At 33.6% G+C, this 51,700-nt stretch overlaps 7 protein-coding genes, 1 long non-coding RNA gene and 1 pseudogene across 11 annotated transcripts; 2 read left to right on the forward strand and 7 right to left on the reverse strand.

The window, feature by feature from the left end:
* Positions 1–585: 585 nt before the first annotated feature.
* LOC129296985 (uncharacterized) lies at positions 586–1,823 on the reverse strand. Its single transcript, XR_008590073.1, has 2 exons — positions 1,602–1,823; positions 586–832 (listed from the first exon to the last, which is right to left on the reverse strand). It is a non-coding gene; the product is annotated as an uncharacterized LOC129296985 (long non-coding RNA).
* Positions 1,824–2,516: 693 nt separating this feature from the next.
* On the reverse strand, positions 2,517–5,204 carry LOC129296983 (cyclin-dependent kinase C-2 C-like). The gene is given in 7 exon segments (XM_054935385.1): positions 2,517–2,640; positions 2,852–3,079; positions 3,184–3,215; positions 3,218–3,497; positions 4,024–4,265; positions 4,268–4,307; positions 4,814–5,204. Coding segments are annotated over 7 exon segments (1,278 nt in total). The 5' UTR covers positions 5,168–5,204; the 3' UTR covers positions 2,517–2,538.
* A 1,562-nt stretch (positions 5,205–6,766) lies between these two features.
* LOC129296982 (probable WRKY transcription factor 4) lies at positions 6,767–10,890 on the reverse strand. 3 transcript variants are annotated; one of them, XR_008590072.1, is made up of 5 exons: positions 10,350–10,890; positions 8,706–9,433; positions 8,460–8,618; positions 7,832–7,968; positions 7,146–7,285 (listed from the first exon to the last, which is right to left on the reverse strand). XR_008590072.1 is itself a non-coding variant. In XM_054935384.1 (4 exons), the coding sequence occupies exons 1-4, from the start codon at positions 10,746–10,748 to the stop codon at positions 7,003–7,005; spliced, it is 1,569 nt and encodes a 522-aa protein (XP_054791359.1). In that variant the 5' UTR covers positions 10,749–10,888; the 3' UTR covers positions 6,767–7,002. The 3 variants fall into 3 exon arrangements, 1 of the variants encoding a protein (XP_054791359.1); XR_008590071.1 differs by having other exon boundaries at positions 7,147–7,285; positions 7,810–7,968; XM_054935384.1 differs by lacking the exon at positions 7,832–7,968 and having other exon boundaries at positions 6,767–7,285; positions 10,350–10,888.
* Positions 10,891–19,429: 8,539 nt separating this feature from the next.
* On the reverse strand, positions 19,430–22,782 carry LOC129296989 (uncharacterized). Of its 2 annotated transcripts, none has more exons than XM_054935388.1 (7): positions 22,497–22,780; positions 22,320–22,414; positions 21,688–21,805; positions 21,434–21,552; positions 20,801–20,981; positions 20,470–20,613; positions 19,430–20,036 (listed from the first exon to the last, which is right to left on the reverse strand). In XM_054935388.1, the coding sequence occupies exons 1-7, from the start codon at positions 22,731–22,733 to the stop codon at positions 19,740–19,742; spliced, it is 1,191 nt and encodes a 396-aa protein (XP_054791363.1). In that variant the 5' UTR covers positions 22,734–22,780; the 3' UTR covers positions 19,430–19,739. The 2 variants fall into 2 exon arrangements, with proteins under 2 accessions (XP_054791363.1, XP_054791364.1); XM_054935389.1 differs by having other exon boundaries at positions 19,852–20,036; positions 20,547–20,613; positions 22,497–22,782.
* Positions 22,783–23,676: 894 nt separating this feature from the next.
* LOC129296991 (uncharacterized) lies at positions 23,677–25,785 on the reverse strand. The gene is made up of 4 exons (XM_054935390.1): positions 25,640–25,785; positions 25,424–25,576; positions 24,482–24,546; positions 23,677–24,104 (listed from the first exon to the last, which is right to left on the reverse strand). Exons 2-4 carry the CDS (start codon positions 25,566–25,568, stop codon positions 24,036–24,038), a joined length of 279 nt encoding a protein of 92 aa, XP_054791365.1. The 5' UTR covers positions 25,569–25,576; positions 25,640–25,785; the 3' UTR covers positions 23,677–24,035.
* Positions 25,786–30,473: 4,688 nt separating this feature from the next.
* On the reverse strand, positions 30,474–35,040 carry LOC129296981 (chorismate mutase 1, chloroplastic-like). The gene is given in 7 exon segments (XM_054935383.1): positions 30,474–31,219; positions 31,680–31,772; positions 32,781–32,924; positions 33,575–33,661; positions 33,755–33,969; positions 33,972–33,979; positions 34,695–35,040. Coding segments are annotated over 7 exon segments (960 nt in total). The 5' UTR covers positions 34,871–35,040; the 3' UTR covers positions 30,474–30,982.
* Positions 35,041–38,112: 3,072 nt separating this feature from the next.
* LOC129296988 (L-arabinokinase-like) lies at positions 38,113–41,357 on the reverse strand (annotated as a pseudogene).
* Positions 41,358–46,428: 5,071 nt separating this feature from the next.
* LOC129296987 (pentatricopeptide repeat-containing protein At3g29230-like) lies at positions 46,429–48,566 on the forward strand. The gene has a single exon (XM_054935387.1). The coding sequence runs from the start codon at positions 46,467–46,469 to the stop codon at positions 48,270–48,272; it is 1,806 nt and encodes a 601-aa protein (XP_054791362.1). The 5' UTR covers positions 46,429–46,466; the 3' UTR covers positions 48,273–48,566.
* A 2,286-nt stretch (positions 48,567–50,852) lies between these two features.
* On the forward strand, positions 50,853–51,449 carry LOC129296986 (uncharacterized). Its single transcript, XM_054935386.1, has one exon. The coding sequence runs from the start codon at positions 50,853–50,855 to the stop codon at positions 51,447–51,449; it is 597 nt and encodes a 198-aa protein (XP_054791361.1).
* The last annotated feature ends 251 nt before the right edge of the window (positions 51,450–51,700 follow it).

The raw sequence follows: 51,700 nt of genomic DNA on the forward strand, positions 1-51,700 counted from the left end.
TGTGCCATTTTGTAGGAGAGTTGTGTTTCAGACTCGGAGCGTTGTTTTATGTTTATTCTATACATGTTATCAAAAAGAAAATTAGATTTTAGAAGACGAGAGCATACTCTCCTAGAAAAAAATAGGATACTCTCTAATCTGAGCAGTGTGTAACTAACTACCCCCAGCCCTTTCCCACCCAAACATCAAGTGTGCTTCCAACCTGCAGTGATGTTTAAAAAAGAGAACTGGGTTAATCGATTAACAAAATTTTTATCCGGAGATTAAACGGCTCTTGTTAAAAATAGACCATCTTCAATGTGGGATTTATATCTGCAATCCTACATCTCAGTGTTACTCCTGCTGATTATGAAAATTGATAAAACTCTTGTAATTGAAGCAGGGTAACGCGGCCAAACATGTCAGAAGAGATCATGTCAGATGTCTCAGTGCTTCAGATGCAGACATGCTGTGCCACAGTTCAGCAGTGGATGCCATGCTTAGCAAAGCATCCTTATAATAAAGTTGAGGTTAGCTCCAATTTAAGAATTCTCATATCAGTTGTCTGGAAAAGAAAATACATTGATTTATCAGTACTCATAATGATTCGTGGGTTAACTTCAAATTTACTCTCAAACAAAAAGAGGTGGGTCCCAAGAATTATATGACCATCCAACGCATTAACATTAGTTTCTTCCATAGAAAAAACAAATTATTTACCTCTTCCTAGTCTTGATTTGCGAGTTGATCGAGAAATACCGTTTTCATTCCTCTGCAACGACTCAACGATTCTATTTGGTCGAGGTATTTGGGGTCCTGATAATTCAGGGAGATCACCTTGCTTTCTGTGGCTCTGTAAGGTTTTCAAGAAAGAAAGTAAAATGATGTTATTTCCTGTGATAAGCCAGAAGCAAAGTGAGATCATCAATCCACATTTATATTCAGTTTTACACACAGAGAAATAGTCATCATATCAAGTGTTCGTAGCCAAGTCCTGAAGTAGCTGGCAGGAGTCCTAGTTTATTTCTGACTAACAAGTGGCATTAGGATTAGTCAACAATGACGACTATTATTGACAGTAACATCTGAGAGGTTTGAAGTTATTAAGTGAATACTTGTGGATAATTTTATTATAATCTTCAATGTTGGGTTTTTAAAGGGACACTAAGAGCTTAAAGTTGGAATAGTATAAACAAGAATATTAAAATGAATGTGCGGCCATACATGAAAAGATAGAATTTGTAATGAGCTTATGTGAGAAAAAGTGAGTGTACTATCCATTGAGGAGAAGATGGTATATAATTGTTTGAGATAGTCCGAAACACGTATAAAGAAGGCTATGAGAGGCCCCAGTGAGGAAAAATGAAACAGATAGTCTTGAGTCCTATAAAGAGGAGTAGAGAAAGGCTAAAAATAACACTTGTAAAAGTTGTTGAAAGAAACCTTTTAGTTAACAATATTTTCAAAGGCTGATTTGCTGATAGAGCATAATGATATCGTGCAATCCATGTAACCGACTCCATCTAATGGGATAAGACTTGTTGTGTTGTTCAATAACATTGTACTTTAGCATGTGATTAAAAGCATCTGATTATAATGCCTGCCTGAGATTTTTCAGTTACCTGAGTATTGATCACAACATCTGTTTGTTCTGATGGATCAAAATCTGTGGACACATCTATATGATTGTACTCATCAGCTTCATTAAGAGAGGCCGGCGTACCATGTGGAAGCTGATGCTTTGTTGTCGATGGTTGGAAGTCCTGTCCATATGGCTTGCATTGCCAATGTATTTTCTTTCTGATACATCTGTCCCTTGTTTGTTGTTAAATCATAGGTGCCTTTTGCAAAGGATGGATCGAGAGCGCTAATTTTGCTTTTTGAGCCATCTGATAAAGTAGATGTAGCATCTGCTTTTCTGTTTTTTGCCCATGTAAAGCCATTGGATCCTGAGACTGGCACCGGTACACTAAAGCCATGAGAAACATCCATTACGCGGGTAGTCCCTGACATTGCATTTGAAGATGGCTTTGATGCCCCTCTATGCATAGGTCCTCCTTTTTCCTTAGGAAGACGTGCTTTTCTATCGTCTTTACGAGCGTTTCGAGAGATGTACTGCACTTCCTATGTCAAGGAGGAAAGATTATAGGAGTAAGAACTGGTGATCTTTTACAAAGAATATATATAACATAATACACTCAGAGAGCACCTCTTTCTTCTGAGCTGAATTATTGACATCTGTTGGTTCTTGCCAAATTTTATGGACTCGCCTCTGTTTTTCTGGTTTTGCAGCATCTTGCACTTTACCTCCAGCTTTTTTCCTGAGAGTACCCAAAAAAATAAAATAAAATGCTTTGACTGTCACCGAAAATGGATATAAAATATTTTGTTTGCTTTTTTAAAGTCAAAATCAGATATACTTAATTTTAAATAAACGAGAACTTGAAAAATTGACTAGTCCCAGAAGATGACGTAACCTATTATTTCCATTCAACAAGCACAACGAGCGATAATAGCTAGAACACCAGCACTTCCAGAATGTGTCTTGCGACAATTTTCTTACCTTTGTGCTTCTTCCAAATCCCTGACATCCATTTCTTTGTGAGGTGGATACTTTGGCAGAATTGATGGATCGCAAGCATAAGGCTCGGTGCTGAAATACTGAAAGATGAAAGATCATATCAATAATCTAGCTTAATTGTACACAATCAGATAGCATCGTGAGAGCATTATAATAGAATAAGATTTTTAATACACCAAAAAAAGGAATAAGTTTTTTGGAGTACATGTTATGCGAAAGAAATGCATTTATAAATCATTCCGCAAAAGGATGAATCTAGGAGGACGTATGCAAAACTTTAGTGGAATTAACCTCAGACATTAGGGCAGAGGAGGCAGTCCCACGCCTACTTTGGTCAACGGAAAGTAGAGTCTCAATTAGATTTACAGCAGTAACTGGAAATTCTTTGCACTGCTCCCTTAGAGTGCATTCATAATGAGTCTGAGGTTTAAACATTGTTGCAAGAGGAAGCTTAGACTTTTTCCAGAACTCATCAGGTGGAGAGCCACAAAGCTTAAATATTTTGTGTAACTGTTCAACCTGTAAAATCAAAAGGATGCATCAGTTTAAAGCAGCCCCTTAACTGTAAAGCTAGCGCCAACAAGTGAACGGGCATTGATTTGTTGACAGACCCAGATAAGTACCTCAGTTCTCCCCTTAAGAAGAGGCTTCCCAGAAAAAGTTCTGCAAATACACAGCCTACACTCCACAGATCCACTGATACTCCATAGTTTGTTGATCCCATCAAAAGTTCAGGAGGACGACGATACCATAGAGTCACTACACAGCTGGTTAATGGGTTCTTGTTATTAAGGGTATTTGCTAATCCAAAATCTCCTATCTTGAGAACACCCTCATTATTCACCAATATATTGGATGTTTTGATGTCACGGTGCATGACGCCATGGATGTGGCAGTGTTCAAGTCCACTTAACAATTGCCTCATGTAACATTTAACCTGTTTGACCAAAATATATATAGTATTTAACCTCTAGAAGGAGCTAACGCAAAAAGAAAGACACTTGTTACACTAGCCTAAAACGCTTGACTCTGAAGTGCAATTCATCCACTGTGAGCAGGGTTTCAGCGCAAGTATCAGAATCATTCAGCTTTGCTTGCCAGAAATTTCAGGCATTTTGAGCTAGATTGTTCATATAAACAAAATGAGCTAAAACATAAGACATGTTGGCTTTCTATGAAGTAAGATAAGGAGGTGCCTTAAACTAGATGTTTTGGTTTGAAAACATGGAAATTAGATGCAATTTGCCAAACGGTTCTAGTTACATTTTAAAGAAACAAAAGGAAGATGACAGCTACCAGGGACTTCTCTTCAATGTTAATTGGTGCATAATTTCAACCCAAAAAACAGTGTAAAAGAACTTTCGAGACTGTACTGAGCCATGTCCCTCTCCCCACCACTCTAACATGCCTAACGTTTCATTCTAAAAATATACAACTTTATCAGAAAGAGGATACTGACAAACCTGAGTCTCACTGAACTTGATGTCCGGAGAGGAAACTAGGCCTGCAAGATCGTGTTCCATGTATTCAAATACAAGGTATATGCTACTTGATAGTCGTGATGTAATTATACCCTCCAATTTCATAATGTTTGGGTGGTCAAGCCTACGTAGGATTGCTATTTCTCTTGCCATGAACCTAATGCTCTCAGGATGAAAATTCTCAATGTGCACCTTCTTCAAGGCAACCATCCTCCCAGTTTCAACTCCCGTGCTCGGAACACACTGCTATACGTACCTTGTCCAATCTATTGAAAAAGAAAAGAAAAAAAAATTAAAGAAAGACCGAAATTGAGAATACGTTGACTAGATAATGACAGTATGACCAAGCAATTATAGCATAGGTAAGTGACAAATCAACACAGTACTTGTAAACCAAAAAAAAAAAAAATGTAACAGGTCTAAACGTAATAACATGTCTAGCAGCAAGAAGCATCGCATAATCATGATCTTAAAATCTCTGCCACAATCCCAAAGTCAGCATCCGCATGATAATGTGGAGTTTCAAGGTCATACAAAAATAAAAGGGCTGTAAGTTTTCTACTGTTTCCCGCCACGAGTTTGATGGTGCAACCGTATCTTATACAAATGCCTAGATCTATTTTATAGTTTATTTGAAAATAAAACTACAACTTGAAAATAACTCAAGTGAAAAGAGAAGTCCAATTCTGTAATGACAGTGCTGAACAATTCAGCCATTCAGGCCCAAGGAAAAAGATGGTGAAAACAAACAATAGCTATGCACTTTTCCAACCTTGTCTAATTTCTCAAATGAATCTGCCTTGAGAGGCACCCATCCTTGGATAGCTTCCCCTGCAACAGAGGTGAGCCAAGGAGGCCATCCGGCCGCATTCTGCTCCGCTTCCACGAGTCGATACGAAATTCTTAAAGAGCCAGTTCCTTTAGAACTGTTCCTCTTAAATCTTTTCCCATCCTGTATCCGATCCTGCGATGCTTGCTCCGCTTTGGTCCCAAAAATCAGAACCCCAGATTGGACTCTGGAAGGAGGCTCCGCAACAGCAGACCTCTTGTCGGTGGTTGCCGATACCGAAAGCACATGTTGAGGTGAATCTCTGGCAATTGCCTTCTTAGAGTTAATGCAACCCATTTCCTCCCAATTTGTACTAGAATCGATCAATAAGGGAAGAAAGCGATCGACCTATTCGGGAAGTGAAGGATGATAGGGGCATCACCCCTACATCAGCTCCAATGCGGTTGCATCAGCTCCAAACATCTTCAGAGAAAGTTAGCAGAACCCAGAAAAGGAAGCATTTGACATTATTGAAAAAAAATGATGCCTTTGTCTGGATGGCACCAGCGCGCTCTCTCTCTCTTCCCGAAATGGTTTTTCTGTGCACTGGGAAAGCGAGATCTGCGGAGGATTTCCATAGAGTTCGTGGTTAGTGAGAAAGGGTCCGGAAGCAAAGGAAGAGAAATTCGTGGGTCCGAAGGCGAATTGGTTCATCTTTTGAGTTTTCTTGGTGTCGCAAAAGAAAAGAGAGAGAGAGAGAAAGGGCACAATTATTAATGGAACCGCTTGGAGTTTCTGTCATAATTTTTGGGTAGTTGCTTTGGTTGGATACAGAGACACTGAGAGAAGCCATTGCTACTTGCTTGTGTGGTACCATGGTGGTGGAGGTCGTTGCAGCACACACTTCCAACGGCCCCATTCTTCACACTACTACTGGCAGTTTCGAGACTCGTATTTAAAATGCATGTATTATGTACACTACATATATATACATAGATAGAGAGAGAGAGAGAGAGAGAGAGAGTTCATATCTTGCATCGACAATCTTATATCTCAAAGGGACTCAAGACCCACCCACACCTACGATGGTAGTTAACGGCTATCATTCTCCAGTGCACTTTTATTTTCATGTTTTGGATTTTATTTTACTAGATATTCGTACGTCACTCGGTTGCCGACTAGAAAAAATCAAATAAATTAGGATAATATTAAATTGTACAAGATTGATTATTAATTTCAATTCGAATTACACTATATTTCAAAGTGATTTTGTTGCAAATCAGCTTACAGCCTTGTACCATGTTATTTGTATAGTTATTACAGTTAATAAGTATTACTTCCTTGGTCCTGCAAATGTTAGAGTTTGTTAACTAATTTAGTTACTTGTGGAAAAACTGTGTTGATTTTTTTTTAAAAAAAATTACTCCCTCTAATCATTTACATTGAAAACTACTTATATTGATTGTACGATAGGAATAGTTTTAGACATAAAATAATAAATGAAGAAAGATAAAAGCGATTAAGACCTTATATGTAAAGATTAAAACAAACTCCTTAACTAGTTTTAACATTTAGAATTGAATGGAGTATTAAATCTCACATGTTACTTTGTTAAAATCTGTTATTTAATATTTAATGGTCTGAATTTCAGATTGCTTAATGCAATCTTCTAAATTACTGCCTATCTTTGATTTAAACAAAAAAATTACTGCCTAATCGCCTGTGACTTTTGAATTAAAACATTTTTTAAAAAAAATGATTCTTGAATTATAATTAGTCCAATTGATTTTTAACGAGTCTATACATACAATTGTGTGATTATATTTCATAAAATGAAACAAATTACACTAATTATAATTCAAGAATAGCTTAATTGTCGAGGAAATTTCATGAGAAGAACCAACATAATTCTTCAGTTCTATACACGACGACTCCAATCACAACTGCCTTTGCAAGTGAGACTAACTATATGTCTATTTATAAGTTCTAATGATCTGTCATATACAACAAGAAGGTCCATAACTTCATTTACAAAAGTGTCAAAATAAAGAGAACCTAAGGAACAAAATACAAGCGCCAACCATGGTCAACTATCTTCAAGAAGCCTTCACATTTTCAATTTCTAGACAACGCCACCATGCACCTGGCCAGTTCTAACTCAAAAAGTTGCTTAACTGATATTAGTATTATATTTATAATCTTTTTTGCTCTTCTTTTAAGCGTAAAACAGCCGGTCTTTGCTCATTGTTTCCAAAATCCATATCTTTAAGCAAAGGATGCTTCCCAGGAATCACCTTATGAGGTTTTAAAGGCGTTGAATTGGTAGTAGCAGTGGTGTGGCTGCTATTTCTAGAAGCAGGGACATCATGGTCATGTTTTCCTTCATACGTTGTTATGACAGCTTTAGGGTCTGTTGAAGATCTCTCAACATGCTTACGCACATTACATCCTGTACTAGTGCATTTGTAATAACTCCTGTTCACAGAAAATGAGCATTAGCAATAACATATTTTAAGTTCATACTAAAATATGAAAACTCATTTGAAAGCAAGATACTGATGGAAAAGAATGAACAAGCCATATTATGGGCAATGACAAAGGTAGCAGAGTCAAAGTGAAATTTCAAGTTTATCTTTCTTATGTAAGAGTGGATGTTGCATGACTAGAGAAAGACTCGTAAATACTAAATTGACGATCATCCCTTGACAAATTTTAACAGACTTATATGTCTGAATGATCTGAAGACACATCTGGAACCGAGACATGCAAGACTTAACTAATGGGAGCAGAAGCAGCACCAGAAGGTTAGAGTAACTGCAATTTATGTGTTCATGCATTGGATGGCCTCAGCCCTCAAGTAAGAATATTAATAGAGTAACACACAAGAAAAATATAAGCAATCTAGAAGGATTCTTAAAAAAAAAAAAAAAAATCTCATAGGTATCCTCCTATTGGAGGCAATCCTATTCGAGGCACAATCGGACACTAAATGTGAACACCTCTCTTAGTGGAGATTTGAACCTTGGTTTGTCATGTTGCAAAAGATTAGCTCCTTTCACTAGACCCAACCTCCATTGGTATCTAAAAAGATCCTTTAATGTACAGTAATATCAGCCAAGTGCTCTGCACCTCTCTCTCTCTCAAAGCAACACACTCATCTGGCGAAAAGGAAAAGATTCTCATTTCAATAGTGGGAAATGACAAAATGAAACTTATGATTGAATCAATGGAATTTTTAAGCTAACAGGCAGGATCGCCCGCAGGCCAAAAAAAAAAATCATCAGGGAAGAGAATGGATTTGATCAATATCATCATGTGTTAAAAAAAATAATTAATGAAAAACCAAAAAAATCAATTAGTGCAGCACAATAAATTCAACGCAAGATGACAATTTCTCTCCTTTTTTTCTTTTTCTTTCTTCTTTCTTTTTTGGGAGGGGGATGAATATAAATTTCAAGGAACTATCGCATGCTCCTCATTTATGAGCTAATTCTGACCTGTTTATTGTCATCGATTTGCATTTTGTAGTTCTTGTGTATGAGTTGGATTGTCACTTGATATGATTTCAACTATACGATTCATTACAAGCATATTTTTACAAGTTCACAAGATAGCTAGAGTAGCAAATAAGAATAGACAACGTGGTCACCTTGGATGAGGATTTCCCTTCACTACTTTCTGCCCATACTTGCGCCACCTGTAGCCATCATCTAACAGATCAACTTCGCTTCTTGTTTGCACAATGATTTTAGGTTCTGTAACAGTCTTGTGGGACAAAGAAGCTTCAGAAGCTCCAACCTCAGTACTCCTGCAAAGCAGAACTCTAGTCTATATTTTGAAGAAAAAGAAAAATTCAGAGCTCCATGAAGAAGGATAACAACATTGTAAAACTTGCCTCCTTTTTGGGTTTGGCTCGCCAACATCTCCATCTTCTTCTGTAATATTTGCATCAAGTGCTTCCTCACTCTCACCTGATCCAGGTAACTGTCTGGGAGCCTCTTGATTGGAGTTCTGGTCACTCACAGGCATTGAATGGTCAGGCATGCTTTCAGATAAAACATTTGAATTTCCAACCCAACCCTGTGTATTTGACACAGACATAACTTGAATGCTTTTACTTTCATTTGATTCGCAATTATCTTTGGCAGCACGTCTGTTTGGCTGAGGCATTTCATGGTTATGCTGGCCTTTGTATGTAATTTCAGTGATATGGCCATCGGTGGCACGCTCAACCTTTTTCTTTACAGGGCAATTCAGATGTGTACACTTGTAGTAGCTCCGGGGATACTCACTCCCCTTAACCTGCTTCTGCCCATACTTACGCCAGTTATAGCCATCATCTGCTGGTTTGTCAACACCCGTAGATGAAGGTTGATTTTTGTTATCAGAGTGAGAAATTTCAGATATTTCCAGTTGGGCACCTTGAGGTTCCAAAACTGATGGTGCCACTTGCAGCTCTGATCCTTCACCTGCAGTACAGAATGGCTGCACTGCCAATGGTTCCGCAGGGGCTGTTACAGCAGAAGGTTGAAAATCAGCTTGCACGTGCATTTGTGATTGTGCTAGGACAGCTTGAGCTGTAACCTGTGCTAGAGCCTGTTGGTGGGAAATCCCAAAGGGGCTCTGTATATATTGAAATGGAGAGACAATAAGAGGCTCATACATATATATCCTCTGTCCTCAAGACATGATGATCACATTGAAACATAAGGATGAGAAAAATGCCCTGCGGCATGACCAATACATTCCGTCATATTATGCAAGCAGCTACTTCTCCACATAAAGAAAGCAATATTATCACTAGATAAAACCAAATTCTTTACAGGAAAAAAGACATATCAGAAATAATGTTTTCCTCAATAAAATTTGGCATGCATCATAAACATGTAACTCTTATCCAATTACTTTTGATTTTCCTACGGCTAAAAAACAGACAAAACCATGAGATTCAAGGTAATCCAATCCAATTACAAGTCATCTTAATATGATATATAACATATATTATTTTTAAAAGTGCTGGTCTCATTTCTAACACTTTCTAAACTGAACCATGTGATTCAAGTTCAAGGTATAAAGATGAGTTCCAAGAAAAAATTAAATGCTTGACTTTTCAGTTATCAACTATGATGTCATGGATACAATTCCTTCAGTAGTATCGAAGACTTCTCCACTTGGTTTCTCTCTAGATCTCAAATATGCACCAGACAACGGAGAAGATTATCAATGAACCCGGTCACAAAGGCTCTAGACCAACTGAATGAGCCAGAGATCGACTACTTGAATGCATGCATCGAAGGGTAACGAGTAGTAACTAAATGCACAAAATACCACGTACCATCCACCTTTAAGACAAAAACAAGACAAACCCATCCAGAAAAGAAATTTCAAGACGTTACAATATATGTTAAATCATAAACTTGAACGAACTAACATTCAAGGTGGACATGCTAGCCAAGTCTACTTCCGGTATTCCCATAAAAGCAGCAAGGCAAGCGAAAAGAAGCGCAAGGCAAGTACAAAGTTAAATTCCTTCAATTACCTGCGGCGAAAAGAAGCCTGGAGAATTAAGCAAGCCAGAAGGGCTAAGCCCAGGCGGGATTGTAAACAATGGGGAACGAGAAACGACCAAATTCATCGGTCGACTCTGCTTGAACCCCAAATTCTTCGTTGCTCCATCCTCACAAGTATTGTCCGGAAGGAAGCCAGGCCTGGCGCCGAAAGCAAGCGGCGAAGCCATAGCTCCGGCGAGCAGCTGAGAGAAAGAGCGGCAATCGGAGTCAGGGTAACCGTCGGAGAAGAAGCTAGAGACGAGAGTCATGGGGCCGGGGCTCAGGCCGGGTCCTCCGGTGAAGAAGGCCTCCATGGGAGGTCGCGGCGGGAGAGTGATGGTGGGACGAGGCGGCGGTGCCGTGAGGGATTGACCATTTTTGGCTGCCATTGATGGATAAGAGGAAGGCAAGGAAGGAAGCAAGAGCTCTAAGAGCAGTGAATCTGGCCAACTGCAACTGAGTGCTGTGTTTGGTAATCGTGCAAGTAATGATGGTGTTTTGTGCTATCTTCAAGAGTGCAGATTCAGAGGAAGGTCCACGACGCAATGAAAATGATGTCTTCTTTTAAAAAAAAAAAACAAAAGAAAAGAAAAGGAAAAAGAAAATTAAATTTGTTCCTCGTAGTTGTACAAAATCTGAACGCAAAAAGTACAGTATTAACTTCCTGTAACGGAACAGGCAATGGATATGGATGGGGCATGTCGCGGGGCAATCGAGGAAGAACGAAATTCCTCCGTAAAATTATGTAATAATTACGCTATCTATTTAAAAATATAAAATATTTTTAATTAAATTTTATTCTCAATCAAATAATTATTTATTTTTTAATTAATCTTATCTTTTATATTTACTCCTATTAAACACCTTATAATAAATATAAAATTATTATCAATAGAAACATTTTTTTAAAAAAAATAATGATTACACCTTAAAAAATAAAAAATATCTTATATTTTTTAACATCTAATTCTTTAAAAAATGTCTTATATTTTTAAACAAATGGAGTATTATTTATTAGGTGAGAAAAACTAACTTTTCAATTGCTTATCTTTATTAAAAAGGAGAGGTAATAACTGAGATAACTTGGTCAACTTATAATTATAAAATATATAGTTTTATACAGTTATATGGTACTCTTTATGTTTCAAATTATAATATATTTTTTAAAAAAATTAATATTTTAAATTATAAGACATTTTGATAAAAATAAAATTTTATTAATAATACTTTTTTAATATATACTTCTTATATATTCTCTATCTTCAATATTATTTCATCAATAAAGTATTAAATGAAAGAAATTTTTAAAAGTATATTTTTATCTTAAAAAAGGAAAGTTATAAAGTATATTTAATGAGCTTTACTGATATATGAAAACTTACCTAAAAATATCTTATAATTTAGGATAGATGGAGTACTTGTTTTATTTTAATACATAAGATGTTAGAATTGAGGTTTAAAATATTAATGAATGAATACTTGTAACACACCAAATTTTTTTTTTTATAATTTAACTCAACCATAGTTGGGTTACAGCCACCCAACACATTTTTATATCAATAATTTCGATATAAAATATTTTATAATTGGCTTCAACTCACACACTATAACATTTCAGATAAATTTTTACCTCCCACATGCCATTAGGCTAAATCACATTTGTCCATCCTTATACTCCCAACAAGTAAACTAAATCACATTTGTCCATCCTTATACTCCCAACAAGTAAAATAAGCAATTTAGTTAATTTTCAACACAAGCCAGTTATTTGGCCTTATAATCATGCCATTTTAACCAATCCAAAGTAAATCAAATATTAAAATTACAGTCATCCAAATTGTAACAAAAATAGAAATAGTTTGAAAGGCATGATTACATTTATATATTCATATAATTGACAATAAACAAAAAGCCCTAATATTGGCAATATAACACATTATAAATCATAAATTAAATACCCAAAAGAGACAGTGGATCTATACCACTAAGCCTCTGGGACTCCTCCACGTGTCACTCGTGGCTCTTCTCCTGAAAATTGTTAACCACATAATGAGACTCAAAAGTCCCAGTAACCAAAGCCAATTTATGATAGTGTATACAAACAATTAAGTGTGTGCTTACTAAGTAAGAATTAAAAATAATATAATTCCAACAAATATAAGAAATATTATAATAAACACAAACAACCATCCTTATATCCCTCCATTAACCTCGAGCCGTAGCCCTCACTCGGTGCTAAATTACCCGGCCAAAGGTAGATTAGCCCGAGCCCTTACAAACCACCTATTGAGCTCCAATAGGGGCGTACCACGTGGCACATAAATACAACAACAATAGCAAGTCTCCCAACACCTCCCACAATAATCAAACAAATTCATAATAATATTGCACAATATACAATATAAAAAAATTCATAATTTTCTTAATAATCAACCAATTAACATGAAGTAACACTAATCATAAATTAAAAGCATGGTTACCTTGTGGCTTTTTTAATAAATTATTCCTTAAAATTTCTCTCTCACCACAATATTCACCAGTAATACAATCTACAAATAACATATTATTTATAAATATAAGTTTCAATTTTTTGAAACTAATAAAATAATTCTAATAATAGAATTAAAAATATAACATAATTTCTAATCTCAATCTTAATACAAATCTATAGTTAATACTATTAAGTAAAATTTTTAACTCCTCTTTTAATTATCAATAAACATTAATAATCTAAAAATCAACTTCTAAACTAATTTCTATTATCAAAATTTTTTTTTATTTCATAAATTCGTACTTAAAATATTCAAAAATTAAAAATTGAGTCTCTAGCTTAGAATCATAATCCTATAACCATAATAATTCATTTCTCGTCCTAAATAATCATCTAAACCTCAATAAATCAACATATATTTTCAGATCTAGTTTAGAATTTGATCCATAAGCCACAAATTCAAAGATCACCAATAAATTTATACTCTAGAATATTTATTATACTACTAACAACCTCAAAAATTATATTTATTCAACATAAATTCATCCCTCTTCCAAATCTTAAATTTTGTACCACTACAAACTCAGAAACTAAAGAAGAAGGATAACTAAAAAAAATTTTAGAACACTTACTTAGTCTTGAAAAGCTTAAAATCACACCCTAAATATCCTATTAAAAACTCTTACCTTAAAAATTTAGATATTTTGCACCGGCGACTCGCTTCTCTCCGCCTCAGCTCGCGCGCAGGAAAAGAATTGCAGAAATGAAAGGAAACGGGTGAGTTTTATAAAAATTCAGTGGGTCCCACACATTTTTTTTATTCTTTTCTCTCTCTTCTTTCTTCTTCTTTTTTTTATTATTTTTTTTACTATTGTTACTATTGAGGCGGCGCACGTTTTCTTTCTTTTTTTTGCAAACCTTTTCCTTTTTTGTTTATTATAATAATAATTTAATAATATATTTTTTATTATTTTTTTAATTATTTTTTTTTTAAAATTTTTTTATTTAATTAATTTTTTTTTAGAATTATATCCTAAGTTAGATTTAATAATCATCTCTTACTAATTTTCTTACCTCTAAATATTATTTTTTTTATTTCTATTAATCCAAATTAACTATTAAAATTTAAATTGAGATGTTACAATACTAATATCAAAAAATGGTATTTTAGGTAGGAAGACGTCAAATAGTAAATTACAAGATTTGAAAAAAAATAAACAAGGCGCCCTGATAGATGTGCAATTATAAATAAATCAAGAAATATCTTAGGTGAAGAAAAGTTTTACATCTAACATATGAATCATTTAAAATTTTAACATCAAAATTATCTTTCTTTACTTCATGTGCAAGTCAATCTACATATTAATTAGTTTTTTTTTTTTTTAGTGTCATCGATGGACACTTGTCAATTGCATATAAGAAAATCATTTATCCTTTTAATGATGCCAAATAGAGGATGATTATAATCGTATAAGGTTAATTTTTTTAAAAATTACAATAAATATTAACATAAGAGTAATCTTCCAAGCAGCTAAAAAAATCTAGGGGTTCCAAAATGTTTTTGGTAAATTGTAAGATATTGAATATTGAGTGAGTGGCCGTGGAATCTCGGTGAGCTTGCCGGTCTCCCAAGGGCACAATCTCTCCCTTACAAGTCCTTTTTCCCCCTTTTGGCTATCACCCCCCTCATGTAAGTCCACGGCGCATGGTGTTGACTGTCTCGTCAGAACAATAATAATTAATAATTAATATAATAAAACTTCATCAAAAACTACCATGTGAATAAAATATGAATCACTTTAAATTCCCCCTTACAAAGTATTGCTTTTCTTTTTTTTCCTAACTTAGCTTTCTAACTATAAAACTAATTTTTTTAAAAATTTAAACGTCATTTAAGAAATTTTTTTTTTATAAAAACAATACTTTTCATACACATTTTTAAGAATTGAATTAAAAAATAATATTTTAAGAGTTTAAATTGCTATTATCTATGCTACACTCACTTCATAAAACGTTATGTCTTTTGTCTTATAAATTTTTTTAATAGATTAAAGGTTAGATAAATTAAGTACATGTTTGGTTTTTCATGTGAAAAGTTAGTTTGTCAAAAATTTATTTGACAAAAGTTAGTTTAATAAAAATTAATTGTTGTAATAAAATTTATATTTAAATATATTTTTTTAAAGTAAATTTAGTAAATTAAAAATTATTTAAATTTTAAAAAATAAAATGTGCTTTTAAATATATAATTATAAAAAAATATTGATTTATGATAATTTATAATCATTATTATACAAACGTAATATATTATAAATGTTTAAAAAATATGATAAAAATTTTAAATGAAATTGTATAAATAACATAAAAATTTTATTTTTAATAACATATATAATAAAAAATGAATAAAATAATATAAAATTAAAAAATTGGGAAAAATTATAATAAAATAATGATAAATAATGGAATTAAATTATTTTTGTGATAAAAATAAATCATTTTAAAAAAATGGTAATTTCCCCCAAAAAATGCCTAGTTTTTTCAGCCAAAGGTCCATTTGATCAAAACTAAAGCCAAGCATGGGTTACGTTGGCTAAATGAATTTTCAAGAATGTTTCAAATGTGTTTCAAATATAATTTTGATTTGATGATATTTTATCCAAACAATATTTTACTTTTTGCAAGCACGAAAACACTTCCTAAATGTGGAAACTCACAAAACCAAATAAACGCTAAGTTTTAAGGGCTCGCTTGGCCTAAAACTCACACCTAGCCGTTGTTATAAAAGCTTGGAATTGTTACATCTCCAAATGGCATAAGCATTCAGTCTATAGAAGCAATTTACTTAATTATATTTAATAAGAGTATTTTGAATATAAAATAAGATTAATATGCAATTTAAATTATAAACTACAGGTCCAAAAATAATTTAAACCTTATACCTGCAATTAATACCTTTTAAACCTTAAATAATTAAATATGAAATAATTTCACTCCCACCATATTAATTTGGCACTAACGTCTGTTACTTTAAGCTTATTAGGGGCCATGTTTTCTTTGCCCACATTCTCTCTCCATATGCTAGTTCTCTCCTCCCCCTCTCTCCGCCTAATCTCTTGCTGCTATCTCCATATGTCAACATTGTTGCCTTCTCAACTGCTAAAATTCAATTGGCTTATTTATCATTCAAGTTAACCTTCTTATCCCAATTGACAACATGGTCGTTTGATCTCCTATAGCTTCAATTTATCTAACCACTTCTTCCTTTGTTTCCTCATCTTCCTTAAAACCCCAAGCTCATCCTCCGATTTCATTCTCCATCTGATTTTCCTTTGCTTCTTCCATCACTTCTACAGAATCTTCCTCCTTACACTCTTGGTTAACAATGGTGAGGATGAGCCGACCATTTTGGCATTGAGCAAATCGAGAAGTTGTTGTAAGAAGGAACGGACACAGTTTTAAGGAATAATCTCACATGGGTGTTTCTATGGATGCGTTTAACAAGCTCCAACGTGACAATCATATTTTTAATTACGTTCCTCATCAGACTCATTAAGGCGCCTCACTTTGGCATACCCTACTTCTACCGTCGCCAACAATCCCCTTACTGCGATTGCCCATTGGTATGGTGTGCACAAGAAAGCTAGTCCATTCATTATTGCTTTATTGATCAAGTCTCTTAGATAGAAGAATGCCATTCTCTACCGTCATCCTTCTGGTCTCCCCATCAACATTCACTATATGATTGAGCTTGTTGGCGCTTATTATGATACCATGTTGGCCTTCGAGGCAAGCAAGGTTGGGGGCGTTGTGGGAATATGTGGTGGTTGCTTTCACTTTTATGTTGGACTTTGATGTTGAGGCCACCATAGATATAAGGTCTTGCTCTAAGGCTGCGAGTAGTTTTTTTTTTTTTTTGTTGGAAGTGCACTTGACGAAGTCATTTGGACTGGCCAGGACAAAAATCCTATTCATGAAAACAATAAAGATGATGATGAGAATGTATGATTCAAGCATTTTCATTGTTGTAACTCGGAGTAAGAAGGTTTTTTTTTTTTTTTTTTCCGTTTCCCTTAGGTTCCTTGTTTAACCATAAGGTATTGCATCTCCTGCATTCTTCCATGCTGATAATGATGCCGTCCCCAAAATTGAGAGAAAAGCAAGGACGTTGACAAAAAAAGGCGGGAGAGAAGAAAGCAAAGAGGGAGCAACATGCAAAACCACACTCTGGAGCGGTTGCTAAGAGCTCTCAAAGTTCTCAATTCGAAGCAAAACCTCTCTAGGTTTGAGTGAGAGAGTGGAGGAGGTGAGGAGGAGAGAGATCATTGAGTGATGAGAGCTAGGCTTACCACTTAAAACTAACATCCATGTACTTTAATTTAATATTCAGGTGAAATTACTTCAAGTTTAATCATTGAAGATTCAAAATGTATTAATTATGAGTAGTTAGGTGCAAATTATTCAAAAACTTATAACTCAAGGTTTAAATTACATATTAATTTTTTAAAAAATAAAAAAAAATGTCATACACATCAAGAATAGAAATGCATGAAAAAAATAATATTTAAAATCCCCTCATCAATAAAAGTATAAATAATAGGGTTAAGGTATAAAACTGCTTTTAATATTTCCACTCAAGTGCATCCTACAAAATTTTTTGATGTAATATCGTCCCAATATTTTTTAATTTGGTACAATTTCATCATTCAATTAAGTTTGACTCATTTTGACTGTTAAATTAAAGTGTCAAACTGTTATCTGCTTGAGTGCCACATAACAGTCCACGTCACTTTCTCTTCACTACCCTTCCATTTCCAAACCTTTGTTTCATCCCATTCTTCGATCTCCAACTTCCTCTCTTTGCCCCCCCCCCCCTCTATCTTTTCTCTCTCCCCGCTCGATCTCTACTTCAAATATGCTTCAAATCTTAGATTTTAAGTTTTGATTGGAGGGAATATGAGTTCTATGAGGTCATACCGTTTAGGATTTGGTTTGATTGGGTGAGAAGAATTTGAGTTCTATTGGCCGCCATTTAACTACGCCTGCTGTTGCCAGCGTCTCTCTATTTCAAAGCTATCGAGTATGTTGTTCTTTGGTCACACACCGGCTCGACGATACCCGTGGTCAGAGGGAAACACGAGATCCAAATCAGTAGACGGATTGAGAGGTTAGGGGGGTTCAACGTGATTCAAAGTTAGCAACCCATATTTCAATTCGAAGCGATTCCAAAGACCCAAACATAATTGAGCATTGTAGGTGACAGATCAAGACTGTGGAAGTGACGTAGGGGTGCGACGGAGACAGATCGAGACAAAGGAAGTGAGGGAGTAGTGCGACGCTGACGCCAAACGCTGATTGTTTTAAAAATTTCTAGGTTCCAAAGTTTCTAGATTTTATCTATTTCAAAATCGTTCTTTGATTGTTCTGATGCCTTGTGTATAAATTTTACTTCGATTGTTGTGGGTTTGGAAGGAAAACAAAATTTTTTACTTTGATTTGTTTATTTTGCTATACAATGGGATGAAGATGAGGGACAAAGATTGCTGGATCTGGGTATGTTTATTTTACCTTGATTTGTTTATTTTCCTTCAATTGTTCTGGGTTTGATTGCTGGATTTGTTTATTTTAGTTTGATAGTTTTTTTTTTTTAATGAAAAGACACGGACAAAGTCGTGTTAAGGTTATAAAAGTCAAGACACATTAAAGTTCAAGATGTCCCTATATCTTATAGGCAAAACATTATAAATAGAGAAGTCCTAGTAGTTATGCTAAATTTTCTGTACGGGCAAATCAGTATATTTGTTTGACTCTCTAAAATATAGTCAAAAGTAATTGTTTAATCTCTTATAATGAGCTTTTTTATTTTTTTGATGGTTGCCGTTAGAGGATGGCTTTCAGAGAAATTATGTCAAATAAAAGAGAAGGCTTCCATAAAAATTATGTTCCTACTTTGATCGTTTTTGTGCTTGATTTTGAATGAAGAATGAATATGCTTTGGATTTTTTTTTTTTTTTTCAATTTTGCAGAGGAAAACAATGAAGAAGATTGGTCTGCGTAAGGAGGGAAGATGATGACATGGCCAGTAGAGGATTGTTTCTTTTTTATTTTAAAATTTTAAAAGATGTCATACTGCCAGCCATGCATATAATAGTCAAATCTTATTGACTAATGGTCAACATAATCAAATCCTAACAGTCTGATGAAATTGTACTAAAATAAAAAATATTGAGGTAAAATTATGCTAAAAAATACTTTAGAAGATAGGACGGGCTTTTCTGAAAACATTGAGAATAGTTATGTACTTTAAATGATATAATACTTTTGAGAACTGTAATTGGATGCATAATTTTACATGAAACTCAAACTCTTGTTGTGAATTGTACAGCCTTTTAATTTTTTTATATTTTATGTTAATATTGATTGTTTTTGTATGTCATAAAATCTCTATGGGTTGTAACATGCGTCTATGACACATTTGAGCCCAAGAATGCTCAAATGAGAATTAGTCAAGATACGTTATATTCACATACCAACACATACAAATACAAAATAAGCAAAGCCAAAAGTCAGCTACTCACTCGAATATTTGAAGAAGAGTATTTGGAAGTGAAAAAAGAATGCGTAACAATAAAATAGTTCAACTTATTAGTGCAAGTTACAACACACACTAAAAACATCGAAATGTACTCAAAAACCAGACAGATTTAAATTATACATGGCTTATATCTAAAGGGAAATCTCTTCAGAAAAAGAGCGATCGAGTGAATGAAAGTGGAAGGTGTGTCTCATTCAGCCTTATTTAACTACGCACAACATTCCCTCAAAAAAGAAAAGAAAAGAAAAGAGGTAAGGTGTTGAAGTGTTGATGATATAAGCAAGGCGAACTCAGACTTCACGATTTAGTCTCAGAAAAATAAGTGGAAGAAACAGCTAAGCCTTGCACATCGTAAGTGCGAACCAATCTTTGTCTCTGGCTAGGTGTCTCAAGCCAACAGAACTCCAAATGGAAAGACTTTGATTCTGCAACACTTTTTGCCACGTCACAAGGACACCCCATGTACATCCCTCCAGGCAATAGCGTAACCTGGTATCCTCCCTCAAATGTAACCAAATTCTCTGACATTGTCCCCTTCCACTCCACATTTGTAGTCACCTTTTCATTTTCCTTGTTCGATGTTGAAGTCACAATCTGGGACACAGAAGCAACAGCAGTTCATTTTACAAGATCAAGGTAAAGTGAAGGGACTCCTTATGGAATTCATAAAATATGAAACTTTTCTAAGTACAGGGAAAGTATTATTTTTAGCCTCTGAAACTTTATTTCAATTATCAATTCAGTACTTAAATTTTGAATAAGAACAACTTAGCTCTTATAGTTTCTTGACTTCGAATAATTCAGTCCTTATAATTTGTTGACTCAATAGAACTCAATCCCCATAATTCCTTAATAAATTATAATGACTAAATTACACAGAATCAAAGTTCAAATAAATTGATAATTGAGAGAGAGTTTGAGAATTAAAAGTTATATTATTCCTAAAATATATGGGTTTTGGTTAACTTTCTTTTAGCAGTCACACTTCTTTTCATTTGCTTGGGCTTGTGCCGCAAGCGTGACATGCCTGATTAAGCTGGCCTTGGCCATCCATTTCAAGTGACACAACTGTATCAGCTTCAGCGATCGTAGATCCGTACACACCACTACGTTTTGTAACAGAGTGGCCTTTCCACTTGCCAAGAAATGGTAAAATCCTGCTCTCCGTGTCCTGCCATGAATCCAAACAAAGAAAACGTGTCATACATGAAAGAAACCACCAACAGAAAAATAACTCAGTCATCAAGCAACTCTAGAAATCAGCAGAGTTCCCAACAAATAAAGAAACAAGCCAGTGTTCGTGGGGAGGTGAATTTATTTCATGCATAAGAATTAAAAACTGTACTTATCCCAAGTACCATTGAACTGATAAGCAGAGGAGGAGACCCATCACTTTTTTCCTCTAGGAAAACAATAAGCATATCGACAACTCCTTTTGGATCCAAAATGTGAAAGGCTCTTGCTCGCATCTCTGCCTGTAGAGAATACAAGCAATTCTCACATACAACAGAAGGTCGACGAGAGGGAAGCTTTACATTTCTGCACATCAAGGGAATGGAAAGAAAGTCTAAGCAAGCAGTAGAAATATATGAGAAGGTTCTCAGTATCAATGCCCAATAACAGACCATATTTGTAGTTGTGCTATTAGACATGACAACCCCATGGCAACATTGGCAAGGAGTTATCAAATAGTAGGCCTATGGGAACTAGAATTTTAGATTTATTTTGAAATTAGTGCACTAATTTGAAACTTGGCTTAACTAGAATAATCACCTCAGACATTAATTTATTATTTGCATTTCTGATCCCAAGAGGTGAATTGTTCCTAATGGGAACACTTTAAAATAGGTGTACTTTTGTTACTATCCACGCCAGCTGCAGTCTCAATTTAATCTACTCATTTCTAGAAACTGCACCGATTACAGTTAAACATTCAACCTGATTACAAACTAATTAAATAGTACTAGGAGACCTTTCAGAGAATCACTTACTTTGGTGATTCTTCACCAGTGTCATCTTCTCCAAGAACCCCTTGCCTCAATACAGATTCCAGCATGCCAGCTGTCTGATACCTCAGGGAAAACGCTCTCTCAGATGGAAAAAACCCAATCTGCAGACTAACCATGGTGGATATTTTACACAAGACAAAGGGATTACAAAATATAAGGCAAAGTTACTCTTTCCATAAAACGAAATTGAGCATTCTGTGTATCCTGAACCACCAAGCAATAGGAGAAAAACTCACTTGTTGATATTTGTCAACAGTAAACATACTGGTCTCTTTGATTTTGTACTCTGCCCACTCTGGTTGCTCATCATAGCCAGAAATTGAAGTACTTGATGAAGGTTGCTTAATGTATAGGCTGCGAGAAGCAATGTAATAAATCAATCAAAGATTTGTAACTTGCAATGGTTGCGTAAGAGATACAATGATTAATGACAATTTAGCCCTAAAGAACTGGATAAAACAGAATAACTCTATGACCAAATGGATTTAATCCACCGGAGGTGTACCGTATATTGTCATTTTGACGCTAACTTCTATGAAGTCAGTCAACATCGAAGATATCTATCTGTATTACACCGATAAAATAGATAACGAATGGCATCCAAGGTATGGTCTTATGGGATGACACCATTTAGGTAGTAGTACTTCATCGCCCTCAAAAACCACGAAGATATGACATGACCCTGTTGAATTTGTTCACTCTCACGACATGACAGTTTTATCGTTTCTATGTTAAATTGCCCAGTATGACCATCTTAATTACCGCGGTTTCCAAGATACTATAGAATTGTGAGATCCACAGAGTGTCTCCATGAAAAGATGATCTATCCCTTTCCTTTTAAGTACAAAAAGATTCATGAGAAGCTTACGTCTGAATGAGACTCATGAGATGATCTTCTCCATAAGAACTTGCTGAAAGCTTCGTACTTATTTGTTGCAACAAATGCCCAGAAGCGTCAAATTGCTGAAAAAGGGGAGAGGGAAGGCTTACTACGGCAAAAAGCACAAAACTGCTACTTAAAGAAATTTTCCATTACAATGCTTACATAGAAAGAGCCGTTCCATTTTCCCACATTAAGCTCGATGAAGCTGTGAAGATTGTCTATGCTCATTACTGCTTCTTCCAATGAAGGGGACGATGGCGAACTCGAGGCTCGGATTCTGGGAAAGGAACACGAAGAACGTTTTGGGTTTGATAGATTCACCGAAAAGGTTCGAACATTGTTGGAGTTGGGTAATTTGGGTACCGAAGGGATCGAAACTGAGTAGTGAATGGAAGCCATGGCTGGGAAGTGAAGGAGCGGAGGTCGACCCTATATGAAAATGAATAAATGGTAACGACCATTATCTAATCTGCCGACCAATAAGGAATTTTCCTAAATTTTCAGAACTGTTTTTGTAAATCCGAATACTCATTACTCTCTCTCCCTCCTACAATATTTAGAAGAAACTGGGTAATGGGTAATCTGAATATTTTAAAACTACTCTAAATTTACTTACCCTTCACAATTGAATTTTATCAATAGTTAAAAATTATTCAGATATATTTTTCTTGAAAATTAAAAATTAAAAAAAATCTCACAATTAAAATACTCTTTATATATGTTATCCATATCAAAAATATGAAATTTGAAATTTTAAAAGTATTATATAACAAAATCTCTTACTAAATTTTGGTTTATTCACTGAATTTAAATCCCATTTTTTTATAGCATTTAATGAATAATCTTCATTAATTGATTAATTAATTTAACTTTAATACACTCTGGTCTGAGGGGAGAAATAGAAAGTAATTTAACTTTAAAACAAGTTTATTGTTTCAGATAATCTTAATTATTGAGTTAGTAGTTTAAAACGACTTATACATAGGATTGGTAGAATGAATGGAGTTAATTGACTATAATCCATTAGAGTTGAAATCAACTTATTGTGGGATAATATTGTTGGTTATTTAGTTTTATTTATCATGAATGATGCTTTGAATCATAACTTACGTTTTTTTTAAAAAAAAATTGATGCATTGAAATTTGAATAAAATAAAATATAAAACAAAAATAATCTTCTTTTAGTAAAAAGCAAAAAAAAATTAACTATAAATAATAATCCATAGATGGAACTCGGAAGATAATGAAATTAATTTTGTCACCATGGGAAAATAATCTGTTTAATATGATTATTATAGATATAATAATTGCATAGGTTATTTCAAAGATGGACTCTGCATAATAAAGAATGACGCTACAAACTTATACCCTGCCTCTCCATTCAGAAAAATAACATCAAGTATAATGGTTGTCAGTTTATGTTCTCAGGGTCGGTGCAACATTAACATACACGCTCATGACCAGATTTAATGTGCTGTCACCGCCACTGTCATACAGGCCAGGGAAGCTTAAGCTGCGAAAGAACTTTGAATCAAGAAACAATTGAGTTGAACCATACAATACGAGATAAATCGTTCTCCTTTTTATGAATAATACTTCCGTAATAACACAAGACTTCATCCTTCAAAAGATTCTGATAATAAGCAAAAAAAAAAAAGAAGTGCCTAGTCCTGTTAACCATGCCCAGCCTCCACTACTTGGTTATTTAGCCGCTTCAGAAGCCTCAGAGGTCTTGACTTCTCTAGGACACTGAGATACATAAGGTTTGAGCTGCAAAAGAGAATAATAATAAAATTCAGCAATGAGCCTAGAATATAATCCATCAAGTCCTAAAAATGCAGAAACTAGATAACTAATTCATATAAAATAGGGAAATTAATTTAGTTAGTTATTTATTATTTTCACTGAAAACTACCCCTACTATTGTGCGTAATCAATAGGGTAGTTTGGGAAAAAAAATGACAAATGTGACACACAAAAGAGATAAGGGTCATGCATTTAACACCAAAACAAACTCCTCAACTAGCTCTTACATTTATGACCAGAGGGAGTACCATTTTAACAATTTAGGGTAAGATCACAGGGATGCAACAAGAACTAGCATGATAAGAAAGAAAGAGAATGCAAATATACAGAAAGATGCAGACCTTGAAATCAGTCAGATCAGGGACTACGTAGTTTGGCAGTTTTTCTTGCAATACAACATATCCACCTGCAACAAAATGCAAATATACATTACATACGAAAAAAATAATACAATATTGCCCTCATGTTTGCACCTTTGTACATAGTATTTTACAATACCTAAAATGTATATCATGGATCTCAAGTAAGAAAATTTTTAGAAGCAGGATTGGATTCCGAGGATACAACTCCAGGAATGTTTGGAGTTATTAAAAGTCATATAACACACACTAGGAATAAACTCCTAAAATAGCTCTCTCCTTGGAGAAAGAATTTCTCCGTTCCCTTGTTTATTAAGTATCTGAATGCACCATGAAACATTTAACGGAGTGCGATGGAAGATGGAGATGACTAAAATAGGAAGGCATGGTTGGGTGATAGATGAGATGAAGCAAGGAAGGATAATAACGAATTTTTAAAACTAATGAAGGAATCATAGAGAGAGGTGTTTACTAGAGATTCAGATTTCAGAACCCAAAATTGCTCTGCAGCCAATAATCCAAAATTGCTCATATGAAGATGGCTCAAAAACGAAGTTAGGTTGTTTGTTCATTATTTCGCTTTCATGGGCTGCAACCTCTGTTTTTATTAGTAATCTATTGACAGAAGTTTGAAAGAACAAAGTAAGAATTGTCGTAGTTGAATCATTCTTGGGTATAATGAAAATACAGCACATGAAAATACAGTACAGTCTGAAAGTGCCTTCCTAGTATTGGTTTGCTGGAAGTTGCTAAACAATAGTTCTCTATCTCCATTCTGTCCTTTAAAATCTAATCCAAAACTGTTCATCCAAAAGAAAAATAAACTCAAATATGATAACAGATTATAGAACCTTTCCAATAATCCATCCTACACAATTTGTGCAACGATAGCCATTGCAATTTATTTTGTGAAGGTCAACAAACCTTTGCGCGTGTGGAAACCAGTAGGCTTGCAATTTTTCCCTTTGTAGTAACCTCGGGGAGCACGTTTTGACGATAGAATGTCAAGGGACGAAGTTCGCTTCCTTCGAAATGCCCTTCCTATCCCAAGAATTAGTCCTAAAGGCATCGTGTCCCCTGTTCAAGATGGGAAATCAGATTCAATGATCACCGGATTTTGGGAGAAGACAAAGTTCATACCTTCTTCAAAACTTGCCGGACAACCACGCAGGGATGACAAATGTAGACGGCGCCCGACGGCGAGCTCGACCAAGAGTGGAATGCCGAACAAAAAATTGAATTTGCTAGTTGCAACCAGTCAAGGGTGTGTTTTGTGGGGTCGTCTTTCTTTTTTTTTTTTTCTTTGGGGATGAGGCAGTCCAAATTTGCATCGTTAGATTAAATTTGTTGGCAAAAATAAATAAATAAATTTAATAATTTTTAAGTTAAATTATACATCACACTCTTAAACTTTAAATCATATATACACAACCTCTTTAACTTTTAAAATTTTATAATAAACTCCATCAACTTTTATATCTCCGTATATAATTATATATGATTAATTTTATATATTAATTATCTATATATAACTTAAAATTTAAATATGTTATTGTATATTAATTAAAGTTTAAAAACTTATATGCGCACAAAATAAAGTTTAAAAAATATATAATTAATTGTTAGAAATTATTTGTATAAATCTAGAAGTTCAAAGAAATTTATTATTAAGTTTTTAAAATAAAAAAAGTCATTTATATATGATTTAAAGTTTAAAAAAGTCATATATAATTGAACATAATTTGCAAGATAGTGTATGGGATTTTTTATTTTCTTTTTTTTGACACCAAATGGGATATGATGGCTAAAAGCAACATACCTACTTGGGAGAATTTTTAAAAGGAAGTTGGATGGTTTGGGGTGACTTTATAAGTCATTCTTAACTATTTTAAATTTATTATTTTTCAGTTCTCAAAATTACCATATCCTTCTTACCTTCTCTTACTCTTTCACTTTATCTCATCTTAAAACTAAAAATTATAATTATATCTAATGCAAATCTATTAATTTTATAATTATTCTAAAAAAATTATTAAACAAAATTTTTATTCTTCTAATAAAACTCTTAAACAATGAAATGTTACGTTCTATTTAATTTTATTAATCATCATTCATTTTTTGTTTCATTGTATCCTCTCAAACATATCTTAAAAATAAAAGTTTAATTTAAATGATTGAAATTTGCAATGAAAAAGAAGGGAAGGAAACTCCGCGGAGAAAAATCCAATGCATATTTTGTGCATGTTAATTCAAGCATATAATGCTTGTTTTACAATTATACACTAATTATAAAAATGAAAAATTAATATAAATTATATATTTCATATTGATATAAATTAAATTAACTGTTTTACTCCATTCATGAAGGTAATCTTTTTGCTTTAACTTTTTCACTTTTTGGAAAAAAAAGTCAATTTTTAAAATTATGAGCTATTGCAAACGCATTAGTAATATATATATATATATATATAAATATAATTTATAATATCTATAAAAATGGTGAAGTAGAGGTCATTACAAACAAAAAAAAAAACAATGATGTGCTTGCAAAGATAATATTGAATACACAAAGCTCAATTGCTCATTTTTTAGATGAGGTTCCAATTTAGTTTTAGGCCATACATTATAACACACCAAATTTTTTTTTTAAATAATTTAACTCAACTATAGTTGGGTTACAGCCACCCAACACATTTTTATATCAATAATTTCAATATAAAATATTTTATAATTAACATTTCAGATAAATTTTTACCTCCCACATGCTATTAGGCTAAATCACATTTGTCTATCCTTATACTCCCAACAAGTAAACTAAATCACATTTGTCCATCCTTATACTCCCAACAAGTAAAGTAAGCAATTTAATAAATTTTCAACACAAACCAGTTATTTGGCCTTATAATCATGCCATTTTAACCAATCCAAAGTAAACCAAATATTAAAATTACAGTCATCCAAATTGTACTAAAAATAGAAATAGTTTGAAAGGCATGATTACATTTATATATTCATATAATTGACAATAAACAAAAAAGCCCTAATATTGGCAATATAACACATTATAAATCATAAATTAAATACCCAAAAGAGACAGTGGATCTATACCACTAAGCCTCTGGGACTCCTCCACGTGTCACTCGTGGCTCTTCTCCTGAAAATTGTTAACCACATAATGAGACTCAAAAGTCCCAGTAACCAAAGCCAATTTATGATAGTGTATACAAACAGTTAATTGTGTGCTTACTAAGTGAGAATTAAAAATAATATAATTCCAACAAATATATGAAATATTACAATACACACAAACAACCATCCTTATATCCCTCCATTAACCTCGAGCCATAGCCCTCACTCGGTGCTAAATTACCCGGCCAAAGGTAGATTAGCCCGAGCCCTTACAAACCACTTATTGAGCTCCAATAGGGGCATACCACGTGGCACATAAATACAACAACAATAGCAAGTCTCCCAACACCTCCCACAATAATCAAACAAATTCATAATAATAATATTGCACAATATACAATATAAAAAAAATTCATAATTTTCTCAATAATCACCCAATTAACATGAAGTAACACTAATCATAAATTAAAAGCATAGTTACCTTGTGGCTTTTTCAATAAATTATTTCTTAAAATTTCTCTCTCACCACAATCTTCACCAGTAATACAATCTACAAATAACATATTATTTATAAATATTAGTTTCAATTTTTTGAAACTAATAAAATAATTCTAATAATAGAATTAAAAATATAACATAATTTCTAATCTCAATCTTAATACAAATCTATAGTTAATACTATTAAGTAAAATTTTTAACTCCTCTTTTAATTATCAATAAACATTAATAATCTAAAAATCAACTTTTAAATTAATTTCTATTATCAAAATTTTCTTTTTATTTTATAAATTCATACCTAAAATACTCAAAAATTAAAAATTAAGTCTCTAGTTTAGAATCATAATCCTATAACCATAATGATTCATTTCTCATCCCAAATAATCATCTAAACCTCAATAAATCAACATATATTTTCAGATCTAGTTTAAAATTTGATCCATAAGCCACAGATTCAAAGATCATCAATAAATTTATACTCTAGAACATTTATTATACTACTGACAACCTCAAAAATCATATTTATTCAATATAAATTCATCCCTCTTCCAGATCTTAAATTTTCTACCACTACAAACTCAGAAACTAAATAAGAAGGATGACTAAGAAAATTTTTTAGAACACTTACTTAGTCTTGAAAAGCTTAAAATCACACCCTAAATATCCTATTAAAAACTCTTACCTTAAAAATTTAGATATTTCGCACCGGTGACTCGCGTTCTCTCCGCCTCAGCTCGCGCGCAGGAATGAATGAGGAAATGAAGGAAGGTGAGTTTTTATAAAAATTCAGTGGGTCCCACACATTTTTTTTATTATTTCTTCTTCTCTCTCCCCCTTTTTTTTATTATTATTTTATATTTACTATTCATGCGGCGCCGAAAGCAAATTCGTTTTCTTCTTCTTCTTCTCCTTTTTTTTTGGCATACCTTTTCCCCTTTTTTTTATTATAATAATAATTTAATAATTTTTTAATTAATTTTTTAATAAATTTTTTTTAAATTTAGAATTATATCCTAAATTAGATTTAATAATCATTTTCTACTAATTTTCTTACCTCTAAATATTATTTTTTTTTAAAATTTCTATTAACCTAAATTAACTATTAAAATTTAAATTGGGATGTTACATACATTGCGAGAATGGATCTCACTCTGGCTAATTTTCAGCATTTCAATGTTAATTGTAATTGATGAATATCTCTTTTATTTTTAGCTGACTTTAACCTTGTACTTTAATCTTTTTTTCAGGAGTATAATCCTTTGTTTTCTTTAAAAAAAAGGATTAAGGTCCAATTTTATTTCTATATTTATTTTTTAGGAGTGTCGAGCACCTTATACTTTTAAATGTAGCAATTTTACCTTTGAACTATTATTTTGAGAAGCAAAAACCTTATTAATAAATCATTAACTTTGCCATTATATGCTGATGTAGCATGTGTATGAGCACACATAGTGACAAATAAGACTTTTACCATATCCTTTGGCATTAATTTACTCTTAAACTCTTTTTCCTAAAGCATTTAGTATCCTAAAGTCTTTTTTTAAGAGTATTAAGTACCTTAAAGTCTTATTAAAATAAAATTTAACATATATTGCCAAAATATTAAATATTTTCATGTGTAATAATTTAAATATTATTATTTATAAATATTCATTCAAAATTTATAAATTATATTTTAAATATTAACAACTCAAACTAATATTTTATAGATGACTTCTTATTTTTTATATATCAATTTTTAATCTTCTTTTTAAAACAGTGCCCAAATCATTATGTTTTTTTGTGGTTGTCAAAACTTATTTATATTTTTAATATTGGTTAAGTTCCTTAATTTTTTTTGATCAATTAATGATCTTCCTCCAAAATATTGCACTATCAAATTTAATACTCTCTATATGTGACAGTAAAATCAAAAATAGGACAATAAGGACCAACAAAATGGTAACAAAATGTTAATTTGAAAAATACCACTTATTCCATTAATGTGTTATAAAAAAAATTATTTAACAAGAAAAAAATGGAGATGAATAGAAAAAATCCCTTCGTTAATTTGAAAGTTTACTCCCTTCATTTTTAATACAAAATTGAAAAATATTAAAAATATTAAAATATTAAATTGGGTGGTGTAATAGTTAAATAATAATATTTAAATTATTAAATATTAAAATATTTAATATTTTAAAAATATTTATTAAATTTTATTTTAACAAGAGTTTGGGGTTTCCAACGCTCTTAAAAAAAAATTTTAGAGTACCCAACGCTCCTGAAAAAAATGTTCAAAGGCAAATTAACATTAAAGAACATGGTTACCTGTGCGTGGGTTTCATATACATGCCACACTAGCATATAACAACAAAGTAAATGATTCATCAATAGAGGAGGTTTTTTGTTCCTCAAAACAATAATTCAAGGGTAAAATTACCCCACTTAAAAGTATAAAATATCCAACACTCATAAAAAATAAGTACAAAGATAAGATCAAACATTACAAAAAAAAAAAAAAAAAATTGAGTGGATCTCATGCTCAACCATCTTTATAACTTTTTCAAAGCTAGCATCCAAAATGCTAGCTTTCGAACCTGTGTTCTAGAGTTTGAGACAGAGCAGCAAACTACAAAGGCACAAAGTAGCTGCCTTTTCAAAGCTACCTCAGTATTACCAATATATATATATATATATATATAAAATATGTATATGGATACTTTTACATGCTCAAAATATTTTTACTAGTTGAATGATTGGTCCAGCTCTAACAATATTGACTTGAGTTCCTGCCGACCACTAAAACCAGCATTTACACCAACATTACAAAGAGGAACAGCAAATATGCTCTGCATCCCATCACAGAAATATTGTTCAGTCCAATCTTCTCAACAAGTAGGCAACCTGAACTTCCTTTGTCAGAGGCATGATCCAATCACCGTAAAGATCAGCAACCAAGCTTGGTTTGATCTTATAGACTGGTTCGGCTCCATGGTCCTTACAGTTTATAACTACCTCCATCCCATAATGCTTGGCCTTCATTTCCACTCTACTTTTTATTGCCTCTTCAACTTGAGGATATGTCAACATATCCATCAACTTATCTTTGTCCTGCAGAGTCAAAGTTGATTACATTAAAAACCCAGCTTGCAAAAAGCCACAGGCATGCAAATCAAGCCCCAAAGAAAAATCCAATCAAGCCCCAAAGAAAAATCCAGAGCAATCCACCACGTTGATGTTTAAATTGTTGAACCCACCTAAAATTAGTCCCCAGAAGTTAGTACATAAGTTACTCTTCTGGCACTACAATTTAATCAGCCTAGCAACATAACTACCAACAGCAATAAGTTCACGCTCTGATACTACTCAATCGTGCAAGTTTTAGACAGAAGCATCACTTTTCTTCACATGATTTCACAAGTTATGGTATGAGAACGATGTTAATGAGCAGTACTTTAACGAACATGATTAGAGTTTCAAGCAGAAATACCACCAACAACAGAATTATACTAACTCAATATGAACAACAACGAATGCATACAACTTTGATCACTCTCACGATTATTCATACCTGTGCTATAATGGCCTCCCTATATTCATCTGGAGAAGCTTGAAACTTAGCCTCTGCCACAAATTTTCCGTAATGGACTCTCTTTGAGAGAGCCTGCAGTCAACAAAGAACAAAAATTCCAGAAACCTTAGAACCAGAGTTTGCCAAGCTATTGAACTGACCACTATTTGCTAATGTAGCCTCAAAACTTGCAACAGTTTGTATATGTTATTGGCATTGCTCAACAGATTTATAACTGGAAATAACTATCTTGAATATCGTATGCTTGTATTATTAATACCCTGCAAGAATAGGGAGCCGTTGCTTTTAATTAAATGGTTAAACACGCGCGTGCGCGCATTTCAATTTAAGATAATATATTTTTCAAAAAAGTGATTTTCATACGTACATATATCCACTCATATTATATAGAGAACAGTTATCATAATCATAATCAACTTAAAATTCTCTCCATATGTTGTTTAATTAATTATAGCACTTACTTTAGGTTTAGTTATAACATAAAATTGTAATTTGCTTTAGTTTGAAATTAATTAATATAATTAACATGAAATATTATATAAAATTTTTTATCATAAAAAGAAAAAATATCCAATTAGTTCAAGTACCTAATCTAGTGGTTCAACCATCGGGTTCACATGCTTATTTACGTTCAGTGTTACAAATAGACTGATTATTAGCACCAGATTAGATTTGCAGCTGGTTTATCAATTGAACTATATAGGGTGATCAGAGTCTTAAATTTGCCATGGTCTTCGCATGGTAGAGATTTTCAAATTAAGCTTTAAGTATAATTGATAAATCATGACTTCAGCATCAAAATCTTGTTCAAATGAGGAAGCAGCCTATACTTATTCCTCTTTAGAGGTAAGTTTATCATGTTACTGATTTAGGCTTTTAGCATCAGGCAACAATCGGTCATTGTATTGTATATGTATAAAATCAATCATCAATGAGGGGAAAGGACCTAGAAATGAGGAACACCTATTAGAGTTGGATAAATAATACTACATGAATAAACGTTGGAAATATAAATGATATATAACGTCTACAGTATTTCAACAGAACTGGAAAAGAAAATGTACTGATAAAAAGGCATACCTGCAAGCACATCGTATCACAAACAGCAGTAGATCCACAATTACCATCATCTCCTTCTGTGACTAGCCGTGGAATGAGATCTCTAAAGTATACTTCCCACACTCTATCATTTATGTTAATTGTATCAGCAATAGGATGCAATACCTATTTACATATTAATCAAAGAAAGATTTCATAACAGTTAGCATATAAAAGATTTAGCAAAAGCCCTATTATAAAGTGACATAATACTCATAATCTTTGCAGTAGACATTTGCTAATTTAATTAAATATGTAAAATAATATTATAAATATTTACTATGGGCGCCATAGCAAAACCTGGCAGAAATGGATTTTCCAAAGTTAAGCAGTAATAGTGGAAACGTTATTATGTAAATTGGTTTTTCTCACTTTTATGTGTTTTGGGTTGCAAACTGCAAAGGTCAAATAATATTAACCACAACTCCCATGTTGCAAACTCAGGAATACTACAAAAGAGAGAGCTTATTGGGCTTTTAGGCCCTGTTATTGCCTAAAAGAAAAATAATAATTCTGTCCAAGGAAGAAAATGGTTCAATGGTAAACCAAAATCTTTGTAATTATTGTGAGTGCATACTTGATGTAGGACCAGATAACAAAGAAGGGATAGAGGGAAAGGCAGGGGGGAGATAGAAAGAAAGAATTGTGGCATAGAAGTTGACAAAATAGACATGTCCATGATACAAGCGTATATGAAAACTTAAATGTAATACCCTAATTCTAACTGAATAAATTGATATATGTTTTCCAATCAATATAAGGATATTCATCAACACCTTAGGGTAATCCAAAGGTGGTAACATCGGTTCAGGTAAGCCATCAGGGAAGAATGGATGCTCATCAGGGCTCTTGTATCTACCCACCTTCAGTAAAAATGGAAACCCAGTCAGGAAAAATAAAAAGCACGTACATAATTTTCAAATTAGTCATCAATTTTCAAGCTTTAGATTTCATACCTGAGAATGAAGCTTCTCAGTTTCCTTCAATATGTATTCCACCAAAGATCCATGGAATCCATCCACGGAGAAGGCATTAGGGTCATATGTATCGGCATTATAGCAATATTGCGCTCGCTCCAAAAGGCTAAATATTATGCTATCTTCTTGACGGATTAAAGAACGCCGTATACCATCAAGAGTCAAGTTTTCACTTCCATCAATCCTTTTTTTGTTGGCACAGATCTACATAAAGCAATAAGCTAATTTTAAACTTAAACTGACTAATAGTAAAAAATGGTTAAAAAAATGATTAACGTTTACAAGTTTTCTGTGCGCTTCTTTAAGATTTAAGAATCAACAAGCCGAGCATAAACATGCTAATAATTGTTATCGGAGCCAGAGATATGAAATCTGAATATTTGCAAAACCTTGATTAACAAGAATTGGACAATATAAGTAAACTGAATAAAAGAACAAAACAGAAGAATGTTCCTCTTACAAAATTTATCATGTGGCAACCACCACACGGGAAAAGCAAACTCAGTAATGGCATAACTAAAATAGGGGCAGTTTCCACACTTGGCTAACGCCATAATTCTTTCTGATTGAGCAAATAAATCAAGCTAAACACCAGAATCACTTTCTTCCCCTTCGCCAATCTCTTTCAAAGGGAAGAACAAAGCAAAACAACATTCATGCTACCTGGCACAATTGCAAAAGATAGAAAATCTGCTAATGCTAAATTATAAGAGTCTAAACATGCCCTATGAGTCAGATTACAATAAATACACCAAATTATACGAAAATCAGAAACATGACATCGTACAAGCAGGTGGACAAACGCAGAAATGGGATGGAAAAGGAAAAATAACAAAGCAAGAGGGATTTAAACCCCAAGATCGGATGCAGCACAATCTTGCAAGAAAACTTGCAAGTACCCAAGAAGCAGTGTGCTTACCCAACTGAAGGCGCAAATGCCTGAAGAAAGAGATTGCGTTTTCCACTAAGACTGGAAGCGGGGTTGACGAGGAAGGATGTCCTCTGCCTTGAAAAGCCAAGATCATAATTGGGTTTAGAAGAATTAGAGAAGAGAGAAGGAGCAGAAGTGGTATATCTCAAGAGAGTGGCTTCCATTTGAAAGATAGAGGAGGAAGATGAATGAGTTGCAACAAGAGAATACTTGAGAAGAAGAAGAATCGAATCAATCAAATCAATACGAATGCTTAACCTGAAGGATTTAAAGAGGATGAGGTCGTGGAATTTGGCGCTTCAGTGGGAGGGGTAGGTGGGTGAGGAGAGAGCCATCAGCTGGTTAGGTTAAGTGATCGAAGCGGTTAGCCGGTTTGGTGGGGGGTCCATTGCCGTTGCCCCATTGGTAGAATTTCTTGGGTGCAAAGTTTTAAAAGAGGACTACCCCTTGAATTAGACTAGTCACTAATTTATAATTTATTAATTCAACTGTAGTTAAATTATAGTTGAACTACTTGATATTAATTAATATATTTTTAATTTATATATTATAAATAAATAAAAAATATATGTAAATGTTTATATTTTTCAAAAAAATTAATAAATATTTAATAAAATGATATATTATTGATGAATACATGATTAATATTAATTATTCTTAACTGTTATTTATTTTAATTAATTTTTAAATTAAAATTTTTTAATTTTAAAATAATTTAGATTTATTTTTAAGGAAATTAGTCTGATTTTCAACCAATTTTTTCTGTTTTTGATCAATTTTTTTAATCATTGATTAGTTCTATTGTGACCAATTTTAAAAGGTCAACCAAATAAAATCAAGAGTCGGTGTTCCGTATGATTTTTAAAACACTGTTGGTGTGAACCCAATTAATTATTAATCATATTCCTTTCATTTTAAATTATAAAATAGCGTTGGAAGATTTTTTTTATTTTAAAATATAAAATAATTTTTTAAAAAAATATTTTGTTAATGATATTTTATAATATTATCTTTTAAATAGATAAAAAATTAAAATAATTTTGTAACATAATAATTAAATGTATGGAAATGTTTTTAAAAGCTTATAGTTTTTATTTTGAAAAAGTAAGTTTATATAGTATTATTATTTTGTTTTATTCATGTATATAATCTTATCTTCAATTATTTTATCATTTAAAAGAGAGGAGGTATTATTTTAAATTTTTATTAAAAAATTATAAATTGACCTAAATATGACCATAACTTCTTTTTTTGCGAACATCTAAATTCTACTATAACAAGTGTGAAATTAGTTCAAAGGAATCAACTTGGATAGGAAAATGGTTTGACGTGACAGCCACTTCTCTATTTCATGCCTTTTTTATTTTTTGGGTAAACTTTATCCATTTTGTGATTTCATAAAATAAAAATAAATTAATTAAAATTATTAAATGTTGTATACATGAAAAAGTTAATATATGATTTTTAAAAATGATATAAAATTATAATTTGTAATGAAATGTATATATACAATTTAATTTGGAATATTAAATTAAGTTGGAAAAACTAGTAAATCTTTCTGCTTGCCATAATACTTTCAAGTAGTTTTTCCATTTATGGAATTGGTGATCCATTTTCCATATATTATTTTTTAATGGTGTTCTCTTTTGTTTTTTTGTCAATTTTAATGGTGTTCAATAAATTGGAAAAAACTTGCAATTTTTTCAACTTCCCTCCAAACGAAAGTCTTTGAGTGGTATTCTTACTTTGTTGGCCAAAAAAGTACTGTTTCTCAATTTTGCAATTGGTCTCCAATATTTTTGAATGGCCTGTGATGGAGTGAAGGAACTTGCAAAATTTTCAACATCTTTTGACTTGAGTAAATTTTTATAATTTGGCCAAAAAAGTAAGAAATTTTTTCTAATTTTCAACAGGCTACTGCAAGAAAATCTTCAAATACTCTTCCTATTTTTACAATTACGTTTAAACATATAAATGTATTAATTTAAATTATGCTTGAATTTATTTACAAGGTTAAAATATATTTTTAGTTTTCTGACTTTACATAAAATTTTAATTTAATTCTTTAATTTTATAAAGTAATTTTTTAATCATTTAATCTTATCATTATTAATTTCAAATCATTATTTTTTATATTAATCATTTTTATTTTAAAAAAATTAAACTTAATATGCTAATATTTGAAAATATTTTGTCAATATTTAAAAATTTAATGTAAAAATTTATTGAAATAAAACTAATAATATTAAAGTTAAAAGATTTAAAAGATATTTTATAAAATTAAAAGATAAAAATGAAACGTTGTACAAAATTAAAGAACTAACATAAAAAATTGTGTAAAGTTGTGCAATTAGATTATAATTAACTCCCTCTCTTATGATTCTAATTTTTGTGTTACCTCATAAGAATAATATAGCTTTTTGTTTCTAAATTGTCTCTCAATTATTAACTTATAAATTCTTGACCTTTAACTTAATGTAACTTAATTTTCATAGTTTATTTAATTACAAAATTATAAAGACTGAATTATATTGGATTAAATTGTTCAAATTAAAATTCAAAAATTGAATCCATAATTGAGAAGAAGTCCAAAAACGAAAATTTATATTTTTCCTATATTTTATAACTAAAATTATGAATAATTTAAGAATAAATAGTTAACCCAAAGCTCTATGGTACATATATACATGTCACTGTAAATAATATTTTTGGAAAAAAATAAAATATTGCATTTAAGAGTGTTCAGTTTGTATTCATCCCGATTGGCACCATCTCATCTCGGTCCAAAAGTAATAGGGACAAGACTTTGTGAGAGGAGTTTGGAACGGGATGAGGTATAGGATTACCATCGAGGCATCCCATGCCATCCCGAATATTATATATATATATATATATTATTTTTTTTAAAAAAAATGTATTAAATATATTAATTATATTAATATAATTTATATTTATATTAATTATATCAATTATAATTTCAATATTTGCAATTCTTATTTAAAATTAAAGTTTTTTATATTGATACTTTTAATGACATAGAGTAAATAGGGCGATATCTTTCTTTATAATATATTAATTATATTAATATAATTTATTCTTATATTTATCTATTTAATAACTTTAATATATATCATATTTCTTGCTATGTTTTCGAAAGAGTAATTAACTTAATATATCTCAACTAAAGTAGAAAAATAATAATTTGATATTGTATTTGACTTACTTGTTATGACTACTCTTATAACATAGAAATCAACTATTATAATGTGTAGTTATAATTAATATAATTTAATAATTAACTTTAAATTATTGTGAGTTATGTACTTGTATTGTTTTGACTTTAAACTTAATAAATTATAGGATTTAAAATTTTAATAAATGTTATTATTTAAATCTTTTCTTAATATTATCTGATTTATCGAGATAAATATAAAATAAAAATTCAGTTCCAGTTTTTTTTTTTTTGAAACGAAATACTAGACAAAAATATCTTGATCTTCTCTCACCCCATGATCACCCTAGTTGCATTGATGAATATTTTTACATTCTTTTTACATCATCAGCAAAGAAATTTTTATTTTACGCATTATACATATCTTTTTAGTTAAATATATGCAGATCTCGACGCTTACAGTTCCATTGATTCATCATTCATGACAAGGATGATTCCCCCCCCCCCCCCCCCCCGGGGCGAACTTTGATCGGCAATGAGTCGAAGGAGCACGAGGACGACGTATCTTCAAGAACCCAGACTTACAGGCACCTGGCGATGAACCCTCAAAAATATAGGGCAAGTAGCTAGTAGCTTTCTTGGATCTCTTCTGAATCTCAAAAATTTGCTCATTGCTCTTCAAACAATTCCTTCCAATTACACAAACTGTTCCACCAGATCCTCCACCAGTGATCTTAGCTCCACATAATGTGCCGCCTTCAACTGTAGATGTCGCACTATGCTGCAAGTCTTGAACCAACTTTACAAGCCTATCTGTTCCATCAGATCCCAGTCCGCAAGCACTGTAGCTGTAATGGCACTGATATAACAATTCTCCGAGGGCTTTGAGTTGATCATCGCTCGACGTTGCTGAGTTCAACAGTGCTTTAAATGTCTTCACTCGGAAGTTTTCATAAATGGGGTGTATTGTAGGAGCTCTCACTGCATAAGTACGCTTTTCATCAAAACTGGTGACAGGATCATCATGATCAGCAAATTTCTCCAAAAATGTCCCGCCAACTATGTGCTCTGGAATGTTCTTAGCATAAAGAGCCTCATATCTGTGAGGTGACAAATTGCGTAAGTAATCTAAAGATGCTTCTTTGCTCATGAGTTCTGTATCATCATGGTTCAACCCATTTGGAAGTGTCTCAGCCAATATCTCAGAAGCTCTGGATTTTATCATTTTCCGACCCATGAAGGTACCAATTCTGACTGATCCATAGTCTGCGCCTCCAACACTGTTTTATTCCAGAATCGATTCCCCAAAATCGAGTGTGATTGGGAATTTCTACTAGGCCAACGATTTCTGCAGGCTGGCAATTCATTGCGAGAAGCTTGTTGGCTTCACCACATGCTGAAGCCATTTGATCCATGACACCACATAAGGCTCCCACGATGTGATTTTCCACCTTTTGGCATAGCAGGGCTAGATCTCTTGGGCTAATATTCAATCCATGAGAAACTGCTATAGCATGCATGCTAGCAACCTCCACAGATGCAGAAGATGAAACACCTTTTCCTTCTGGGACAGCAAAGCGTATGCCCATTTCATTCATCGAGACCACAATTGCTCCGGCAATATATGCTGCCCGCTTCTGGGAAGGATCTTGAGCAAAGAATTTCCTTGCTTTTTCGTACGAGATTGGCTTCTCTCCATCAATAAAATCAGACAAATCCATGTCAAAGGTTGGGCCTCGGTTGCTTAATTCTGAGCCAAATGATACAATTTGCAAAACAGCAGTTGGTTTATCCCCCCTGGCATTCTGTCGTGCTTGAGCATGCTTCCACAACCTATGCTTACTTGGATGGAATCTTTGCAGAGCAGCATGGCAGGCTTCTCTTATTGGCATTTGCAAGACAAGGCTTCCGGAGTAGTCAGCAATCCCACCCATTACATCTAACCTTCCCGGAGCCCTCGTCACAAAAATTTCTTCATCCAAGTTGAAGAGGCCAGCAGCGGCCTTCAGCTCACGTGTTGCGTGTTTCTCATTCAGTTCAGATAAGGTCTTTAAGAAAGCCTCAGTATCTGGAAGATCTTGAGCATCTCCATGAAGAATCTCAAAATGCTCATTGTGCAAGCTGGATATGGAGCCTCCATCATCCACTAATGAAGGGGATGGTGAGTGTCCAATTTGATTCTCGGCATTTGCATACCAATCTGGGATTGCAATATCTCGTCCAGTGGACCTCTGTAGTTGATACCCGAGAACTATGGCATCACGCAATCTTCTTGCACCACTAAGCTTGTCTGATGCATAATTTTTCCCAAAAGCTGTTTCCTGTAGGATATGGGCTGCCACTTCTCCACCATTTATGTCACCTTCATAGCAAGGTTTCAAAGTCATTGCACGTTCAAGATTAAGGCTTCCAATGACCAGTGAGTAAATCCCTCCGAATCATTTCAACGTCACTTTGATGATGCTCAAGCATATTTCTCAGAAAAGGTTCTTCATTAAAATGGTCTCTCCTCACAAAGACAAAAGGACACTTGAATGCCAGAGCTTCACTAGCAGTGCCATATCCAATTTTTCCAAGCATACAATCTGATGCTGCAGTAATATCAGGTGTATATGCATTCTTGGCAAGATTTTTTGAAATTTGACGGAAGGTCCTGGCTGTCAGAAGCACCAAAAACCAGGCACGACCAGCCAGAAGGTAAGAACTCCTCCTTCAACTTCCATCCTGATGGATGGCCACCAAAGTTGAGAACGCCTACCTTCACATCTTCTGCTATACCGAGTTCCTTCCTCACCTCTTTTCGAGATTTGTTCAGCCTCCTCACAACCAGAGGCACATCAATAACATCACGAAAAGCTGGCATTGGGCAATATCCTGGAAGGCGTATCAGGAATTCGCAATGAGAATAGTCCTCCGCTATCTGCCAAACAATTGAACGATGATGATACCCAGCAGCAATGGCATATTCGGCATACATGAAGTCCCAGCTGAAATTGGTCACACAGACAGAACGAATTCCAGCATCTGCTGCTGCACGACACGCGACTGGAACTACATCAGAGCCCACTAAGTCAGCTTTGATGGAGTTTAGCCACCCTGTTTCCTTTTCCAAGATAGTAGCACGGGGCTTGACGGCTGTTTCAGAGTACTCCTCCAACGACGCGAGGCGATCAACGGTCAATGCATCTGACTGAACAGCTCCACAATCCAAAAGCACCTTGCGAAGTCAATGCATCTGACTGAACAGCTCCACAATCCAAAAGCACCTTGCGAATGAATAGGCGAGGAGATTGAACATCGGAGGTGAACACAAAGTCAGGAGCAACGGTGACCACGTGGACATCATGACCGGCGAGAATGAGATGCCGCACCACCTCGGCAACACGAGTGGCGTGGCCAAAACCATGGCCGGTAACATAGTAGGCGAAGACCAAGTGCTTCTTGGAAGACGAGACTGCATCAGTTTCTTGTTCGATCATTATTGTCGCTCTCTGAAAGGAACTCGAAGATAGGATAATTTCTTAATTATGATAAAGAACGGGAAATTCAGAAGAAGGGGGGGGTGTTGTGCATGTACATGTACATGGGAGGAGAGGGATGACGACGAAGCAAATCGGTTGCGTGCACAAAAAGATTCTGTTGCAAATATGAACCTCGACGTATTATTGAGCTAAATACGGGTGAATTGTTTCGGATTTTTCTCCTATAATTTAGATTGGATAGATTAGATGAGGTTAGGTTAGATATTCACGACTAAGATTGCCACAGCACGGGTAATTGACAAAATTGTTTTAAATGCAGAAAAGTTTCATAAAATTATAAAATTATTCTAAAAATCTATGTGATCTATGGCAGTTATTAATTATTATTGCATAATTATTAATATTAAGTTGTTAACTGAATAACTTCACTAACAATTATCCAGGATAACTTTAATTACAATTTGATATCTTTAATAGATGATATATGATTTTAGATTAATTTTATTATTTGATAGAATTTTTTGTATCTAAATTTCCTGTATAGCATAGAGTAATTTTATTTTATATTTTTAGGAAAGATAATTCGAAGTACAGGTTGGATATAGTGAGGCCATTACAAAATTCTTCATTCACCACTTGTTTAAGAATGAAAACAGGTTGAGGATTTTCTAGGGAAAATCATGATCTATAATTAATGGAAGAGTTTATAAAATATATTTAAGAGTGGTCTCACTACTACTATAGCCAAAAAAAAAAATATTGAATGATTATTTTAACTTATATTAAACAGAACTGTCTAACATGAGAACATCATATATTGTAAAATTTCTATTATACAATTAAATGATAGAAACCGTCTAATATGAGGTACTAGAATTCATGCTTAGATTAAATGAGGTTAGATTACATTGGAAATAAAAAAAATAAATACTCATAAATTAAATGAATTTTGGAGGGAGACATATTGAATCCAGAATGGGGAGAAAAACCACTAGAATCTTTTCTATGCACGGGGACAGAACAGTGAACGGAGAAGAGGTGTTTAACTCTGAATATTGTCTCTTCAATCAGCCTCCTCTATTTTATATTGTGTGAGTAATTGACTTGAATTAAGAAATCATATCATGAATCATATCTCATTATGAGAAGATGACTGAGATATAATATATCCCATTAATTATAATATCCTAACAATTGAGATATTATAGATTTGGTCAAGAATAAATCACCGATTAATTCTTGATTAGATCAAAACTAATTTAATTTAAAATATTAAGTTAAATAGTAATTGATTTAATATAATATCTGTCTTCAATTAAGGGTCGTTACCGAAATCCAACATCAGATATTCAGGACTATTGTCGCGACAACTATATCCCTCGTGGAAACTCTATTTAGATCAAAACTTGTTTTCATCTGTCTAGTTAAAAGGTTAGTGGAACAGTAAACGATTCAGATGATACATTGACGTACGGGTTGGATATAGTGAAGGCTATTACAAAAGTCTGAATAATTAATGGAGAAGTTTATAAAATATCTAAGAATGGCATACATGATGCATGTTTCGCTGGCGCTGGAGATTATATTATGTTGTTTTGTTCGAGCAAGAACTAATATAGACTTTGGGTGACCACGAGTACGTATTAGGCTATATGATAGTATTTATTCATGGTATTTTGTGCTAGAAGTATGGTGCTAACCATTGTTTATTTTCCTTAATCATGGCTTGTTTGGTAGGGTGGAACTGGAATGAAAGAAGTGGAAAGTAAAAACTCTAAAAATTGTATGTTTGGGATTTTGAAGTGCACTTTTTTGGGGAAGTCAGTTACATCAAAAAATGGTGAAACTCGGTTCCTCCAGCACTTCCTTCCTCATTTTCCATCTTTGCCCCTAACCTTTTTCTTGTGATGTTTGAGTTTGACTGAGACACATGTAGGTGTTCATCGTTTGTCACTGATGGCAACCCCATGGAGGGCATGATGGTGCAGCGGAGCATCAATCGGCAGCGAGATCTCTGGCTTCACAAGCGGCAGCGAAGCATCCTACTAGATGGTCTTTCAATTTGCTCGAGCTTCTTCGATCTTAGCTTCTCCCTTCCTGTAACCGCCAACGACGAGCATCCTTTCTTCGTCCACGTTCGATGCTTCATCTCCTTCCTCTTATTGTTCTAATTATTTCTTCAATTTTAATAGGTCTAGAAAAAGGCAAACTTGTCGAGAGCAGATATGGAAAAAAATGTGTTCGAATATAATGTTGATGGAGTATTGTAATCAGATATGCTTTGTTGATGATTTATTTTATGAAATTTGATATTTGCTGCCGTTTTTTTTTATCCTCCAATGGCGGTTTTCTCATGGCATCGATTCAATTCATGTGCTGATGATTTTCTTTTTGTTATGATCTTATCAAATCAAACCTGTTTTTTTAATGAAATTTGTTCTGATGGTTTTTTTTTTGTTCTCAGATGCAGTGTTTATTTATTTTTTTTCCAATGGCATTGATTTGATTATGTATAGGTGGTTTAGTGGGTTTTTAGGGGTATTTTGGACTTTTTAAAATTTAAATACAATATTAAACAAATTTTTTTATCCCCTTTCCATCTGCGTGATCTCCTCGAAAAGAAAAATTAATAAATATAAGTGTCGTCACCAAAATTTAAAAGAATAATTTTAAAAACCTTTTAAAAAAATAAAATGATTTATAATAACCAGAATAGGGTTCGAGAGTTGGTTGTGCGTGAGGAAAGTATTAGGCACCCCATGATATCCGTTCATAAGAACGGTTATCCTAAATTAATTGTGTAAAATTAATTGATCTTTTAATAATATCTTAGTTACCCTTTATTCCACATGAAAAATAAAGATAAAAAAAAATTATTTATTTACATGAGAGGGCTTGACCTAGGATCAAAGCTTAGGGCTTACATATCTTGTGATTGGGATCAAATTCTACATAGTTTGAAATATTATTATTTAGGTTTTCTTTTATATTTTTTATTAATTTATTTTATGAAGAGAATGTTTTTTTGTGTTATATAATTTTTTTAATAAAAAAATGTCACATGGAAGTATCTTTGGGTAAAAGAAAAATAATAAACTTGTGGCAATTTAATATCACTCACAGTCCACTAATTGACACTCTAAGTGTACATGGTGATTTAATATCACTTGTGACAAACCCTACAAGAAATTTGTAAGTAAAAATTTCATAGAAATAGTTTACTTATTAAATTTTGAAATGAAATTTAATACCTATGATGATTTAATATCATTTATGGTATCTTCTTTTGATATTTTAGGGATTCAAAGCGATTTAATATCACTCATGGCATAACTTAGCATATGCTAAGAGTTTTATTATTTTCATTATTTTTAATAATACACAAGGGAAGGAAAAATTAAACAGTATTGGATTCTGTGGTGATTTAGTATCACTCACAGTCCATCATTTGACACTTTAAGTGTACATAGTGATTTCCTATCACTTATGGCAAACCCTAAAAGAGTTTTCAAAATGAAAAAATAATTTAACTTTGAAAAATGTAAATTTTAATACCTATGATGACTTAGTGTCACTCACGATGATTTAATATCACTCATAAAAAATAAAAAAGATTATACTTTATGAGAGCTTATAGAATTTAATCTATTTTCTTTTTACAGATTAATACCAAAATTTATGAAACCTTTTGTTTTTCCAGAAACTGGTTTGATTATGGAAACACGCTAATTCCATCTATTCACACTAATTATCTTAACTTATATGGCCATAAAATAGATTCGTAGAGAATGATTGTATAGGTACTATTGATCAAGAGAAAGGAGAAACAAACATAAAGGATAAAGAGATGAAAAAAAAGAACAAAAAGAAGACAAAAAAAAATTAATACAAATGGTGCCTGTCAATTTTGCTAGAAACGACAAAGATAAAAGAAAGCGAAGAAGAAAAATTAAAATAAAATGAAAGAAAAGATTAATTTAAATATGTGACATTACAAATACCAACAAAACAAAAAAAAGGCTCCATTCTAACTATTAGATTTAAAAAGTAATTCATAGTCTCATAATTTGCTGGGCATGAGAAATATATAATTGTCCTCACTTTTTTCTGGCACTCTTTTGGCCTCTCCACCAATTTCTTCTTCTCAATTTTTTGGTCCCCTCCTTTCCCTTTTTTTATCTCTTTTATAAGTACTAATTAAGATTTTCTCACTTAATAACAGAATCAAGCAAAATAAAGTAATTTTTTATTTTGACTTTTTCACATAATTTCAGATTTCAAATTTAAATTAAAGGCAATCAATTTGATAACAACAAAAATGAGGGGATTTGAGAGTCAATAAAAAAATATATTTTTTAAATTATGAAGATATTATTTTTTTTTATAAAACCCTATTTTTCTGTTTTTAGCTTACTTAATTTTATTGGGCTTTTATTTCTAGTTTGTATTTGGAAGTCAAAATAAAATATAGTATTCACAATATTAAATATACTTTTATACCCTATTGTCACCTCCATTTTCAATTTCACTTTCACTTTTATTTCTATTTTTATAGATCCATCTATTTTTTTATGACAAATGTGACCTAATTTCTTCTGCTAACTCAAACGAAAGAGTATTTTTTCTCTCTTTCTTTCACTTTTTAATCGGGAGAATGACAGAAAAATATTAAGAGGATCGTTTAATTTAAATTAGGTTTCAAATGTCAAACTCTAAGGATTTACAAGTTTAATTTTTAATTTTATAATTTCATTGTGATTAATTTATAACTTGTATTTTAAATTTTAATGAAAAAATAAATTTATTTACTCTACAATCATGTTAAAATTTAAAAAATAAATTATAAATTTATTATAACAAAATTGCAAAATTAATAGATAAACTTAAAAATTATTAAAATTTAATACTTAAAATTTAATTTAAATTAATTAATCCTCTTAACCTATTTGTCATTCTCCCCTTTTTAATCCCTGAATTAACAATGGAAATGGATTTTCCCTCTCTTGGGCTTACTCGGTTGTCCATTCTAGCTAAAATCTTCAAATGGTTGTAGTTATTGTCGTTTTATTTCCTTTTTGTCAAGCTCAAACCATTATTCCATGAATCATGATGCAAATTTCTCTACCATTGCGAACCCCAACTTGGTTTTCTAGACGAAGGCTGCTCGAGGAGAAGCTTTCTGATATCCATAAATGCACTAACTTGGACCACATAAAGCAAATTCATGCCCAAATTCTCAAAGCTGACCTCCACCAAGACCTCTATGTCGCACCCAAACTCATTGCAGCTCTCTCTCTCAGCCGTCAGATTGTGTCAGCCGTGAATGTCTTCAATCAAGTTCCGGAACCCAATGTTCATATGTATAACTCGTTGATTAGAGCTCACGCTCAAAATTCTCAGCCTTCACATGCCTTCGCAGTTTTCTTTGAAATGCAAAGATTTGAGGTGTGTCCTGATAATTTCACTTACCCATATCTGTTAAAAGCGTGCATTGGCCATTCTTGGTTACCCGTAATTCAAATGATTCATTCACATATAGAGAAAACTGGACTTTATTCAGATATATTTGTGCCCAATGCACTCCTTGACTCCTACTCAAAGTGTGGACCTTCTGGCCTTACTGCTGCGTTGAACTTGTTTATGTCAATGAAGGAAAAAGATATTGTTACTTGGAATTCTATTGTTGGTGGGTTGGCAAAAGCAGGTAAATTAGAAGAAGCTTGCAAATTGTTCGATGAAATGCCTGAGAGAGATACGGTAAGTTGGAATACAATGTTAGATGGACATGCAAAGAAAGGAGACATGGATAAAGCATTCAAACTGTTTGAGAAAATGCCTGAGAGGAATATTATCTCTTGGTCAACAATGGTTTGGGGTTACTGTAAGGCTGGGGATATTGATATGGCCAGGATGTTGTTTGATAAGAGTCCTGCAAAAAACATGATCCTTTGGACTACTATAATATCCGGGTATGCTGAGAAAGGGCTTGTTAGAGAGGCAAGCACCTTGTATGACCGAATGGAGGAAACGAGATTGAAACCTGATGATGGGACTGTGATAAGTATATTGGCAGCATGTGCAGAGTCTGGAATTTTGTGCTTGGGAAAGAAAATTCATGCCTCCATTAACAGGTCTAGATATAGATGCAGCATTAAAGTGTCCAATGCACTGATTGATATGTATGCAAAGTGTGGTTGTCTGGAAGCTGCATTTGATGTGTTTAACGAAATGAGAAAGAAAGATGTCGTGTCTTGGAATGCCATGCTCCAAGGATTAGCTGTGCATGGACATGGCAAGAAAGCACTTAAACTCTTCTCTAGGATGATACGTGAAGGATTTGAGCCTGATAAGTATACATTCATTGGCCTTTTATGTGCTTGCAGCCATTCAGGCCTTGTTGAGAAAGGCAGAAAGCACTTCTATTCAATGGAGAAAGTGTATGGGATTGTTCCTCAAATTGAGCACTATGGTTGCATGATGGACCTTTTAGGCCGTGGAGGGCATCTAAAGGAAGCTTTTGCACTTCTTCACAGTATGCCAATGGAACCAAATGGCAAAATATTGGGAACTCTTTTGGGGGCTTGTCGAATGCATAACGCTGCAGACCTTGCGAGAGCTGTGAGTGATCGTCTGCTCAAATTAGAACCATCTGATGTTGGGAATTACTCCCTTTTGTCAAATATTTATGCTCAAGCGGGAGATTGGAGTAGTGTTGCTGATGTGAGGGTACAAATGAAGAACACTGGAGGCCAAAAGCCATCTGGGGCTAGTTCCATTGAGTTGGAAGAAAAGGTGCATGAATTTACTGTTCTTGATCGATCTCACCCCAAATCAGATGACATATATAAGATGATTGACAGATTGGTACGGGACCTTAAATTGGTTGGATGTGCTCCAGTCGCGGAGGAATAGCCAATGGTGAATGCAAGTTGCTTATATCTAAAGACTAGGGTGACGCTTATGATGTGAGTTACAATATATTTTCAGTTCTATACAATTGGTGGTTTAACATAAAAGATCGTTGTATATATTGTGAAACATCATATTCTGTAAAAGAGCTATGTCAATTCAAACAGCTCCGAGGAAGGGAATAGAACACGTAAAACGCAGCAAAAATTAAGTCAGGCATCAGGATGGTGTGAGGGCAATGTATTGTCAATGAATATCAAGTATTTAAAATATCTATTAACTAGGTCAAAGATTTCAGTCATTAAGCATTTAAGCTAATTTGCCATTTGTCTTTAGCTAACATTGTTACTTGTTTTCCTAGGAAAGACTACTTTGCGTGGTTCGTATGAAACATAAAATCAATAGGCAAACGTTGTTTCTATTACTAAATATGATTTAAGACAAACAAATTCTTATCATTATCAAGTTGCAATCAACAAACTTTTTTCACGGAAGTCTCTCTCTCTCTCTCTTTTTTTTTTTTGAATTACAAAACCACGACAAAGCCATGCAAATTAAAGAGGACCATGTAAGATCATTAGACATGATGTCATTGTCATCCAAGGAATGTTTCATTTAAATTTCTAACGTCTAGTTTATCTTTATGTTCTTGGTGACCAAGCTAGACAACATAATTATTAGACTTTTAGTAAACATGATCCAAAATAACAATTTAATCTTTCATAATGTGATCTCAAATCCTTGTGATGGTGTTGAAAAGTGGGTGAATTTGAAAGTATTCACTTCCAATGAGATTTAGTACCTTCATTAAGTCAGAGAAAACATTTATCACCACGGGCAGTTGCACTATTAAACATTGTGCATTACATATTTAATTTTAATGTGTACTTGTTTGTTTTATATGTTGCAATAATGATTGAGGCTCTTCACCATGCATCCCGCTTATGTTTAATAACTTCTTCTCAAGTTATAGTCGAAGTTTCAACTGCTGTTATTTTTAAGAACATTGAATTTGCAGGATTATTTTTGTGCCATATCTCGTAACAATTTATTTAATGATTATTATGAATTTTCTATATGAGTTTAATCTTCTAACTTAAAATAATATTTACTTGATGGCTTCTTTGGGTCAACAATTGATGATTGCTCTTAATTGTAAAACATTTTGATTTTGTCCCAATGTTATTTTTATTAAAAATATATATTTTAAATGAACGATTATATTTTTGTTGATAAATAAAATATTTTTTATTTTTAATGTTTTATAATTTTTATTATTCAGTTTTTGTTTTGGGCCTTTCCATTTTCCCCCTCATTTTTATTCTAGTTTTCCAATCCTTACTCTTCATATCATTTTATTAAATATTTTTTAATTATAAAATTAATGAAGCACAAGGGTTGAGATAGTGGAGGAAAAAGAATGGAAAAAAAAAAAATTGGAGAGCCCCTTGTCACGGGCTGAGATTCTGGCGCAGCACACGGCGCCCGTGCGACGTCCTGGAGGACCCCATAATTCTCAGGACAAGCCTTACTACATACGGATCACACTAGTTTTGTCCTGCCATAGGTTCATCAGGGAGGCGGCACCAGCCCCCGACCGGTTGTGCACTCAGTCCGAAGACTGAGGCAGAACACCCCCAATGCCAATGTCGCCCCCTTTACCCATATTGTGCGAGGCTAACCAGCGGATCGTTCATTATCTTGGTCTTTACACGGTCACGGAGATATCATCCATGACATTCTCCCACACCCAATCTAGCACGCCCTCGTGCTAGGGGAGAACGACTCTGCCTAAGGATTGTACGTACAGTACTGCCACAAACACATCAGCTTACTGCTGAGTGGCCACCCGAGTCCTGTACTCTTCGGACCCACTCGCACCCGCGAGCCAACAGGAGTAGAGTCGACAACGGCCAGCCTTCCCGCCCAAGTCCCCACTTTTGGACCCACCTGCTCGGAGGCCTTTCTGGAGCGGTGCCGAGGTCGACCAGTCCTAATGTGGGACCCCACAGGCACACGGCAGTAAAGTACGTCCTGCTCTGATACCACTCTGTCACGGGCTGAGAGTCTGGCGCAGCACACGGTGCCTGTGCGGCGTCCTGGAGGACCCCATAATCCTCAGGACAAGCCTTAAGCACCAGCCCCCGACCAGTTGTGCACTCAGTCCAAAGACTGAGGCAGAACACCCTCAATGCCAATGTCGCCCCCTTTATCCATATTGTGCGAGGCTAACCAGCGGATCGTTCATTATCTTAATCTTTATACGATCATGGAGATATCATCCGTGACACCCTGGTTCAAACCTAACCTGTCTTAGGCTGTGTCTTAGACACCCGTCTTATGATTTAGATAAGGAAAGCCGAAAATCTACCTAGTAGCCTAGTACCAACCAAAGCAAACTCAACCCCATTGCACGCCCATGATTATTTTTCCGATGTTTCGTCGCTTTTATGCTTTAAACGGCATCATTTCCTGGTGCAGAAAATCAAAGCCAAATAGCTATCCTCGAGCACAAGTTGAAGAATAATCGAAGCTGCCGTAGCTGAACTTGGTGCGATCGATTTAACAATCTGCTAACTCCAAATGAACACTTGCTCAACTCTTCTTCGCACATCGCTCTCTTCTTTCAAATGCAGCCTTTGCTCCACTCAACCCACTCTTACTGTGCTTCCACCCGCCTTTTTCCTCACTTCAGGATTAAGGGTTGCTTCCAGATGTTACGCTTCAGCTCAAGAAGCTGCGTCAATCGAACCCATTCACATAAATGACCAACCCTTATCCCCAAATCCCATCATTGAACCCCCTGAAGACCAACCCAATGACACCGTCGAGCACCTCCTCACGCACGCCGATGACGTGGCTAGGTTGATGAAGATGGAGCGCAAGACCGTTCACGATGATGCGTCTCGGTGGTTCCCATATATTGACAGGTTCAAATGCCACAACACTTTTGTCACGAGTGGTGAGATTTTAGAGGCGGTAGGTCCGTGCATCTCCGATGTCAGGAAGGAGAGGTTCAGGAATGTGGTCCGCAACCGGAGCTATTCTGTGTGTTTGGTTGTCGAAGGGCTCAGTGACTTTGGGAATGTCTCTGCTGCATTTCGCTCTGCTGATGCACTTGGGTTCCAGTCCGTTCATGTGGTCTCTTGTGACAGCTCCAAAAGGTGTACAGACAATTGAGGTGAAAAAACCTTGTTCTGATTGTTGGATGTGTGACTTACTTGGCTTTGGATTTGTTGGTACTGCTTGCTTTGATGATTTTCGTTTTCTATTCATTCGTTCCCAGTCTTTTGTCCTGAGAAAGGAACATTGTGATCAGCATTCATTTATTAACCTTGTGAGAACTTCAAGTTTGTGTGTATTTAGATCGCTATCATAGAGCTTTTCTAGATCATTCAACATTTTGAATGTCGACTTTAATATTTGTGGAA

This window comes from Prosopis cineraria, unplaced genomic scaffold (genome assembly GCF_029017545.1).
Source record: "Prosopis cineraria cultivar Desert tree isolate PC_DT_omini unplaced genomic scaffold, ASM2901754v1 PC410, whole genome shotgun sequence".
Taxonomy (NCBI): domain Eukaryota; kingdom Viridiplantae; phylum Streptophyta; class Magnoliopsida; order Fabales; family Fabaceae; genus Prosopis; species Prosopis cineraria.

What these genes read in the sequence shown, in the direction of transcription:
- LOC129296986 (XM_054935386.1), top strand. Translation starts at nt 50,853, where the DNA reads ATGAACACTTGCTCAACTCTTCTTCGCACATCGCTCTCTTCTTTCAAA.
- LOC129296989 (XM_054935388.1), bottom strand. Translation starts at nt 22,733, where the DNA reads ATGGCTTCCATTCACTACTCAGTTTCGATCCCTTCGGTACCCAAATTA. An exon ending in CTGTTGACAAATATCAACAA is followed by an intron (nt 21,553 to 21,687) that starts GTGAGTTTTTCT and finishes GTTAGTCTGCAG; the next exon opens with ATTGGGTTTTTTCCATCTGA. An exon ending in ACTGGTGAAGAATCACCAAA is followed by an intron (nt 20,982 to 21,433) that starts GTAAGTGATTCT and finishes CTTGATGTGCAG; the next exon opens with AAATGTAAAGCTTCCCTCTC.
- LOC129296991 (XM_054935390.1), bottom strand. Translation starts at nt 25,568, where the DNA reads ATGCCTTTAGGACTAATTCTTGGGATAGGAAGGGCATTTCGAAGGAAG. An exon ending in TGGTTTCCACACGCGCAAAG is followed by an intron (nt 24,547 to 25,423) that starts GTTTGTTGACCT and finishes ATTTTGTTGCAG; the next exon opens with GTGGATATGTTGTATTGCAA. An exon ending in CTGATCTGACTGATTTCAAG is followed by an intron (nt 24,105 to 24,481) that starts GTCTGCATCTTT and finishes TCTCTTTTGCAG; the next exon opens with CTCAAACCTTATGTATCTCA.
- LOC129296982 (XM_054935384.1), bottom strand. Translation starts at nt 10,748, where the DNA reads ATGGCAGCCAAAAATGGTCAATCCCTCACGGCACCGCCGCCTCGTCCC. An exon ending in CAGGCTTCTTTTCGCCGCAG is followed by an intron (nt 9,434 to 10,349) that starts GTAATTGAAGGA and finishes CAATATATACAG; the next exon opens with AGCCCCTTTGGGATTTCCCA. An exon ending in AAGGGAAATCCTCATCCAAG is followed by an intron (nt 7,286 to 8,459) that starts GTGACCACGTTG and finishes TTCTGTGAACAG; the next exon opens with GAGTTATTACAAATGCACTA.
- LOC129296987 (XM_054935387.1), top strand. Translation starts at nt 46,467, where the DNA reads ATGATGCAAATTTCTCTACCATTGCGAACCCCAACTTGGTTTTCTAGA.